At 44.5% G+C, this 60,948-nt stretch overlaps 3 protein-coding genes across 4 annotated transcripts; 1 reads left to right on the top strand and 2 right to left on the bottom strand.

The window, feature by feature from the left end:
• Nucleotides 1-1,090: 1,090 nt before the first annotated feature.
• GATD1 (glutamine amidotransferase class 1 domain containing 1) lies at nucleotides 1,091-15,425 on the top strand. 2 transcript variants are annotated; one of them, XM_045016588.1, is made up of 8 exons: nucleotides 1,091-1,275; nucleotides 3,655-3,731; nucleotides 5,339-5,444; nucleotides 6,943-7,050; nucleotides 7,769-7,863; nucleotides 10,386-10,479; nucleotides 12,333-12,444; nucleotides 14,469-15,425. In XM_045016588.1, exons 1-8 carry the CDS (start codon nucleotides 1,176-1,178, stop codon nucleotides 14,473-14,475), a joined length of 699 nt encoding a protein of 232 aa, XP_044872523.1. In that variant the 5' UTR covers nucleotides 1,091-1,175; the 3' UTR covers nucleotides 14,476-15,425. The 2 variants fall into 2 exon arrangements, with proteins under 2 accessions (XP_044872523.1, XP_044872522.1); XM_045016587.1 differs by having other exon boundaries at nucleotides 1,092-1,275; nucleotides 14,466-15,425.
• A 3,133-nt stretch (nucleotides 15,426-18,558) lies between these two features.
• On the bottom strand, nucleotides 18,559-42,607 carry LOC123370137. Its single transcript, XM_045016390.1, has 11 exons — nucleotides 42,214-42,607; nucleotides 39,507-39,685; nucleotides 33,817-33,975; nucleotides 31,192-31,330; nucleotides 27,654-27,849; nucleotides 26,369-26,510; nucleotides 24,830-24,991; nucleotides 24,660-24,697; nucleotides 23,433-23,459; nucleotides 21,619-21,789; nucleotides 18,559-19,956 (listed from the first exon to the last, which is right to left on the bottom strand). The coding sequence occupies exons 1-11, from the start codon at nucleotides 42,349-42,351 to the stop codon at nucleotides 19,832-19,834; spliced, it is 1,476 nt and encodes a 491-aa protein (XP_044872325.1). The 5' UTR covers nucleotides 42,352-42,607; the 3' UTR covers nucleotides 18,559-19,831.
• A 5,931-nt stretch (nucleotides 42,608-48,538) lies between these two features.
• TALDO1 (transaldolase 1) lies at nucleotides 48,539-60,638 on the bottom strand. The gene is made up of 8 exons (XM_045016391.1): nucleotides 60,439-60,638; nucleotides 54,328-54,451; nucleotides 52,829-52,936; nucleotides 51,911-52,042; nucleotides 51,392-51,567; nucleotides 51,015-51,212; nucleotides 49,585-49,730; nucleotides 48,539-48,771 (listed from the first exon to the last, which is right to left on the bottom strand). Exons 1-8 carry the CDS (start codon nucleotides 60,533-60,535, stop codon nucleotides 48,739-48,741), a joined length of 1,014 nt encoding a protein of 337 aa, XP_044872326.1. The 5' UTR covers nucleotides 60,536-60,638; the 3' UTR covers nucleotides 48,539-48,738.
• Between the last annotated feature and the right edge of the window lie 310 nt (nucleotides 60,639-60,948).

A 60,948-nucleotide genomic window follows, 5' to 3' on the forward strand; every position in this document is an offset into this window, starting at 1 on the left:
TCGGGGGGGGGAGAGGCGGGGGCTGCTGCAAGCTCCAGGGCTGGCCAGAGGGGAGGGAGCAAGTGGGGCAATTGGCCCAGGCCCCACAAGGATGTCTCCCTCGGCCCCTCCGCCCCCTTAAATCAGAACTTTTTATAGGGAACCGGTTGTTAAGATTTTGGCAGCTCATCACTGCTCTGAAAGGAATGCAGAGGGGAGAGGAGTTGGGCTGGACCTTAGGGGAAGACTGGGCTGAGAAGCCAGGGAGTGGACTGGAACTGGGATGTGGAACCACAATACTGGGCATGGGATGAGGAGCCAAGGTACAGTGTGGGTTTGGGATGAGCAGCTGGATTAAGAGGTGGAGCGGAGAGGTTGAAGGACTGGAACAAGAGGCCCAAGAAGGGCAGGTGGGGGGAGACTGGGACAAGGAGCCAGGGGGGCATGTAATTCAGTATATTTCTAACATGATGGAGTTACTGGTTTTTTCAGTTTGCTTTTTTAAAAGTTAGGAAATTACATAACAAACAAAGAAAACAAAACAAGAACAGCCCCACCTAAAAAGAACATTAAACTTGCAAACACAAGCCCTTGAAGTTGGAAAATAACAGAATTAAATTACCCTTGTGCAGCCTTAATTTTGACCCCTCATGTGTTTGCATTAGGCTACTGTCCTCATTAATTACATGATCACAGGGTTTTTATTCTCTCCCCCCACCCCCCCGGACCCCAACCACTCAATGCACAGGCTGCCTCTGCTCTGGGGGCTGAATCAGGTTGTGTAGTGAAGGAGGCTGTCAGCTGTAGGACCCCTGCAACCAGCAGTGTTAATTCTGGGCATTTCCTAACTTTGAGTGCTTCACTTTGCAACCTTAACAATGCTACCGGGGGCGGCGGGGGGGGCGCTCCCGCCTTTGTATGGCCCCCAGCCCCACACAACCCCACCAATGATTGTCCCTGCACCCCCGGGCACCACAATCCCTCTCTTGTCCCCTCCCCCCGGCCAATGACACCCCCTCTGGCCCCACCCCTCTGCCCCATGGGCCCGGGCGCTGCGCGGGGGGGAGGGGGAACAGGCGGGCGGAGTCGAGCGAGGCCCCGCCCCCTGCTGTCACCGGTGCCGCCGCGGCGCCTGCGCGGTGCGGGCCGGCCGGGCCCGGGAACCTCCGCTGGGGCCGTCGCCCGGGCCCGTCCGTATGCGGAGGCAGCCGCCGCCGCCGCCGGGCCCCGCCAGCGCCATGTCGGAGCGGCCCGGGAAGCCCGCCTGCCTCATCGTCGCCAGCGCCGCCTCCGCGGGTGAGTCACGGCGCGGGCCGCCCCCAGCTCGGCCGGGCGGCCCCGCACGCTGGCGGCCCGGGGCGGCCCGGGAAGGGGACCGAGGGCTGGGCCGCCCCTGCGGCGGGAGCCTGGCCTGGCGCCGGTGTCCGCCCGCCTCCTCCACACCCGCCCCGCTCCCTGGGCCGGGGCCCTGCTCCGCCGCCTGCTTCCCAGCCCGGAAACCGCCTTCACACCGCTGGCAGCTGCGGGCCGGGTAGTACGTGCCCGGGGTGAGCCCGCTGCCCTCGGCTCTGGGGCAGGTGAGGGTCTGTGCCAGCCCCCCGGGTGTTCATTGGGGGCTCCAGGCTGTCCGGGAGGAGATGGCGATGCTGGGTGGCAGACCTGGCTGGCCAACTGAGCTTGCGCACACAGCCTGATTGCAGAGAGATTTATTAATCGCTCCCAACTAAAGAAAGTCAGGAACAACACTAAGCTACTTCAGAGGAAGGTTGGTCTGGTAGTTCAGGTGCTGAACAATCATGAGATGGAAAAGCAGCAATGGGATGCATGGGACGAAGTGGGTATTCACCCACGAAAGCTCATGCTGCAAAACGTCTGTTAGTCTATAAAGTGCCACAGGACTCTTTGCTGCTTTTACAGATCCAGACTAACACGGCTACCCCTCTGATACTTGACAATCATGAGATGGGTTCAATAGGCAGCTTTCTCAGACTTCCTGTGTGGCCGTAAGCAAGTCACTTAATCTCTCTATGCCTCAGTTCCCCATCTGTAAACTAAGGATAATAATACTTCCCTACTTTCCAGTAGTGTGGTGAGAATGTGTTCATTAATGTTTGTGAAAAGCTCAGCTACTGTGCTGTTGCAGGCTGTAAAAATACCTTAATGGCTAGAACTTGCTCTGAGCAAAACTTAAGATTTCTATAATTAATGTGTCCAGGCACGATCCTTTCCCATAGTTCTTTATCCTGCTACGTCAGATGCCAGGGGGTCATTCCTTTAGAAATTTCTGAAGATGGCACAGTCAGTGCTGTTCTTTTTTTGGAGACTGTTTCAATGCACATTGGAAAAAATAACCCCAACTATACATACAATATGATGGGGGCTAATTTAGCTACAACTAATCAGGAAAGAGATCTTGGAGTCGTCATGGATAGTTCTCTGAAGACATCCATGCAGTGTGCAGCGGCAGTCAGAAAAGCAAATAGGATGTTAGGAATCATTAAAAGGATTGAGAATAAGATGGATTATATCTTATTGCCCTTATATAAATCCGTGGTGCGCCCACATCTTGAATACTGCGTACAGATGTGGTCTCCTCATCTCAAAAAAGATATACGGGCATTAGAAAAGGTTCAGAGAAGGGCAACTAAAATGATTAGGGGTTTGGAATGGGTCCCATATGAGGAGAGATTAAAGAGACTAGGACTTTTCAGCTTGGAAAAGAGGAGCCTAAGGTATATAAAATCATGAGTAGTGTGGAGAAAGTGAATAAGGAAAAGTTATTTACTTGTTCCCATAATATAAGAACTAGGGGCCACCAAATGAAATTAATGGGCAGCAGGATTAAAAAAAATAAAAAGGAAGTTTTTCGCACAGTCAACCTGTGGAACTCCTTGCTTGAGGAGGTTGTGAAGTCTTGGACTATATCAGGGTTTAAAAGAGAACTAGATAAATTCATAGAGGTTAAGTCCATTAATGGCTTTTAGCCAGGATGGGTGTCCCTAGCTTCTGTTTGTCAGTGGGTGGATATGGATGGCAGGAGAGAGATCACTTGATCATTACCTGTTAGGTTCTCTCCCTCTGGGGCACCTGGCATTGGCCACTGTCGGTAGATAGGATACTGGGCTGAATGAACCTTTGATCTGACCCAGTATGTTCATTCTTATGTTCTAAACTAATTTTTCATTGGTCTGGGGCTTTGGATTTTGTTGCTCTCTCTAATTTCATTAACACTGACTCTGCTTGTACTGTTCCTGTTTTTCGAAGCATTACATTTTCTAATGCCATTAAAATACTAACATCAAGTGTAGAGTGTGAAAGTATGATGTATTATCTTTGTGAATATTTCTCCTTGTACTTGTGGCACCTTAAAGACTAACAAATTTATTTTAGCATGAGCTTTCGTGAGCTGCAGCTCACGAAAGCTCATGCTAAAATAAATTTGTTAGTCTTTAAGGTGCCACAAGTACTCCTGTTCTTTTTGCGGATACAGACTAACACGGCTGCTACTCTGAAATTTCTCCTTGTGTTATTAAAAATGCCCCTAGGCCATAGGAGTCTTTTAGTGACCTGAAGGCTCATTTAACATAGGCTACTTGGTGAAATATGTACTGTACAGTGTAGCTGGGTTTAAGATATGATGATTCTTTCCTTAAGTTGTCCAACTCTATTTTCCAGGTGTGTCTGCCCAATCCTTTCTTCATTCTTTTACACTGGCTAGCGCTGCTTTTAATCTACAAGTTGCCACTCCAGGGGTAAGTGTGAGAGAACAGCAATTGACACCAGTACATACTATGATGGTCTGAAAACAACCAATCCTGCATTAATATATAAACTAGTAATAATGAAAAAGTATGGTAGCCCTTTGTTGAGAGAATTCTGATCATCTTTACAGATGAAGGCCCTTGATCTTTAAACTCTTACATACATGCTTAACTTCAATGAGAACACTCATATGCATAGAGGTAAACCCAGGCATAAGTGTTTGTAGGATTGGGGTCTATGCTGGTACATTAATTAATTAATAATAATTATAAAGTCCTTTTGATTTTTTGTTCTAAAGCAGGGGTGGGCAAACTACAGCCCAGGGGCCACATCCAGCCCTCCAGACATTTTAATCCGGCCCTCAAGCTCCCGCCGGGGAGCAGAGTCCGGGGCTTGCCCCGCTCCGGCGCTCCAGCCAAGGAGTGGAGTCGAGGGCTTGTCCCTCTCTGCACGGCTCCTGGAAGCAATGGCATGTCCCCCCTGTGGTTCCTACGCATAGGGGCAGCCAATTTCTAAATGGGTTTATTGTAAAATACATTGAATTGGATAACTATGTATGTCAGGAGACTGATAATAGAAGTAAATCTGCTCACTTCTGGGTCAGTAGTTCAAATTCATTGCGGGCTAATGGATTAAAAATTGCCATCTGACAAATGCTTGATGTTTATTCTGTTTCTAACAGGCTGGAATTCAAATTTCTGACATCACTCTTGAGAGATTAGTAATAGTTAAGTCTGGTTGCTTGTTGTGGCTTCCTCACAACAAACAAATGCAATACTTGTAGTTTAAACATCATTTTCCAATACAATAACTGTCATTAATAGTTTTAAAGCATATAAACATGACTACTACAAAAAATTGAAAAGAGCCAATTGTGTAGAAATTAATGGAAGAGCTTTAGCTCTGTAATAGGCAGAACAGAGTGAAAAAGACTTTTCATGGAAAAACTCACATAATTTGTCAAATTGACAAATATACAGCCATACTACTGGGAGAGGCCTTTGTTTCTGGATCACCAGTTAAAATCCAGTCCAGAACAGAAGTGACAGAAAATCATTACCATTTTATTACTGAAACAAGTTCATTTCTAACAGGTCACACAAATCTGCATCATAGTTTGGCACTAATCAGTACTCTGATTTGTGCCTCTAAAAGGCCAGGGATTAACTGGGCCCTGGAAGATGAAATATCGTCTTCTCAGACAGAGGCCAGGTCTACGCTAATAATACTTTGCCAGTATACCTATAGTGGCATACTAGCTTTTGTCAGTATAGCTTATTTCAGACCCCCTGTGCAAAATATACGATACTGGCAAAAACATGTCTATGTTAGAGGCTTTTGCTGGCATAACACTCCTGACAGACACCTCTGTTCCAACAAAAGTTTGTAGTATAGACCTGTTAGATATGGCTTCTTGATTTCAGGGTTAAGTCATCTTGGAGAGAGAAATACGTTTTCTGTGGACAAAGAGAGAACTTTTGGTTCCAATGAGCACTAAAGTCCCTGTAAAATAAGAAACTCCACACACTTAGAAACAAACTAAACAAAAAACTGTGTAGTGATATTAACCACTGTCTTTGAACAATGATTCAACTAGGGGAAGTTAATTGACTTTGTCGATGTGAATGAGAGCAACATGCGTTGGATACAGGACTTCCGAATGAAATCTTATGCAAATCCTGCCAAGTTGGAGTCAATTGATGGTGAGTATCTTTGAGGTTAGCCTTATATGTCTACCCTCTGTATTGTGCAAACAAATGCTTCTGAGTGTTAAACCTTTGGGAAGAAAGGAGCAAAAAATGTGATGGGACCTGTGTTTTTGGAGATGGTCTGTCAACTTGCAGAATGGGCATCACTGTTGTCTTCCCACCCTAATTGCTTGGGCTATTCCCCCTTAAAATTATCTGGAGAAGCTGCATCATCTGTTGCAAACGGACTGCGTAAGTAATCACTGAGACAAAAACTACAGGAAGAGATGAAACTATAAAATGTCATTTCTTCTGTTTTTATTAACATGTATACTCAGCACTGTTCAGGCAGAATATGCCTAACAGAGTACCTTCCCCCAAGCACTTACAATATAAAGGTATGTGGATGCAGTGCAATAGAATACAAGAAAATTACAGTGTGTGTTGTAGCTAGATGAACTGGGTTTTATGAAAATTTATTAAGGAAGAGTGGGAGAAGGTTTATGATATGCTAAATGATAGGGTTGTTCATGAAAGAAGATTTAAAGTCAGGAGTGGGCAAAGAAGTCAAAAGGATCAATAAGAAGAGAAGCTCATATACTGTGGAAGAAGCATGAGGGGGCTGTAAAGTCAGACTGAGGAACTGATGTAGGCAGAAAGTGAGATGGGGCAGAGCCTTGTTGGAAATGAAGACCAGGAGCTTGAATTTATCTTTCTCATCATGGATTTTGCCATGCATTTCAGCCAAGATATGGGGCCTGTCTAGGCATTGCAGCAGACATCTACTCCCTAATGTAGATTGGGAAGAAGCACTAGGCTTGAGATGTCTTTCCCATGATTGAATCAAATGTGCTAAATCAAATGCTAAAAAATTCTCGCTCTTAAACAGAGGTGTGGTTTGGGTTTGTTTGTTTTTGTTTTGTTTTTGGGGGGTAGGGGTTGCATCTTAATTTTTTTTCTTAGCATGTCACGGGCAAGCAGTGAAAACGTTAGACTAATAAAAAGCCAATATTTTGGCGAGATACATTTGCTCCTGAAGAAAGGGTACACTAAACTAGGCATACTGGTAACTATGGGGTCGATTAAAGGGCTTCTGCTATAGCAGAAGGAAGAATGGTAAATCTTTGGCTTGTTAAGAATCTCTCTTTAGAAGCTTCAAAGAGTCTTGTGGCACCTTATAGACTAACAGACGTTTTGGAGCATGAGCTTTCGTGGGTGAATACCCACTTCGTCGGATGCATGTGGGTGAAGCTTAGAAGCTTGTGATCTTTGTAGGCCTTTATACCACAATATAGCTTTCTCTTTCCCGGTCTCTGGACTTTATAGTGAGCCACATAGGTATTTTATTTTTATTTAATTTCTTTGGTATGTGTTTTTATATATTGTAGTATGTGACTGACTTTTTTGTGGAGCATTTTTTGTTTTGTCAAATAAACGTTGAAAAGAAATCATGCTCAGATATTTTTGCCTGTTAATATGGTCCAAACTTGTATTATTCTCTCTTCCTGACTAGGTGCTAGATACCATGCCCTGTTGATTCCTAACTGTCCTGGGGCTTTAACTGACCTTGCAAACAGTGGATACCTAGCTAGGATATTGCAGCACTTCAGCAATGAGAACAGTAGGTAAACCCTATTGGGGAGTTTTATTTTGTTTTAATAAAATCCAGAATCTGTATGTAATTCATTACTTCATTGTTGGTCCATGCAAAAGTCCATTTATCCTGCAGTGAACACTTGTAGGCATTGTAATGGAAGAAGTCGTGATGTGGCTAGCAAACTTCAAATTACTTACACAGCTGGAAGAGTCCAGCAGCATCAGAACTGGGAAACTGCTCTAGATCAGGGTGTCCTTTCACTTAAAAAAAAAAAAAGGGCAAAACCTTCCTTGTGAAAAGAGATAAAAATAAGATGTTTTGAATGCTTTTGAGAGTGAGGAGAGAATTCCTTTGCCTTACCAATGTCCAAAACTGGAGTGATGCTCCCTCTGAGTTAGATGGAACTCTTAGTTCATAGCCAGTTGCACAGTATTCCATAATCCTCTTCGATAAGTTCCTCATCCTGCAAAGAATCACGTGTGCTTTAATTTAAGCACTTGAGTGTGAATAGTCCTGTTGGAACTACCTCTGTTAAGCACATGTGTAACTCTGAAGAATTGGTCCCTAATGTCATAAATTGGTGCACAGAGAAAACAGTAAAGCCAAAGAGAATGCAAACAATGCCTCATAACGTTATTTTCAGAAAGGTAATATACAGTACCTTAAAGGATATTATTTTGGCTGTTTTAACTTTCAGGATATTTATAATTAAATGAATTTCTTAATTCTCTTTGTTTTTTAGAGCCTATTTGTGCTGTGGGACATGGAGTTGCTGCTTTATGCTGTGCCACAAATGAGGATAAATCGTGGGTGTTTCAGGGATACAGCCTGACAGGGGTAGGTACTGTGAAGCAAACTTCTCCCAAGGTGAAGATTTCACTGCATGGGGCAGTGTAATTTAGTGTGGTAGTGCCAGGGATTTTGGTGTCATCCTAGGTCTTAAGAGACTTTGGGCCAAATCAAAATAATCAGTCTGACATGTTCAACAACTTGTTGTTCAAGAGCTGCAGGACTGTCATTGGCAAGGGGTGCTGTAGGCCAGGATGGTGAGCTGTGTAGGGGCCCAAGACTGCATGTGAGGGCTCTGCTGCAATTCAGCCTTGCTCTGGTGAGTGCTGTCAGTCTCAGTATTTTATTTAAATACCAAATGATGGTGATAAAACCTCTAAACAAATTTGCCATAGCCTCTCTGGCTGATAGTTCATGGCTTTAAATGTCCGTAGATACTATGGTTATTCAATTTGGTGCCATAACACGGCTCGTGAATTTTATTTCTATGAATTATTTTTACATGTTAAAGGAATCTAACTCAGAAAAGAGCTATTTGTACAAACTAAAAGAAATTCAAACTCAAGCTGCCATTATTGATCTCTTGCTTATCCTGTTGTGCTGGTAGGCTGTGATGTCTCAGATCACCCGCAGACTGTCACCTATCTATTCAGGCTCTATACTCATTTATCAATAAAACGCGTAATAAACATTCTTAATGCAACTTTTGTAGTTGAAAATTTACACACACAGTCAGGAAATTAAAAGTTATGGTTTCCTCAGAAGCTGTAACGCAGACCCCTGGTGCATATATATTTGATACCACAGCATATGCTGATACTTTTAATGTAATATGTGCATTGTGGCCTAGTTATCGTCATTAAAGATGCAGATTTGTTTAAATTGATGATGCAGTTGTACATTTCAATGTGCAATCAGACACAAACACTGTGTCCTGCACGGAATCCAAGTAACTGAGCTCTGCAATTTAGAGACCACGACTAGGCGACATTTCAGTGGGGTTAATCTCTTGCATGTTGTTTACAGGATCCAGTCATATATTTTCTGCTGTTAAATTAGTTGTCAGTATCATACTGTTGTGTGAATGCAGAAGTGGGAAGTTCCTTTATATCATGGTTGAATGGGCTGACCCCAAAAGCAGCAAGGTGGAGAGCTATCTTTTTACCTCCCTTTCACCAGCACTGCAGGTAAAAGTGCCACAGCAGTAGCTAACAGAAGACACCGCTCATGGGACAGGGCAAAGGGCTTGTCCAATAATCTTTTATTTAAGAAGAAGTATGTCTTATATGTGATGACTTTGTATGCATGAATGGTTGAGTGTGAACACCTCCTAGACCATAAGGAACTGAAGGTCAGGCTGTGTTTTATCTGAAAGGTAATTTTTCTCACATTTGCATTAAGGTCTTGGATTGGTTCTGTGACCCCCAATGTCATGATTTGAGAATTGTTAATATACCTGCCTGCCCATCATGGGTTACCTTCTCGTTAGTGTGGTGTATTTATTTTAACTTTATGAAGTGCTAGGGTTCAAAAATATCCCCATGTGGATTCCGTTAAGATACAACACGATAGGAAAACTAACACCTGTGTGAGTAAGCAAGCAGATGTAATGTACAATGTGTCAGGTTGGAATAGCACCATGTCTTGGGGTGTTACAAATCATGAGGTGGAGTCGAATGCCTTTTAACATCCAGAATTCCAGCTAAACATACTCATGGAGTATTTCACTGTAGCTATAAAATGGCCCCAAGCATTTCTAGCTTTTTACAAAACAGCATAGTCTGTAATTCCATCCTAATTTATCATGTTTTGTGGGTACAAAGCTTTGCTTATCTCTTCATGTAGGTGATTATGCTGGATTTAATGCTGATGGAGGTCAAGTAACAAACTTTTATCAGAGATAGCTTGCTTTACCATTATTGCAAAACAACTTGAAAGTAATCAATTGGAAGTTTAATTAAGTGGAATTATATTTATAATTACAGAGCTTGAGGGCACATTGGTATAATGCAGTTCTCAGTCAACTATTGTTTTCTCAGAAGCTTCTCTCCTGGTTTCTCTACTCCTTCCCTGACACTGGCCGACTGTGTTCACCTCTCATTATTTAAGATTTGCAGAGACTGCAGAATCAGAGAAGGGAGAAGAGCAGAAAAACCCATGACATCCTCTAGGGACATTGCTTTGCTATTCTAATTAAGTGTGACGTTCTCAGATAGTGCCAACACCAAATCCTAAAATAGACAGAAGCCCCAAATTCTTAGTCATATACTGTTGGTTCCACTACTTGTGTGCTTAACTTTTCTATGCAGACTGAGATTGACTGACTTCCATGAGTCAGTTTGCTCCCTAATTTGGATATCTGTAGGATACTGGATATTTTGGGGTTTGGAGTTGTTTTTTTTAAAGTACTCCAAAAATAACTTCAGTTTCATGTTTTTATTAAAAAAATTTGGAAGAAGGAAGTGGGTAGAAGAATAGATTGTGACCGAATATTTTCCTTACTGGTTTTGCTTGGATCTGTCTTATGTAAAAGCTAAGCAGACTTATCTTATTCTCCTGTTTCTTTTCAGCCCTCTGTGTATGAGCTGATAAGGCAGCCCAGTTTTGTCAGTTTGTCCATTATTGTGGAGGACTTTGTGAAAGATTCTGGAGCTACCTTTAGCGGTACGTCACTTTCTGATTGTTAGCCCTTCGTGTCTTATGAATGATTGTTGGTGGGTGAAAGAGCTTTTATATCGGGGTTGGCAAACTATGGCCCACAGGCTGGATCCGGCCCGTCGGGGCTTTGGATCCGGCCCATGGGATTGCCACCCCTGTGGCACCGTGGGGCTAAAGCGGGCTCCCTGGCTCCAGCCCGGTGCCGCTCCCGAAGTGGCCGGCACCATGTCCCTGTGGCCCCTGAGCGCTGCCCTTGCCTGCAGGCACTGCCCCCCGCAACTCCCATTGGCCAGGAACGGGGAATCACGGCCAATGGGAGCTTTGGGGGAGGTACCCCCAGGCGAGGGCAGTGTGCGGAGCCCTCTGCTACCCCTCCCCCCCACCCCCGCCTCCTCCCCGGGACTGCAGGGATGTGGTGCCAGCCACTTCCGGGAGCAGTGCAGGGCAGGCAGGGAGCCTGCCTTAGCCCCGCTGCACGCCGCTGCCACTCAAGGTAAGTGGCGCTGGGACGGAGCCCGCACCCCAAACCCTTCCTGCACCCCACACCCCCACTCTCCCTGCCCTGCACCTCTCCTGCACCTCAACCCCCTACTCTGAGCCCCCTGCCACACCCCACACCATTTCTGCACCCCAACCCCTGCCCTGAACCCCCTCCTGCACTCCACGCCCCCTCCTGCACCCCAACACCCTGCCCTAAGCCCCCAAACCTCTGCCCTGAGCCCCTTGCAACACCTCACATCATTCCAGCACCCCAACCCCTTGCCCTGAGCCCCCTTGTACACCGCACCCCCTCCTGCACCCCACACTCCCTCCCGCACCCCAAACTCCTGCCCCAGCCCTACATTCATGGCCCTGCATGCAATTTCCCCACCCAGATGTGGCCCTCGGGCCAAAAAGTTTGCTCACCCCTGTTTTATACCTTTGCCACACATGTGAGAAAGGACCATTACAGAATGTGCTCTGTTACACTCTGTTAAATTAAAATGCAACACATGCTAAAAGACTCTGGAAAGTTAAAAATGTTTTTCCATTACTGCTGCTAATCAAGCCTTTTGTGTGTTTAAATAGCAGCTTTCCCCTTTCTAATTAGCTGCCGCTTCCTGATTAGTTCAGTAATGATATTCCAGCATCTGATGTCACAGTCACTTCCATGGTGACTACTTGTGATGTCATACAGATTTGGCTGAAGCTTTACTGAGTGGATTGAGCAGCAGGAGTATGTTCAGAGCTAAGAAATTTATACTCACCCATGCATTTGGATTATCATCATCAATTGTCAGGAAGGGGGTGGAATACAGAAAAAGAGTGACAGTTTAATGGGATTTCATAAAATAGTACGTAAAAAAGTTTGATCAAAGACAAAAGACCAAAGCGGCTGGTGAAATACCAACATGTTATCCTGATATACTGGTATTTGCTAGTATTTTCACTGGACAGAAAATCTGTATCATTGCAGGCTCTTTGTAAGGCAGTGATTGCTAACCTTGGTTTCTTCCATGAGGGGTATTTATAATGCATTGCATGGGTGAATGGAAGCTAAAGAAATGCACTTCAAAATTTGTTTCCCAGGATAGCCTCATGAAATACCCAGGGAACTTGATAGAGGACTGGTACAAATAGAGGGCTAATCTGTCCATCATTCCATGCAGGCAATTCCTGTTGAAATCCTCAGGAAGCTTTGATTGGAGGGTCAGGTTTATCTCTATCTTGTAAACAGCTCAGCATATCAATTAGTCACCAAACACTATGTCTATCTGAAAAAGTTAACTTCTGTACTGCAGTCTCATTGGATGTGTGAAATAGAAATTATGAAGCAGTGTCCATTGACATCAGTATTTGAATATTTTTCTCTGATTCAGCCAGCAAGCCAGATGCCGTACACATAGTTCTGGACAGGCACCTTGTTACAGGACAGAATGAGAATTCCACTGTTATAGCAGTCCAGAACCTTATTAATCTCTGCAATGGCAGGTGAGGAAATATGGGTAAAGCACCGTGGGAATGGATTCTTGACCAGAAATATTTATATTTCAGGAATAACTCTGAATAGTGCCACAAAGATGACAATTTTTCTGATATAACAGCAGAAATACGAGTCTCTTTAAATGGCAGTTTAACTACATGTTTTGTCTCTTGTGTCTTAATTTCCTTTTACTAACAGCATTTTTGACTTACAATTATTGGGTTTGAAATGCACAGCTACACACGCAGACTGATAAAGGGAAATATGGAATTTGGGTTCACTCAGTCTTTTCATTAGGAGAAATTAATCTTTTATGTGTAAATTCTTAGTGTCACAGTTTCAGGGGAACGTCACCTGTATCCCCCCCATCCATGGTCTGCTCCAAGGGTTCCCAGTTGGGTATCGTGTTGCCAGCTGCCACTTGTGTCTGGGCAGGGACTCTTGTCCCACTGCCTTCTGACCAGGGGGTTTTAAGGCTGCATAGCTCCCCTGCCTGACACTCTGTTATCACCAGCTACCCAAATATGTCTAAAGGCCAGCACCTGTGCTTTGCTTTCTCACTTAGGGCTATGAACAGTTTATTGACAACAGTTAAAAATTACCACACAGTCCTTGCTAAGCAAGCACCTTTATTATTAAGGTAAAAGCATTGCAGTAAAAACATAATAAAAGCAATACACAGATTTAAACATACCAGGAGTCACCCATCAATTGTATTGGACCTTTGTAGGCCAAAATCATTCCAATCCTTTCACAAGGGTGGGGGTCCCCCTTGGAGATAAGCTTCTGTCCATTTGCTGAATCAGAAAGAAGCCCTGTATTAGTTCAAGCTCATCCTTTTACAACAAAACCTTGTCTCTTAGGCCTTGTCTACACTACTAAGTTTTGTCACCAAAAACTGCCTTTTGGTGACAAAAGAGCAAGAGCGCACACACTACAATGGGACTTTTGTCGTGAAAAACACCCGGTTTTGGCGACAAAAAACTTCCATTCCTATGAGAGACTTTTGTCTTTTCCCCTCCCTTTTTTGTCAACAAAGAGTCAGTGTAGACACTGCTGATTATTTTTGTCAACAGAACTGGCTTCCGCCAGTATCCCACAATGCCTGCCCTGATTGCTCTGCTCAGTGTTTTGATCTCTGCTGCCTTGCAGGCATGCGCCCCTCCCCTTTCAGTGCTCCAGCAAGTATCTATGGGCTGCTCCGCTTGGGGAACAAAATGCAAATAATTGGAATGCTCCTGTTCTGCCTGGCACTAGGAACACAGCAGCATGGCATGGAGAGCTCACAGAGCTGCTCATGATGCTGCTCTCGGCAGCTGAGGGGGCTGTGGGAGAATTCGGAGAGAATCCCAAAATGCGCAGCGATCAGCTCTTCCTTCCCACTACACTGCACTGTGGGATACATACCCATGATGCATTGCTCACCCTGTCGATGATGGTGCCCCCAGTGTGGACAAGATCCCTCGACAGAGGGAGCAAGTGTGAACACCCTTTGGTGACTTTTGGGTGTCGACAAGTTTTGTCAACAAAACTTGGTAGTGTAGATAAACTCTTAATCTCTGGAAACCTCATCATGAGCCAGTATATGCAAACCACCATGGGGGCAGTACCTTTCTAAAGTTGTTTAGTCTCAGTGACTCACCTTAATCACCACCCACTGGTTTTAGTTTCTGTAGGAGCTGCGGTAACCCTCCACCATGGAGAAGAACACAATCATGAATAAACCATTTGTAAATTTACTACAATGTCCCCCCAAAATACTGCATGGGATTGCAAGATCTGTCACACTTTGAGCTTTGATAACTTAGTATTTGGGCAGCTCCATATATTTTGTATAGTAGGAACAAACAGATTTCAGATATTTGTTGTTAATAGGTTGGTGATTTAATTTGTTTGTTTCTTGGATCTGCCAATACGAAAGACTGCAAATAACAAAAATCTGGATGGGATTAGGTGAATATCAGTTAGAAGTTCCTTTCCAGCTGTGGGCTAGCTAGCCATGTCATGCTGTTGGATGTGTTTCATTCAGCAGGAAATGAAGGAGCCGGTCTCCTTGTAGCTGGAATGGATGAAGAGCCAGAGAGACTGAAGATTTTCTTGTCTGTGAATGGGATGTCTTGCTGATGAAGAGGGCCACAGAGTCAACAGAAGTGCTGATGATCATGAAGAGGCAGTACCAATGTACATGCAGAGTGGATAAAGCTTGTGAACAAGAAAACATTTATATGTGTCACTCCTTAAATATGATCCTGAAATAGTCTCACTTATCTTTCTGGTAGTGAAACTTTTCTTGCAGATTTCCCGCCCCCCCCCCCGCCCTTGAAAAAAGAAGTTTCTACATTTTACATGGGAAAACATCCTAAAAAGAGCATATATATTTATAATACCAACGCTTCTCCTTGTGCTAAAGGGCAGAGATCCCACTCTAGGGCTATATGATGTCAGCCCTTAGTTGGGAACCTGATAATTCAGCTCCATAGCAAAACAGTTCTGGAATATTCTCAATTTAGGTCCATTCATTTATCAGCTGGTGCCTGTGGTTCAAATATCAAACTCCACAATTAATGCTGCATTGAATTGCAGTTTGAAGTCTATTCTAGCCCTCTGTCCAATGAGTCACAAAGTTGGCTCCAGACTCTCTAAATGGATTTTTGAAAGTGTGACAGATCTGAGATATAAAGGAAAATGCTTAGATAAATCCTGCATGAGTGCAACTGAACAATTGAGTCTGAAGCAGCTCATGGCGATACCATTGACATAATGTGCTCTTTTCTCATTGTATATTCAGGTTAATGCACTTCTTTAAAAAATCTGCTCAAAGGTTGTTTTAAAGGACCCTCTAAAAAGTCATTTGCAGTACTGTCTTGTGCAGCATGTATTATGAAGTTGTATTGTTTGGATTGTCAGAAATATTGATCTCTGGCAAGTACAGTGTGATTGTCTGTTCTTGGAATTAATTTTATTACAGAAGTAAAAATCTAGAAATGAATTTACTTGGACCAAATAGATTTCATCCTGCACATAGTTTCTTAGTAGATCAATGACTCATTCTCTTTGCATTTCATATTGAGCATGTTATTTGTTCCTTTCCATCCATTTAAAAAATGAAAGGGACCGTCAGCCCACGAAGGGTTTTCCCTCCACCTTAGTCCTAACCATGTGAAAACTGTTGCCAGAAGGTGGATGCATTCATGGTTGGTTTTTTTCATGACTGAAATTGAGACCACCCTTTTCTGCAGTATTCTCTAGGGAGCAGGACTCATGAAGTTTCTCCTGGTTTCATTTTTTCTTAAAGGGAGCATGAGATGCTGTAATCATAGTCATCTGGCAGACCAGCCTTGTTCCCTTTTCTGAGGGGAAATGTTTATTAGCTCTACTTCCCCTCAGAACTGCTGTGTGAGTTTAAATAATTTGCTATGGGGGTTTCTAGGCTTTCTGGTTGTGTTATAAACTGAAGCCCTGCTTTCAGATTTGTACTTATGATGGAAATGTTGGTTAAATCTTCATCCCTGTCAGCTTCTGTCAAGGATTTTCTTTTAGTTTCTTCTCTGCTGCCAGAACATACGTCTCAGCTGCAGTTTTCGGTGGACCATCCAGTGAAATGATGTGGAACATCTATTTCAGTAGCATGTAGAGGTGGGGCAGTATGGGGGAGCTTCTGAAAGCCAGCAACAGTCTATGTAAGCAACACAGTGTCTACACTCACACTGCGTCAACCTAATTACATCGCCATTGACTCTACGCCTCTCATGGAGGTGGAGTTAAGTCAGTGTAACGGGCTAGTTATGTTTGTGGGAGCAAAATTTTACTTTAGATGCTTACATAGGTCAACGTAAGCTGTTTTGCGTCTACCTGACTCTAGAATAGACCAGGACAGAGATTGGGGCCCCATTGTGCTGGGTGATGTACTCACACAGAGCAAGAGATAGGCTCTGCCCCAAAGAACTTACAGTCTAAATAGACAAAACAGACAAAGCCCTATCCACTAGACCAGAGGTTCTCAAACTGGGAGGCAGGCCCCTGGGAGTGTGGGGGCACATGAGCAGTTTTGGGGGGGTGGGGGGGAAGACTGCGCGTATTTTACCCACAGCAAAGAATAACTAGCAAAGCTGATTCCTCCAGACATCGTAGCTTCTCAGATGGCACTGTGCATTTGACTCTAGATGGCACTGTTCATATTGATGGGTTTCTGTTAACCTTGCGTTATACAAAGTCGTTGCCATCTGTATATTAATCTGTTTGCTACGACACGGCATGCACATTTAATTGTAAGCATCAAGCACAATCGCTGTTTTGCTTTTGCTCTTATTACAATGGATCATTGGCTCTGTTTGAATCAAAGCCTTATTGTTTTTAATATTTAAGTGAGAGCTGCATATTGGGTGGTGGTGGGTTTTTTTTGTTTTTATCGGTGTGAATGTATGCTTGTGTGGCGGGAGGAGGGGGCATAAACTACTACAGACACAAAGAAGAGGGGGGCGCGATCAAACAAGTTTGAGAAATACTGCACCAGCCTATGCTGCCTCCCATCTCTCTCTAGAATGTTCCCAGCTTTGAAAGTCCATATTCCTGCCTCTCCCTTCATTTCCCCCCCCCCCATTTAAAAGCAGTTGTGAGAAACCTAGTTCTCTAAGAGCAGGAAAATGAAAGTTGCTCTTAAGACTGCCAATCTTTTCTGCTTTTATTTTTCTTAACTGAAACATTTAGGGGCCAGTAGAGAAGACTTGTCATTTCACCAAGGCTGATTTCACCCAGAATTAGAGTCCCAAGTACTATAGTTTCAATGGCAGCTTGAACTAGAAGCGTGATGGCAATAACTTGTGGTTTTGAAAGCACAAAGTGAAACATAACTTAATTCCAAATAGTTTTTGATTGGATATTGGTAGTAAACTGGGTTCTATTTCAAGCTGTGCCTTGGGCTTCCTACCTGATCTTGTGCAAACTTATTAACATCTCAGTTCCCCTCTGAAACAAGGGACTTACAACCACGTTGCTATCTCACGGGAGTGCTGAGGCTTGATTCCTAATTGGCAATGTGTTTGGTGACCCTTGGATTGAAGATGCTAGATGAGCTCAAAGTATTAAAAAGGTAACTATCCATCGTAACACTTTCTGTTGTAGCTGCTTATCTATTTCTTTTGCCTCTGGCGACTATCTACTAAACTTTGTATGCACCTGTACGAGGAAGTTTTCCAGGTTAATCATTGTAAAAAATATGTGTGTTAACTGTACTACCTAATATTTTTGAGTGCCTCCTTGTCCTCACATTATGGGACTAGAAGAGGCATCTTCCCTATATTTCATTATTCCCTCTCGTGTGCGCTTTTTCTTTCTGATCTAAATAGTCCTCATATTGTAGCCATTTTTATTGCAAAGCAGGGAGTAGGCATTTCATGCCCTAGCAAGAAGTGGCTGGATAGGTGATGCATAATGTCTGCTTGCACTGTCTGATGAAAAAAGAACATTGGCTGTTTAGTAGTGACCTGATTTCTAATAGCTAAGTAAGTGATTTTGAGAAGGATCCCCTCACCCTAATGTGCATGGTGGACGACCAAGTGATAGCCTTAGAAATTTTAGTGACAAATAGTGAACGACTGATGCTGACACTATTTTTAAAAAATACAGTTTTCATACGATACGACCAATTCCCAATTTAAACTCAGGGCTGTAGACAGTGCTAGGTTGACAGAAGAATTCTTCCGTCTACCTAGCTACCGCCTCTCAGGGAGGTGCATTTACTACTACAGTGATGGAAGAACCCCTCCTGTCACTGTAATGAGTGTCTACACTGGGGTGGAAAGAATGTCAGGCTGTCTTACAAAACATGTCCAGAGAGCATGTTAGCTTTGGGAGGAGTCTTCCTGTTCTTTGGTCACTGGATAAAAGTGCAAGGACACTAGCTTTTGCTGAGTGGAGCAATGAAAGGGGTAACAGGATGAAAAAGGGGTAAAGGTAACTGAACAAAGGAAGCTGTGGATACTGTTTGGCTCAGGCTTTTTTAAATTTTGAAAGAAATCCTGGACTGAGAGAACATTGCAGTGATTTCAGATGGTGAAATATATTTGATTTATTTAGAAATGCGGTTGCTGTATCATTGCATTACTAAAATATGCTAGGGTGAACATTGTTACAAAAGTTAGTGCCATTTATCCCCTCCTCTCCCTCACACATACCAGAGCACAGAGAGCTGATGTCACTTTTAATCAGCTTCTGTCTCCTGACACACACTCCGGTCCCCTCGCCCCTGGAGGGGCTGATAGTCTCAAAGTTACAGTTTTCATAATTGAAGAACTATTGGAAAATGTTTTGAAAACAGCAATATGTCTCTTGAATTTGCTTCTCAGATGCATATATGGTATGTTCTTGGCACCAAAACTACTGTCGTGTTTAACATTCCCATTCATTTTGAAATTAGTTAAATGCAAACAAAGTTGAAGTACAGGCACAGAGAAAGAAATGAAAGCTTAAGTCATTATGTGCCCAGCTGTTAGAGCATCTCTCAGCTGTCCCTCATTTAGTCCCAAAGTTAAACATGTTCCACACAAATTTGGCATCCCCCTTATTTTATTGTTGAAAGTGTATTTACATCAGACATAAATAATCATGAAACTGCGGTTGTGGAAAGAGTGTCGCTAAAAAAAAAAAAAATCCCATGGCATTTGAAGTTTCCTGCCTGAATAATTTTTGTCCCTTTTTGAATCTGCCACACGTTGTTATGCAGAGTATTGTTCTGTGTTTGGGTCTTGGCAGGTTGAGAAGTATGCATAGTAGGCATCTCAGCTCTTGCATCCAAGCAGCAACCTTTATTATGTGTGTCAAGTTTCCATCAGTAGAGACTTAAATTTGTCCCTATGCCTCACAAATAGCAAGTGTACTTTTAATATTGTAAAAATGTCAAAAAACAGTGCCAGTGTCACTCTAAAGAAAAGGCTCTTGCATTGTCTGAACATATCTGCTGTTTTTTTATTATTTCTTAGTGTGGGTCTTGTTCTCACACTTGGACTTCACCAAATTGAGAGGTGGATACTGAATAAAAACCTTCAGTGTGTATTTCCATCTTTTTCTCAGTTTAAAATTAGACTTGTAATTCCTCTTAAAATCCAGTTTTCTTTTGGCTTATTGGCATATTAAAACACAGCTGCAGACAGTGTAGCAGCTCTGCAAATGTAACAGACACTTCCTTTGCCCAAGGCAGTGCCTCACCTGAACAAAGAAACTTTTATGATTCCACTGCAATGGTAGTTGAGACATCTGCTAACACTGTAACTGGCCCTTTGTGGAATGAAGAAAATTGAACTCTTCCATAGTCATTTAATTGCTGCTTTGGATCTGGTATGGGGTTAATTATCAAATGGCTTTAGAATTCCTCTCAAAATGCCCTTTGCCGTGATAGTTTCATATTCTTAGGGATACATTCCTGTATGGCACCCCCACAAAGGACTTCTTCAACAGCAGAAAGACGATACACACCACTGTGCAGCCCAGCACTATCCCAACCACTAAGGCAGCGTAGTTGGTACCTGCAGGGAGGAGGGAGAGGAGGCAGATGTGATAAATGTATTCAGGAACCTCCAGGGGAGAACCATCAGATTTTAAGTGCTGGAAGTTGTAGGACAGGCCTCACCCTTGTGAAATGTTCTAAACCTCTTCTAAGCACCAAAGTTTATTTTGATACCCTGTCTCTCTCTCTGGAAAAGAAACACAGAGAGGCAAAATTCCAATAAGCTGCCAACAAGCTCTAGTGTTCAAATGGTATTTTGGGGTGCATTGGTGGTATTCATGAAAGTGAGGCACCAGTGTTAGCATGAGGTATAACTCGAGTTGTCCCCAGCCTGCCAGCTGTCCACATACAAAAATCTCTAGTTTGAGTTAGGTGGTACTTTAAACTCTAACTAGCTGGTCTGTCAGAAGGTGCAGGTTGAAGCTCTAGTGTGGGTGGAAGCTCTTTTGAGAAAAGGCTGCTCTCCTTTTATAGATGTTTGTTGCTGTTGTTGAGGCACCTTTTATTTTGGCCCGATTAGAATTTTCCATAATAAGGTTGCTCCCATGCTCACACGCAATAAGGCCTTCCATGCCCCACCAATGGAAATCGTTATTTGTATTAACATCTCTCTATATTTCAAGATGTACAAGTCTACCTGGAGTCTCCAAAGCAGCAGCTAAAGGAAAAGAACATTAGTGGGTGGCATGTACGTTTTGCCATCTCACTACATCTACACTTTGGAGCCATACCAAACTCTGCTGCTGATGGCTAAGAAAGGAGTGGCTTTCCTTCAGTGATTGATGGAATGATCCCTATATATCCCTTCCTTACCTCTATAGTGCTACCGGGAGGCTTGAGGACTGTTATCTGACTACTGCATCCCCTGTATACTCATGTATTCAGCATTGATTACTATGGCTCGTAGAAGCTTTTTGTCAGATAAGATGACTGATGTGGGCATATGGGGAGTATTTGGTACCTGGTACTGCTCTGCCCAGTGGTATAGAATCAGCTAGCCCACTCCCCTCTGAGTTTTATATTTTCATGTTGTGATCTACTATCTTGATGCAATTATGCAACATTGTGATGCTACCAATGAACATATAATCACAATGCTGCAATGCCGAAAACAATCCGGGGAACTCTTGGCTATGTAAACCTGATTCACACACTAATGGACATTGGGATGATCCCATTTTTGTTAAAAAAAAAACAACTAAAATGAGGACTATCTAATATTTTACAAGTGACAGCCTCCCTCCAATTTTGAGGGGTTGTCTGCACCATTCCCTATGGCTCCCCCATTACTGTGGACATTGTGGTGCCTAGAGATTGCCCTGCTTGGAAGTCAAAACCTAGAGTGACCGCTAACTCAGACAGGTCCAAATGCCACTACTCTAAATTCTGGGCATAAGCCCACTCTGCCATTTTTGTAAAATCATGTGCTTGGTGATCATTGCAGTCCTCAAAAACCAAAGTCTTTGTGGTGGCGTGGAACCCTGTGCAACAGGCGCACCCCTAGAGCAAGCTGCTGCTTGTTTCTGTTGCATAAGGGCTACGAGTTCCACACTCCTATATTCTCAGTGGTGAGGTTGGTGCTTTGGGATAATACACCAACTACTCCCAGCCTTCCCTCTCACAGCCTGTTTTAGAAGAGCCTGTTAAGTAGAAATGCCTCAGAAATTGAATGACCTCTTACCATTGGAAGGGCCCTTGGTGATCTGGATTGGCCCAGCGGTGATCCGATGGATCTTTGTTTCTAGTATCTTCCATGGCGAATCGTTGCTTTTGAAGGACCTGCACCCTGAAGGGCATAGCCTGGACCTGTTCAAGCTGCGGCATAGCTTCACGTCGCAAGTTACAAACACCCCTAGAAACAAGGACAGCTGGCTTTAAGTCCTAGCAGCCTTCACAGTCAGCAATATAGCTCCAAGCCTCCTCTACCACAGCCTGGGAATTGACTATTCATGGTTCTGTGGCAGAATTTTCCCCTTGGATACACACTGCAGTTTTGCCATTTGTGTCGCTCGCTCTCCTTCATATTCCTGAATTTGGGATGTGTATGAAACAGACTATTTTTGTGTAAATGTTGTCCCGTTTTTCAACCAGCTCTGCTGCAGACGTTTTTGTGCAGCATTGTTTGTGCCAGTATTTCTGTGCATGTGCAGGGTGTGGAGAGACTTGTAGAAATAGAGGAGTTAATTTTCAGGAGCTGGATGGAGGAGAGTTTCTCTTTCTTGTTTTACATGTTCTGTGGGAGGAGGAAGCTAGAAGCCAGGTCTCACACACTTCAGAAGTGTATGATGTGTGAAAACATGGATGGCACTAATGTAAGTATGGGTGTGTGCTTGCGGAGCTCTCTGGGTATGTAGGAAGAGGCATGGATGTGTATTCTTTTTCTCTGTGTCAGTGAGGGAAGGATCTGTATTAATTTGAAGGAGATGGATGGGAGAAGGTGTGTCCTTCATGTTTCTAATGTGTCCATTCTGGAGGAGCTGAGAGAGGAGCCTTTATACCCTATTTGCACAGTATCGCAGCCTGTGGAACACCTTGGGTTCTCATCCCAGTATCTCCCAAGAGCCCAAGGGTGTGGCAGTACTGAGCTGTCAGCTATAGTGATATAAGAAGGGGCAAAGTGGTAAAGCACCTCAGGAACGGTGTCGGCTACTGAGGAGAGCCTGAGGCTGTACACCTTGTCCTTGGAATCTTCCAGAATCACTTATTTGGCTCCCCCTTTCTTGACTCTCTGCAATGGTTCTTCGACATTAAGGAATCGCTAACCTAGGCTCAGTGTCATTTTTGGAGACATTCCACATTTTCAGGAAAGGAAGAACTATTTCTCTGTCAGGTTTTTGTTTGTTTGTTTCTTTTTAATGGCAGCTCTGTGAAGGTGCTTGGAGGTTTGGGCTATTACACTTTGTCCTAGGGATGAGCTAGTGATCTTTGTTGGGAATCAAACGTAAAATAGGAATTGCCATATTGAATCAGCAGTGGTTCCTCTAGTCTTGTATCTTGGCAATTCTGCCTTTCCCCCAGCACTGTTGTGCTAGGTGGCCTCTTCCCCGAAAGGCTAGTGGGGCTGATAGCAATAACATGTAGCAGCAACTCTCTGTGGATTGTGCCCAGCCAGCCCCCTTCTTAGGGATACAAGGAGGGAGATTTCCTGCACCCTCTTCCTTTCACCCTTGCACATCGACACAGGGCTGGGCACAATCTAGCAAAATCTGCAGCTTCTGCAAACATGAGAGAAAGCTGAGACCTCTGATTTTGGATTACTGTTTTTTAAATAGACAAAGCAGTTCTGTATGGCCTGGAGAATCTAAGGAAAGGCAGACTGGGATTTTTCAAAAACCCCACAAGGTGGTGCCCTTGCACCACTCAAACCTCTACATTTATACTCAGCTGGTGCCATAATTGATTAATAAAAGATTAAACGCTTACGCAAAGTGTTAGGGTTTGCAAGTGAACTTCCCTCTACTAATTCCTAGCATCTTACATGCTACTTTTATTTACCTGTGCCCTGTGGGTAATCAGCAGCTTCTGCAAGAGAGAGGAAAATGAAAAACCAATTAAACAACCCCCTTTGGCAATAGTATGCAATAGGTATTCATTTACAATTAATATTAAACTCAGCTAGTGAGCAGGAGGTTGCAGACACAGCTGGCCCTTGCCATGTGCTATGGCTGCTGTTGCATTAAGCCCCACTCTCCAGAACCACGGAGAAGAGGAGGGCAGGCTTGCTAGCCATGAAGTCAGGTGTCTACACTCCTCTTATGCCCACCTTTCAAACCTTCAGCCAGTGACAGAAGCCTTGGCTTCCCCACCCCAGTGCCACTGTTCCCTCTAAGCTGTGCGTGTGTGTGCACACAGATCCTAAACCCTGCACACATGGGCGAAACACCATGTGCACAAAAATTTGCACAGAAGCACAACCATTTGCACAGAAGAATTTTTTTGCGCACACGGCCTGTCAAAAATTAGAGAGAACACTGCCCAGTGCCCTATAATAACATGTACCCAGCCACACTGACACACGTCCCCCCTCCTGCCACAATTATCCTACATGCGTCGCCCTAATGGCTAACCCCCGCCCCCCCCACCCCAACCCTGACCTACCCAGCTAAATACTCCCTCTCCCGTGGGTTATGTATGTCTGCCTGCCTGCCACCCGCATCTCTTCCTGTGCACAAAACCTAGAGCCAGCCCACCCTGCTGTGTAAATCAGCAGCAAGATACCATATCTGGGATAGTCACTCACAACCCTCGGGGGTAAAGGGCCAGGACAGCAGTTTAGTTTAGTTTGATGAGTTCCTAGTTTTATGGTGAATCAGCCTGAAGGTTATACAGATCTCCTGCTGTCCTGGACAAACATGCAACCAGCAGCAATGTGGTAAGGGCACTAGAGGAAAGGAGTTCACTGGAGTGACACATCACCTGGAGGTAAGGAATGTGATTTTACTCCCCTTAGGCTGCCTCAGAGGAGCTGAGACTGACCCGGAGGAGAAGGCTCCCATTCATCCCTGCAATGTAACATCACACTGAACATCCAGCAGTGTCTTGTGATTGAAATGGGCTCAAGCTGCAGCAAGCTCAGGATATTCGGTTCTTCCTGTGAAATCTGCATTTCTGCATGTAGAACTGACCAGATTGCTGCCCTAATGGGGAGGGATTTGCAATTACCACACAGACTGATGGGAAAATATGAGACGCGACAGAAAACAACCCTTCCCAGATACTCACTCTGCACAATCCAAATGCATCTGAGCTCAGACTGTAACCTAGATGCCAAAGAAGAAGCAAAGAAGATAAAGTCACCTGCCAAGCAGAGCAGGTCAGACCTTAAGCTACCCTAGTTACACTGAAATTAATGCAGAACAGCTGTGCTCACAATCGTCTTTGGCAGTTCTCACCCGGACAATGTGCTGGCCACAAAACATACAGGAACCTGGTGCGATCTTGCAGGGTTCCTGCTCTCCCAGGTGATATTCACAGAGACAGTGCAGAGATCATCTGCCATCCACGGACCCAATGTGCGTAGCCCGTAAGGACCCAGAACCTGCAAGTCCGCCATCCTGCCCGAAAAGAGGAAAGGGTTGCATTTCAAGCTCCAAGGATCATCCAAATGTGAGCCTGACACTGTAATCAGGCACAGAACTGAGAGGGCAGATCATGTCAGCGCAGCAGATGATGACATAGATGCAGTACCGATTGCCATCTGGCTGGATTTATTAATTCAGCTGCATGCCTGTGCCTTCTGTGCAGGGTCATGAATAATGCTGTGCAAAACCTGTCTGCACTGGTACTGCTGCTATCCTACAGGTCACTAAGGTGGGCATAAAATACCAGGTGTACTTAGATTATCTTGCAGCCCGTGCACTGGGCAAGGTAGGGTTTACTTTTCAATAAGTGCTAGAGAATATCATTTTCAGTGGCCTTTCCAAGGCATTCAGGGCAAAGTTACAGAGCCCAACACCCCTCTGCAGAAAGGAATAGAAAAAGAATAGGAGCTCCCACTTCCACTGCAGTCAATGCTGGCTGATCCACTGCCCAGCTCTGCCCACACAGCACCCCCAGGCTAAGACATGTCGTTACATGCAAGCCAATCGCTGCCACAGCAGATGCAGTACAAGAAAGAGAGAGCTCTAACAGCATGTTATTAACAGGCCTGATGAAGAACTAACAAGAAATGTACCCAGGAAATGTAGGGTCTGATTTAAAGCCCCCTGAAGTCAGTGAAGAGACTCCCATTGACCAGTGGGTTTTGGATCAGGCCCTACAGATGCATACCATCTGTCTATGCTCACCAGATAGGAAATAAAAAAGTGGTCAATTTATTGTCAGTCTATTAGATCAGTAATGGTTGAGAAGGAAAAGGCCAATTAGATCATCCATCTAAACTGTTGGCCAGGGCACAATATAGTCCCTGTATTAAGTAGACATCAGATATTGAACTGATACTGCACGTTAGTCACAGTCACAAAGCACTGTCCTACAGGCATTTCAAACCAGAAATCAAGTTGGCATATCAGTGTATGGCATTTATTTATCCCCTTATTGCAGAGCAACTGGTCCTGTGGAAGGTACCGAGTTACTAGCCTTGGAGAATGAAGTCCTCCTCTACTACCCACAGAATAGGTGACTGCAGTGCAGTTTTCCCCAGTCTGAGCTATGCTTTAACATGTGTTAACTCACAACACTAAATTCTCGTGCAGACCTGCCACACACATTGGTTTGCTGATTGTGGCTGCAGATCCTATAAGGTTCTGGTGCTTGCTGAGCCAGTGGGAGTTAAGGACACTCAGGTGCCTTGCAGGACCACGCTCTGAATGCGCATCATGTTAGCAATGATGAAACCTGAAAGGGCTGGCGTTGTGTTCTCTGAGCTTGGAAGGGTTGGTCTTGTTGTGGGGTTCAGTTTAACTGTGCAGCCTCTCTTCCATTTCAGTCACCTTTCTCTTGTGCTGACAGCCATCACTGTGAAGGAAACGTCCTCGTAGGGCAGCACACTGATCCTGTCCCCATCACCTGGGGTTGGGCTGATAAATATTGGCCTTCTAATTCCAAAGGCACAATCCTCTACTGGCTTCTCCACTGGGAAACAAAACAGGAACATGTTGTCTTAACGCCACTTCCTTTCTTCTACTGAGACCCTTTTCATCCCCTCCCAACACACAAACATCCCAATAATTCCTTTGATCCATTATAGGAAAGGACGTCTATGTCTTCCCAATCCCCATCCTTAAAGGTGTATTCCCTTACTGTATCATGGGAGTTAGGTACCTAAACGCCTTTGAGGACCTGGGACCCCCTACCTACAGTAATACAAACATCTCCAATGTTCTCCTTCCATTCTCCATCCTGATGGGCATCCTGGCTCATCTGAATATAATTCAGGATGAACACCAGAGGATATCTCTGACAGAGGATATAGGCTGACAGGAATGCTGAGCTATTGCTCCAAGTTATAACAGAAATAGATTTATTTCTATTTCAATTATTTTAGTACACAATTGATCTCCCCAAGATCCAGTAACTGATTTGATGTTTGTTCCTCAAATCATTAAACTAGTTTCTGGGATGAATGGCAGACCTTGATCTCCCCCCCCCCCCCAATATAAATTTTCTCCTCTTGTTTAGAAAACCTGAAGTGGCCAAACCTGTGACATCATCGGGTATTAATAGTAACATAATGTCATAGGTAGAAGGTGATGACATCATAACTGGTTACTACAATGACTAAGATGTCATGAATGCCTTTGAGGTTACCTAGGGAGTTGGTGGACTCTCCTTCCTTAGAGGTTTTTAAGGTCAGGCTTGACAAAGCCCAGGCTGGGATGATTTAGTTGGTTGGTCCTGCTTTGAGCAGGGGGTTGGACTAGATGACCTCCTGAGGTCCCTTCCAACCCTGATATTCTTTTATTCTATTCTATGATTCTAATGTAAAATTTTGATACCACAGCTCTGCTAATATTCTGATGAAATACAAAGAAGGTGTGACATCACATTGTGAGGTAGGGAGAAGGAACTAATCGTTAGGGAGACAAATTCTGCTTCCGTATAAGATTTCCCAATAAGTCAATGTTTGTCTGAGAAAATTCCCAATAGACACAGGAAAGGTGTATATATATTTATTTATTTCACAAGTTTGATAGATGATGGAAGTTAATTGGGGAAGAAGTTCCCTGGGATGACACTTCAATCCTTAGTGCACATACTTGGGACTGGCACTGTTACCTGTTAAGATGAACTGAAGTGGAACAGAACTTAGGGCTTCGTTCCCACCCCCTTCTGAAGCATTGTATGGATGAATCTCATGCATTCCATCCTCAAACTTCAGGACCACCATTTTCCTGGGGAAATCCTCCGCCATCAGCTCCACTGGGTGGGTGCCTTCGGAGCCCATTCCATCATACGTAAGGGTGCATCCTTCCTGAAGCCAAAAGAAAGATCAGTCAGAAGCTGTGCAGGCTACAGGGCCTCAATTTTAGCCCTTCGGTGCCAATCTCAGCTCACATGTCGCAATGTACACGGTGGATTGGAGCAGTGAGCATTGTGGCTTCGGCGCCTTGTGTTCAGCTCTGCAATGGAGCCCACTTCAAAGACATGCAGACTAGAGCAGGAGGCCCAAAAACAAGGCTCCCAGTGTGAATTCAGAGAAGTGAGAACCTGAAGGAGTGGTTAGATTTTGGGTGCTGGGCAGCAGCATTACAGTAAACATTTTGGGGCGGACAGCATCTTTGTGTTCTATTTGTACAGCGCCTCGCACAGGGGGGTCCTGGTCCATGGCTGGGGCTATTCAGTGCATTGTAATAAAAAATAACAAATAATAATAATAGTAGCGCCTCAGACAGGAACTCCTAAGCTAAGGACTTGGCTACTTTTTACTGAGTATATTAAAAGGCTAGTGCTATTTCCTGATGGACTTTTTTTTTAATTGTATTACTATCAAATATTTAACTGCCTGAGAACTGCAATTAAAATACCATTTTAAAATGTGCATATAGATAAACTAAAATATTAGGTTATCAGATTATTACTGTATTATTATTTATTTTTTTAATTTTGTACTGCAATAACAGTCAAAGGCCCCAGTCAAGGTCAGGGCCTTGTTGTAGTAAGTACTGCACGTGTTGGATGTAGGAAGACACAGCCACCCTGCTTCTGCTTGGTACTTGTCACTTGAATGAAGATACCAAGAAAATCTTCCCCGGTTCCAACTTTACACTTTCGCCACACTTGGCCAGAATTGGCATGGAGATCTCTGGGATGTATTTCTGCTCTCCAGATGTGAACAGGGGTGCCTCCTAGACTTGCCAAATGAGCTGCCACGTTGAGATGTTGTCTCTGTTCAGAATGTGGACTCATCCAGCTGAGAGATGGAGAAGACCAACAAGAGCTTGGTGTGTTCCATCAGGAACACTGCCTATTGCTGTTAGATGTACTTGGTCCTGCTAGGGAAGGCAGGGGGCTGGACTCAATGACCTTTCATTATCTCCATATAATAATTTAAAAAGGAGTGAACAGGTTCAGAGAAAAAAATGCTCTCAAATCTCAAACCAAGCCTCTTTTGAGATTTAAACAAAGTTAAGGAAGGACCCAGGAGATCTGAGTATGATTCCTGGTGTGGTTAAGGCACTGTGGTAGGACCCATGAAATTGGGGTTCAGTTTCTGGCTCTGTTACCGGACTCCCAGAATGACCTTGGACAAGTCTCTTAGAGCCAGATTTGTCAAAAGTACTTAGTCACCTAAAGTCGTAGATGGATGCCTAGTGGGGTTTTCAACAGTGATTTCAAGTGCCTAGGCAGCAGTTGTGTGCCATCTGTGTGTGCAAGGCATGCATTGCATACCCTACATTTCCCCCAAATGGGATCCAACTGACAGCCCTCAGGCCAATCCTGTCTGGCCCCCCCAAAGTGCATTGTAGAACAAAATGGTCTCCTCTGCCCAGCATGACCTCCCATGCACCATTCATGTGAGGTCATAGTGCATGGAGAATGCCATTTCGGACCCCCCTAGGGCACGTAGTTGCTGGAACTAGGGGCGGGGGGGGTGTGCTGTCGCACCCTGTGGCTTGAAGTGGTTTCCATCATATACAGGGTTTACAGTTTGGTTCAATGGCTCTCAGCACCCCCATTATACAAATGGTTCCAGCTTCCCTGCTAGGGCATGCGAATATAGCATTGCATGCCTTCCTGAAATGTCATGGCACGCACTGCTGAGAATTTTGAAAATCCCACCTATCGGCACCATTAGGCACCTAAATACCTCTAAAAACCTGGCTCTTAATCTCTTGGCACCTCAGCTCCCCAGGTGTAAAATGGGGATGATGACAAGACTTCCTTTGCCTGGCTTGTCTATTTAGATCACACACTTTGGAGCAGGGGCTGTCTCTTACTCTGTGTGTACAGCACCCAGCAGCATGAGGCCCTGACATAGGCTGAGGCCTTTCAGTGCTACTGTACCTAATGCAATAATGATAATGTTTTGGCTGAGTGTGACAGCAGGAGCTGGCCTTTTAAGGGAGGGTGCTCCACCAGTGTTTGGTTTTCTCATGAATCATGGGACTGAGTCCCCAGGTGATGCCACTGTTCAAAGGGAGCAAGTTGATTGGGCAGGCTCATGGACTGGGGTCATGTGACTACAGGCTAGAGGCAGGGGCTGCTATAAAAGCAGATGTCTTCCTTTCACTCGCAGTATGTGTAGGGGTAAAGTAGGGTCAGTGGTGGGGCTTTCCGTAGTGTCCAGGCAGCATTGCTAACCCCAAACATTCAAAAAGCCTGAGATTGGTTTAAAAGTGATAAATCTGGGGTGCTGTTAATTTGCCTTCTGGCTCATGAGCCTGCAGGGTGCTTCCTTCCCATTGCCGTGAGCTTCTGCACAACTACAAAGGCTAAAAACTTACCCTTTAAAAAAAAATAATGAAAACTGAGAGTTTCCCCTAATCACATGATTCCAGAGGGCTGGAGCTTCTGAAAAGCCACCAAATACCGTGAGAGTTAGCAGCACTGCAGGAAGCTTGGGAAATGGCTGGGAGGCTCTTCTAGGCTGACTTCAGAGGGACCCAGGGAACAGGGGGCTGGAGGAAGAGATGTGGGCAGTATAGTGCAGTGTGGGGCTCAAGCCTGAGTGGATTCCTGTAGGTAATGGCCCAGGCTAGGGCTCCCTGTATTGGTAGGAAGATGCCCTTTTCCTCTGGGCCTGAGTCAACAGGACTGGGAAGCCCAGGAGAAGGCCTTGGAAACAGCAAGAGGCTAGGTGGAAAATTGGTTTTTGGTGGACTTCTTGTCCTACCTCAGATGGGGTGGACTTTGTGACTTAGCTAGGTCATCTCCCTGCTCCAAGTGCACTGAAGATAGCAGCCTATAAGACAACCCAAGGTGCTGGCAGAGGGAAACTGAGGCAGCAATGAACGAAGGTAAGGGAACTTGTTACAGTGAGTATTCAAACTTCAGGTAAATCCTGCTCATCCTGCACATTCTTGACTCCTCTCAAGGTGGACGGCTTGTCTGTTAGTAAGAGGAGTTGGCGTTGACCATTGATATTGTCTAAGCTGAGACAAACCTCTGTGCTTTTTGCTGCTTGCCCATTACTAACTACTGTGGACTTTTACTACTGGGTTAAACAAGGTTTCAGCTGCATTTGTGTCAGGCTGCAATGACATCTCGTTACTGACCACCGCAAGTTCTCTTATAAGTATATCACATAACTGGTCCCACTATTGCTTGGTTGCTTCTGCTGCTGGGTGTGAGGGCACAGGACCTACATACTTGCCTCATCCAAATGCAGAAAAGGGTACTTCTTGCAGAAAGCACAGGCAAGCTCCTCTCGACGCCCATATCGGCACCTCACTACATCCCCATCTTGGTCTGAGACACTCAGATTATACACTGTAGCACAGTTTTGGGGAACTCTGTAAAAACAAACACCATGGTTTTGAAGAACTCTCTCTACCTGATTTTGTATTTAGTTCTCCATTGAGCCCTTTCGTTTTTGCATGGCTGCCTGTGTTGGGGTTTTGGTTTTTTGAAAGTGAACACTTTCAATGAGCCTTTTTCAGAAATGGTCCCTATTATCTGATTAGCTGTAGTTACATGTGTATGAATATGTGACGTTGATGTGCACTGTTAAATACTTGCCACTTCCACTCCCAGAAGCGGCTGCATTTCAGTGATGAATGGAACGATACCTCTATGTATAGTTTATAGAAAAACTTAGTAAAGCTCTTAGGGATCCTTTGAAATGGAAAGTATTATATAAATATGAGCTATCAAAGTTCTGTGTTTAGGAGGCAGACAGGCTGGCACATATAACAACTGTATATAGGTCTTATATAGCACTCTTAATCGATAGATCTTCAAGCACTTCACAACTGTCAGTATCATTCTCCTCATTGCACAGTTGGGAAAACTGAGGTACAGGGAGGTGAAGTGACTTGCTCAAGGTCATAGACTCATAGACTTCAAGGTCAGAAGGGACCATTATGATCATCTAGTCTGACCTGCTGCACAATGCAGGCCACAGAATCTCACCCATCCACTTCTATAACAAACCCCTAACCTATGTCTGAGTTATTGAAGTCTTCGAATTGTGGTTTGTAGACCTCAAGCTGCAGAGAATCCTCCAGCAAGTGACCCGTGCCCCATGCTGCAGAGGAAGGCGAAAAATCTCCAGGGCCTCAGCTAATCTGCCCTGGAGGAAAATTCCTTCCTGACCCCAAATATGGCAATCAGTTAAACCCTGAGCATGTGGGCAAGACTCACCAGCCAGACACCCAGGAAAGAATTCTCTGTAGTAACTCAGATCCCATCCCATCTAACATCCCATCACAGACCACTGGGCATACTTATCTGCTGATAATTTGGCAATTGATTTTTGATCAATTGCCAAAAATAGGCTATCCCATCCCCTCCATAAACTTATCAAGCTTAGTCTTAAAGCCAGATATGTCTTTTGCCCCCACTACTCCCCTTGGAAGGCTGTTCCAGAACTTCACTCCTCTGATGGTTAGAAACCTTCATCATCTAGCAGGCTAGTGACAGAGCTGGAAATAGAACCTATGTCTCCTGAGTCCCAGTCTAGTGCTCTATCCATTACACCACACTGCCTCCCTATGGGCACTGATGCCTTCTGTGAGGTGAAATATCAGATTTGATCTGGTGTGTCATGTCTCCCTCTACTGGCTAAATACTGCTCCCTAGCCTCCAGTGCTGACGTATCTACCATGTGTGTGCACATATGTGTGAGATCTTGCAACTAGTGCTTCAGCCTACAGAGGATACACACCCTAATGCTACTACACAAATGTGAGAGCTTTGTGGCATATTGGCAGCTTATCATGATTAATGCTGCTGCCAGTGTCCTGTGCTGAGATCAGAATTTCTCACCCTGTTGTTTTAGTGTTATAGGAAGAAACATTTGAAAGGGGTGTGTCACGGTTCAGGGCAACTGCACCTGTATTCCCCCTCCATGGTGTACCAAAGGCACCCACTCTAGGCTCCCGGCTCCTCAGCCATCACCTGTCTTGGGCAGAGACCTGCCTCTCCCCTCTTGACTGGGGGTTTTCCAGGCTACACAGTTCCCTGCCTACACTGGTATCCCCAGCAAGCCAGACTGCCTAAGTAGACCAGTGTCTGTGCGTTGGTTTCTCTTCAACAGCTATGAACAGTGTAGTTGCCAGTAGTTCTGAATAACCACACAGCTCTTTCTAAGCAAGCACATTTATTCTTAAGGTGAAAGCATACAGAGAAAACATACTAAAAACAAGCTTTTTGGCATTCGTATAATTATCAGAGGTCACCCCAACTCTAACCTTGGGCTTGGGAACATATCCGTTCTTCAATACCCACAGCTGAGTTTTTGCTGTGGCACAAGTTAATAACTGTCTCAGATTCAGAACAGGCTGAGCTATCCATGATTTTCCTTTATATAGCTTGGGCCTCTGATCTTGGCTTGCTGTAACAGGGGATCAGCAAAGGCCCACACCTCAGAGCATAGCTTCAAAACACTGAATTTTTGCATGACAGAAGGTGGGGGATTGCATTAACCTCCCCCTAGATATTTCTTAGAAAATCCATTTCACACACATTATCCCAAAAGTCCATTCATGCCTGGCACACTGTTCAATACAGTCCTTTGAACATTCAGGCCTTATATCCCATCTCCTGCCTAGAGGGTTTACATGCAATCCTGGCCCATAATAATACATAATCTTTGCATTTAGTGCAATGGACCCCAAAGAGACCTAAACTTAATTCCACATGTTGTTTCCAAGGATATGGCAGGAAATGGCCATCTCTGTCGCAGGGCACAGCTGAGTACAGCATTAGTTAGCTGGACTCTGCTATTCTTAGTACCGCTTGTAGCTGACATGCGGTGTACTAAATGGAAGGGAGTTACCTGAGAGGAGGCAGAAGCGGAGTCTGCGGAGAGGTGTTTGTCGATCCTGTATCAGAGCGGGTACCCAGGGTATAAGTCATCACCATCTCAAACTGGACACTGGAGTTGTTATCCTGACTGGGAGCGAGCACAGCCTGGGACCAGCAGCAGCTGGAGAGCCTAGAGGAACACAGGGGAATGTACAAGAGGGAATATTTGAAAGCATCTGCATGATTAGCTGTAAATCAAACAACAATTTGACTTGTCCATTCCTGGAAAGTGATTTTTCCCCTACTACTGTGTCCAAACTCCTCCTCCTCCTCCTCCTCATCATTGAACCATGGGGAAAGCTGTCTACATGAGAGAAAAAACATGTAAAATCTAGTTCAACGATGTTTCCATTTCCTGTTAGGGAAAATTCTCTACAACCCTACTGACTTCAGTGGCTTAAAATATGTGCAAAATTTGGCCCTTCCTTTTGAAAAGGAGATTTGACCTACTTTAATATTATTTGAGTGTACTGAGTTCTCCAGACTCACTACGGTTTCTTTTCTTATTGCATTCCCATGTCTCACTGCTGAGATGGTGTGAGCTGCTTTTGTGATGGGTCCTACAAAAACCCATCTTTCTCTGTTGCCTCTTCAGCAGCAGTGAACTAACAGGGCAGTTCTGGGAACAGCAGAAGTTAACAGGATGGGGTACAAACCAAATTGCTTTGAGGTGAGATGGCTGTGGCATATGTTGGCTCCACAACAGATTGGCTGTGTTAATTTCAGCTTCATTGTAAATGAAGGGAAAAGAAACTAGGGTTGTTTTTGTTTTTTTTTGACAAATGAAAAGGGATGTGATGTTTTTGTTTTGTTGTTTGAGTTCCTTGGAGACAGGATTAAAATCAGCTGAGCGCTTAGTTCTTGTGCTACTTTAAAAATATTCAGCTATGCCCATTTTCTTCCTATGATACTAGGGCCTGATCCTGCAAGCTGCTAAGGCCCAGATATTTAAAGGTATTTAGGCTTTGCTCTGCTTTTGAAAAACTGGACTTTGTCATCTAAAAGTGTCTTAGGCCTAAGGATCTGGACCTTACGCCTTGCAACACTGAATGTAGAAATGCCTAAATTCCTTTTAAAAATCTGGGCCTAAGAATCCTCAACCCTCACTGGGGGTTGGGAGCCCAGCACTGGCTGGGCATCCCACAGCATCAGGCCCCTAGCACATAGCTGCATTAGAACTACTGGTCTCAGTGCGAGACATTTCCTGGGGAATTAATATGTGATGGGCTGAGTGGTACTTCATTTCATTTCAAGCTATCCTGACATCCAGACGGTCATTAGCCACCAGGAAGTGCTTTGGGCCCAGGGCTATTAGATGGCCATTATTTAGACTTCATCCATATTACAGGCAATATCTATTTAGAGGAGGATCATTTTTTGTAATTTTGTTTCTTTATTTAGCATCGTCTGCTATCAATTATCTAGGGAGTCTATTTGCATTATTGCTTTAGAGTAACCTTATCATATAATAACTTTAAATTATTATTCTGCTGGTGAAAGCGGCCAGCTCTGGAGGAGGATGTCTGCTGATTCCCAGAACAGGCAAAGTGTGGGAGACAGCAGGGCAAGCATCTCCCAGCGGTGCTAAAGGAGGGTGGAGAAGGAGAGGGAGCCACTCACTGCCACACCCAAAGAACCAATGGGGGAGTGCTGGGGACCCAAGCCAGGGAGCAAAGGGGGAGCTGTGCTGCCTCCGGTTCTCCCTCACTTTATCCTTTGCCTGCCATCACTTCCCTGGGTGACTGGTTCAGTCTCTAGAGCCTTGCTGATTCTTGGCATCTGAGCTAAGGCTGCTAATTAGAGCCAGTCGTGGGAGTGGGTGTTGTAACCTCTTTGGAGCAGGGACCATCTTTTTGTTCTGTTTCTACAGCACCTAGCATGGTGGGGTCCTGGTCCATGCCGGGGTTCCTAGATGCAAGGGCAGTACCCCTGAAGGCCTGGCCTGAGATTATGATCTTGCTTCATGTGGGTCCTGGAATGACTATTGGTCAATAGTGACTTGCAGCCATTTGCCAATGCCCTAGCAGTGCAAGGGTCCAAAGTGGCTGTTGACAACCTCCTGAGCCACCCCTGGCTTGAGCACTGGTGTTTTGGGTGTCTCACACTCCTTTAACACTGAGGATCTGGAAACCCTTGTCTGGGGGCTGGAATTACCTGTCTGGGAGCTGGAGGCAGTTAGTAAGCCCTTTAGATTTGTCCGGCGTTAGGAGCATTTCAGGGTGTTTACTGGGGAAGCGAGTTCTCTGACATTGGATTGGAGAGAGCAGGTGGTTCTGAACTGGAAATGATTAATTTTGGTCTTGGACATTTGGAAAGCAGCTGGGAGTCTGTGGAGTGGAGATGAGAATGCTAAAATGTTACCCGGGGTTAGAGCAATAGTGAAAGATATCCTTCCAAGGTACATTTTTGTTGCTTCTGTATTTCTTATAGATTCTAAGGCCAGAAAGGACTATCAGTCCATCTAGTCTGACCTTCTGCGTAACACAAGCCAGAGAATTTCACCCTGCCCCTCCTGTACTGAGCCCAGTCACTTATTTGGCTAAAGCTCATCTTCCAGAAAAACCAACTCCTGATTTGAAGATGACAGAAGGGGAGGGGCGGGGGGGAGCCTAGGGCCAGCTCCCCAGTTGCTGTAAGTCTGTGTAGCTCCACTGACTTTAGCAGAGGCAGAATGACTGAAATCAGTGGAGGATCTGGCCCGCACTGTCGGAACTCCTGTTACGTGCAAATCACTCCACCTCGCTCTTTAATCCTGCCACACAGTTGTACCAAGAGGAAGTGATACACAATTGGCATTAATCCCTGCCTGAGTCCCTCACACCAATTTCCAGGGAAGCTGTCTGCTTCAGCTACTCCTGGTTAAGATAGTTACTAGGGACCTTGCCTTAAACCTTACTTCAAATACGAGTGACATTAAACCTAGTCCAAGTGCTGAACCCTTCCAGAATAGCTAAAATAAAAAGTCAGTACAAGAAACACAGTGAATCTGAACAGCCAACAGAACTCATCATGCCTTTGGACAAATATGCAAATGACAATGGGCCTGCCTTGGAACAGCTAATCACTACAATGCCCCTTGTGGCTGCAACTAGCTGTCACTCTGTGAGAGTAGAGTGGCAGTGTTTCATGGGAGCCACCTTGGCTGATCATATTGACAGTTGTCCATGAGATCCTGTAAGTGAATGGTGCAATTGTGATCTCTGTTGCCTTGTAGTCATTGTGCTGCTGTTTGGTATCTCAGTGGATATAGGATTTGCCATCCTGAGAGTGGGGAGCTGTGCCTAATGCACCAGAAGAAGGTGGTTTGGGGGAAGGAGGGAGGGGCATATTGCTTGATATCACTGTAGCAGAATGCTGTGCACTGCTGTTTTGTATTACAATAGCACCTCCAGGCCCCAGCTGAAATCAGAGCCCTGTTGTGCTTGGCTCTGTACATACACCTAGTAGGAGAAGGGTTTACCATTTAAATAGGGAAGACAGAGGGTGGGAGAAAGGGAGTATTATCAATTCCATTTAACTGGTGAGGAACTGAGGAATGGAGAGAGCAGGGGCTAGACTCAAAGACACTGAGGTGTGGTGATGCTCAGAGTTGCCATGCCAAACTTTTAAGCTCGTGGAAAATAACTGGGATCCACAAAGGAGTGTGCCTAAGATAACCAATGGGAAGAGTACTAAACCCTGTCCCTGTCACGGAGATAGGGACTCAAGTCTTGGCTGCGGGAGGAATCTCCCTCTGCTTGGGATTCTCAGCTGCAAACCCTCACTTGGAGATAGGGGCGCCTTTTTGCAAGAAGCCAGACAGGTGCAGTGGGTTCAGGGGAGGCCCTCCCTTGTAACTTTTAGCCCGGCAGTTAGGGCATTCACTTGGGATATGAGAGACTCCCTCCCTCTGCCTGAGGCGGACAAGGGATTTGAACACATCTCCCACCTCTCAGGCAAGTGCTCTAACCTCTGAGCTACAAGACATTCTGATATAGCCTCTCTTGACCACTTCTGTTGAAGCTGTTCCACTGAGTGACAAACTGATTGGACCACAGAGAGAGAGAGAGAGAGAGAGAGAGAGCAAGCATGAGAAGGCCTCTCAGATCAGAGCACTCACCTGCGACATGGGAAATGCACAATCCAGTCCTCTGCTCCAAATGGTTTCAACAGGAGAGACTGAGGGAGTGGTTCCATACCCTTGATCATCTTTGTTGCCCTTCACTGAACCTTTTCTAGTTCCACTATATCCTTTTGAGGTGGGGCAACCAGCTCTGGACACAGTATTCAAGGTGTGGGCTTTGGGCATCATGATATTTTTGTCTTATTTTCTACCCCTTTCTAATAGTTCCTGCGATATTGTTTGCCTTTTTGACTACTGCTGCTATGCATTGAGTGGAAGTTTTCAGAGAACTATCTACAGCAGTGGTGGGCAACCTGTGGCCCGTCAGGGTAATCCACTGGCAGGCCACGAGACACTGTTTACATTGACCATCCACAGGCACGGTCACCCGCAGCTCCCAGTAGCCGCAGTTTGCCATTGGGATTATTTTTTCCAATGTTCATTACTTTGCACTTTTCAATGTTGAATTTCATTTGCTATGTTGTTGTCTGGAAACCCAGTTGTATGAGATCCCTCTGTAATGCCTCAAAGTGTGCTTTGAACTTCACTATCTTGAAAAATTTTGCATCATCTGCAAATTTTGCCACTTCACCATTGTCCCTCTTTTTCAGATCATTAATTAATATATTGAACAGCACAGATCCTGGGGGGACCATGCTGTTCACCTCTCTTCATTTATTCCTTTCCGTTGTTTCCTATCTTTCAACCAGTTACTGATCCATAAGAGGACCTTCCCTCTTATCACATGGTTACTTAGTTTCCTTAAGAGCCTTTGGTGAGGGACCTTTTCAAAGGCTTTCTGAAAATCCAGATACACTATATCAACTGGATCACCCTTATCCATGTGCTTTTTGACTCCCTCAAAGAATTCTAATAGATTAGTGAGACATAATTTCCCTTTACAAAAGCCACATTGACTTTTCCCTCAACATAACATGTTCATGTATTTGTCTGATAATTCGGTTCTGTGGTATAGTTTCAATCAATTTGCCTGATACTAAAGTTAGGCTTGCTGGCCTGTAATTGTCAAGATCTCCTTTGGACCCTTTTTTTAAAACTGGTGTTACATTAGCTATCCTCCAAACATCTGGTACAGAGGCCAATTTAAGTTACATACCACAGTTAGTAGTTCTGCAATTTCATATCCGAGTTCCTTCAGAACTCTTGGGTGAATACCATCTGGTCCTGGTCACTGTTTAATTTATCAGTTTGTTCCAAAACCTCATCTACTGACACATCAGTTTGGGACAATACTTCAGGCTTGCTGCCCAAACAATAGCTCTGATGTGGCTATCTCTCCCCACATCTTCAGCAAGGAAGGCAAAGGCTGTTCCTGGCTAGCATCACAAACCCACCTACCCACCCCTATCTGAGCAGAGAAGCAAACAGCTGGATTTGGCTTTTCCAGCCCTCAAAGGGTTTCCTGAAGGTCTGGCTGAGGCATGCTGGTGGGGCAGTGTGTGGGGCAGCTGGCCCTGCCGTGCTCTGTACCTGTCAGCCAAGCACTTTTCACCAGTGCTACATTCACCGAAGCCGTTAACACACACCACCCACCTTACCTCATGGGGAAGGATCCAGGGGAAGCTGGGAAGATGGCCGCCTCTCCCTCTAGCTGGCACAGGGCTGTGGAGTTCTGTAAACCTGTGGAGGGGACCCTGGAAGTGCAATTCACAGCCCTGCAAATCCCATCTTCGGTACTGGAACAAGGAGAAGCAATCCCTTGGTAATATAAAAGTACCTGGCAATGGCATGTGAACAATTAATACAGCATCCCCTGGCAGCGTAAGAGACTCTCACAGCACTTCATTCCTTCACTTCCCATCTCCGAGGAATATTTGCAGAGCGGGGAGCGGGATCCCTGCCCTATGTGAAGTTAGCCAGCTATGAATTCAGAGATCTGCTGTAGCTGAGTTTTGGTTAGCAGCAGGATATAGATTCAGGGCTGAATTTTCTAAGCCAGAAGGCAGAGACTGGCATGTGCAAATATCGTAACTGGTTGCAGATGGGGTAAACACACATGCATTTGGCCTGCAAGATGCCCATCTGGCTGTTGGCACTGGCTGGTGCCCAGTGCACGTGTGCACTTGTGGTACTTGTGCTAGCAAATGCAGTTGCCCAGGCAAATGGGCTTCTACCTTTTAGAGATCAGGCGCACACCAAACAGTCAAATGTTCATGAGATGTCTTTAAAGCAGAGGTCCCCAAAGTGGGGGCATGCCCCCCCGGGGGGCACGGAGGACTGTCTGAGGGGGGGCACAGCAGGGAAGGAGCACCACCCAGCCCTTCCCCACCCCCAGCTCTGCTCTGGTCCCTCCCCCGGCCGCGCTCCCAGCCCAGTCCCCAGCCTCTGTGTGGCTCCGCTCCCAGTCCTGTGCCAGCCATGGCCGCTGGCTGCAGCGCCATTCCCGGCCCGGGGCTGAGGCTGGGGGAAAGGCCGGGAGTAGAGCCACACCTGGCCACAGGCCCAGCTGCCAACCCCAGACTCAGCCCCTTGCCCCTGTCTGTATCTTCCCCTCCCCCAAGCTGTGGCCCTGTTCCCGGCCTCAGCTCCTGGGGGTGGGAGGATGCGTGGACAGGGGTGAGGGGGGCATGACCCTCAAAAGTTTGTGGATCACTGCTTTAAAGTCATGCCATGTGCTACTGGAAAGGTTGATACATGTTCTGCAAAATCATCCTCCAACTATGAATAATCCCCTCTGGTCACACACTTACCACATCCCCTCCACAGCCCAGTGGGCACCGAGGCCCAGATCCTCAAAGGTATTTAGGTACCTAACTCCCATTGATTTCAATAGAGCTATTCTGACCTACACGAGCTGAGGATCTGGTCCAGTATATTCACTGGTGCTTCATGCGTAATGTGGTTTATCTTGGTTTCCGTGCTTCATAAGCACGGGCATCAGTTAATATACACACTGCAGCAGGACATGCGACAGAGCCCTGCACTATTTAAAACATAGGGCTGGATGCTCAGCTGCTGGAAAATGGCTTTGCTTCACTGACACCCAGTTACACCTGGCCTAGAGCTTGTAACTCTTAAATAATTTTGCTCTTCAGCTGTCTTCTGCTTTAAAATGACCCCTCCTGCTCTTGCAAGCCCTGTAACACAGCCAAGATGATGGCTTGGTCTCTTCCAGACTGGAAGAAGAGACTAAACATACACCCATGAGAATATCAATCAGTCAGGAATGCTTCCATCCTGTTTAATGTTCCCAAATTGGTCTTTCTAGGAGCTTATGTGACATGTGGGTGTGCACACTGCTCAGTACTGGCAGCTGGGTGAAATTCTGGAGGGTTGAGGTGAGCCATGTGAATAATGGATTTTTTTCTGTAAACAGCACAGTACAAGAGTATAAGACAAGGTGTAGAAGTGGAGCAGAGGGACTCGTTTAGGATCGGTAACTAGACTGATGGGTAAATAAAGAAGACAAAGACTCCGCCAGCTAAATAGAAGAAGCCTGAAGTAATCAGAGCTGGCTAAAGACAAACTGGGGCAGGCCAGGGCTGTGTGAGATAACCCTGGGAAGATGAGACCTAATCCACATGCTCCTTTTTAGGGCTTGGAGAATTTGGTTAAATTCTGGATCTAGCTTAAAAATTCATCAAAGCTGATTTGAGCCCTGCCGTGACACTCTACATTGTGGTGTCAGCACCCCAGCCCACCCAGTCTGTGCTCTGGGGTTGGGCGCCAGAAGCGGAGGGTTCTCCTTGAGTTTCTGTTTCCTCATATGGTCAGCCCAGATGGGCTGGGAGACTCTTGAGTCTGGATTCCTGAGTAGTTGCTACATTCTTCCGACTGAAAAAGCTTCAGAGCTGTGGGAGCAGCACAGTGCAGCTCTGAAATTAGTCTTCCCTGGGCAGGGTCTTTTAAATCTATTACATCATTTGCATAAAAACTGCAACCTTACCAGGTATGCAGCCTGCTCCGGCCACCTGTACTCTGGGAATGGAAGACATCAGCTGGCATTACATACTTTGTAGCACAGTATTCACTGCATAACTGATTACATTTACAGATGAGGCTTTTGAAATCCAGACCCTGGCAATATGTATGAAAGGGGATGAAATCTCAATGAAACTTGAGCTCCTAAGACATTTTGAGTGCTCTTGAAAATCCCACCCTAAAGCTCTATGTGCCAGCAAAACACAAGGTTTGATTAGGCAGCCAGTTAAATAGTAACATCATAGTATAAAGTCCAGGGAACCTCAACTGGGTTTCCGTTTAGTAACACAAGATGCAAAATGCACTAAATGAGAAGGAACCTACCTGTGTTGTGTTCTCCTGGCAAGAGGACTGCAGGCTCAGGGAGGATCCCAGGTAAGAGAAATCCATGGAGAGAACCCTTCCAAAGGACAGCACAGTTATCCAGAGGGAAAAGGACTCACACCTTCCCAGAATCTCCATGCTCTGTGCTGTTGGTGTGCTGGCCAGAGATATTGAGCATACAACTCCCAGATGAAAACAATAGGGACCAAGTGACTCTGGTGAAGTGCACCACTGTTGTGACAGCAGGAGGAGAGAAAGGGGTCTGGCAGGTGAGCTTATGGCAGCATCTCTGATCCATGGACCTTAACAGCTGTTTCCTTATTAAAGAGCTATTTAAGGACTCGAACTGAGCTCCAGCACATGGAGGCTTTCGAGTTCTGATTGGAGCAGAGGCAGTGCACGCAGCTCTGGGAAGTGGGGAAAGGAGACTGGATGCCAGCCAAGCTCAACTTATGATTTTGTTTAATTGTAAATGAGAGAGAATCCAGACAGCCCCATGGTGCACCACGGCTCAACAGAAGAGTTCTAGTGCTGTCTATGGTCATTATCAAAAGGCAGGCTAAAGATTTTTGTGTACGAGCTGTATGATGGATATAGCTCATGCAGCGGTGGCTTTTGTGTGTCCTGGTACTGTAAAGGAGGGAGGAGGCAGAGAGAGGACACAGTCCATGGTGTTTATTTCCATACAGTGCCAATTCCACAGTGCACATGGTACATTGGAATAAGTATATAGCAAATCTGAGAGCATCTTCCAGAAATCCACAATAGTAGAAGAGGGCCTGGAGTTTTGTAGGGAGAAAGAAAAGAATTGACTAGAGATGAGCCCAACCCAGAAGCTGGAAATGTGACTCTAGGGCCAAACATCGCAGCTTATGTTTAGTTTCATAACAGGCATGTAAGGGGTTAGCTGTCATGATCATTTGATTGCCTGCCATATGATAGTGACTTTGCAAAAGCTAAATTATTTGTAATGGAAAAAACATTCCTCACATTGTTTGAAAGGACAGCAGCAATCCATTTGCAGGCTGCAGGTCAGATCTGTCACCTGAGATTTTTCTGTTCAATGTCTATTTCTATTTGAAAGAAGGGCTTAGTCATGTCCCTGTGAATCCCCCCATCCTACTTTACAATGACCTTAACCCTTCTCATTCTGAAGAGCTGCATGTGATTCAATAAACAGGCCCAATGTTCAGCAAGTTTAAATTGTAATCACTATATTGACTTCAACGGAGTTCTACCAGTTTTGATCAGCTGAGCCCAGGGAATGTTACCAAGGCCATTCAGTGCTCCTGTTTACCTTGTCCTACACTGCAAGGACGATCAATGAAATAGAAATGCAATACACTGTGAACAGAGAAGAAAGAGGGAGGGGACTGAAGTGCTAAAGCTTATGGGTAATGGGGTTTCTCTCCTGATTACTTTAAATCTGGCCCAGTTTGACAATGACCAAATGTTGTTCCTACATGATGACTCTGGTCTAGATGAAACACATTAGTGATTTTAATCCTGTTCTCGATGGTAAGGTGTCACACAAACCATGATGCTGGCTGGTCCAGGCAGCAGAGAACCAAAGAATGGGGTGGATGTGGAGAAAGAACTACCCTTTTGTCTCTCAAGATGGTCAAGGATGAAGTGCATTGTTGGGGCAGGGCCAGGAAACTTGCATTGCAGTTGTTCATGCTGGACCTCTTCTGCAGTGAGAGGCTGTCAGGCCCCAGGGCTCAATCCCATTTTAAATTCATTTATACATTTCTTTAAAACCATCTAAGTAACCTGTGGAATCCACTGGCACATGAACACCAAACAGAGCCTGATCCCCAGCTCAGTGTAATCAATGGTAATTCCTGTTAACATCAGTGGGATTTGGATCAGGCCCGTGGTGAGCTAGGTTCAGAGATGAATTAACCTGTTTTATGAGCATGAATAGCTCTCTCCCCTCCAGAGGTAAGCCAATTGCTTGTGGAAGGCTCAGAAGGGAACTCTTCCTTCTCTCCCTGATACTTTTGCAAAAATGTCCATGTGCTTTATAGACTTTCTCTAAAGAACATTACTGGAGACAGGATACTAGATTAGCTGGACGAATGGTCTCTTCCAGTGCAGCAGTGTCTCCATCCTTAGTGACTTCAAGGTAACAAGGCGGCCTTATCCTGTATGCCTTCCATACCCAAACCTCCCACTGCATTCAAGGGTGTTAAGGCAGGTCAGATTGCATTGTGATAGTGTACCACTGTGCCCACTGGTAGGAACCAATGATGTCTTACTGCTGTGGTGCCATTAGTTTGCATTGTTTAGATTTGTAGAAGGTACATGAAGGAATAACAGCACCATATTGTCATGTTCTTAAACCACTACTCCCAAACTCTAACACTCCCCCCCCCCACCCCCAATAGCATGGGATTCCTGGTTTGCTACTAATGGTGTGTATTGCCACTGCTTTGCTTTATGTAAATAAGACCCTCACAGCAAACACTGGTGGCTCTCAGGAGGAAGCAAGAGGAAAAGCACAACTATGATTGTGTATTTGCACACATCTAGCTTTTAAAAACCTGTGGCCAAATCCTCAGCTTTGCTGAGCAGTGTGTGTGAACAAAGGCCTCTGTCTCTTGTTGGAAGAAGTCATAATGTACTGTGTACCTCACTTATCATGTGGCCTAAGGCTGTGTTTTAGAATAATAGAATATCAGGGTTGGAAGGGACCTCAACAGGTCATCTAGTCCAACCCTCTACTCAAAGCAGGACCAATCCCCAGGCAGATTTTTGCCCCAGATCCCTGGGTGGCCCGCTCAAAGATTAAACTCACAACCCTGGGTTTAGTAAGCCAATGCTCAAACCACTGAGGGAGGGAGGTAGGTGGATGTGTGTGAGAGAGAGAGATTTCAGAGTTTACAAAGTACCTTAGGAGGACCTGAGCATTACCCCCTCAATGTATAGTTTAGAACTGAAGTCAAAAACCACTTGATGAAGGAACTACATCAAACCCAGGGAACCTACTGATTTGTTTTCTGAAGATTCTCCCTGCTATTTTGCCTCACTATAATTTAGGTTCAGCCCACTTTTTAGCAGAGGATAAACTCCAGAGGGTTGCAGATGCCTAAAACCTGTGCTAGCTCTGAGTTGTCTGCTTTTTGACATGACCTGCCCTGGTTTTGGTAGGCAGTTTGTTCCAGCTTGGTGCCTCTAGAGCTGTGGGCAACCTCACTGTCCTATTTTCTTCGAAAGACCTTGCTGCAGTGACCCACATCTCTGGAAGTATTTCTAGTGTTGTATTGTGGTAGTGTTCAGGAGCCTGAGTTATGGACCAGGACCCTATTGTGCTAGCTAGGTGTTCTACAGACACACAACAAAAAGGTGGACCCTACCCCAAAGAGACCAGACAGAAAAACAATAGGTTTTACACAGGAAACAAAAATTAAGTGGCTTGCCCAAGGTCATCCAAGGGAGGGGAGTGGCTTTGGTAGAGATTGGCAATAGTTCTGGGGCTAGGGAAGCTTCTTAGTGCAGTGCTGCTTACTGCCCTGTGGGAGAGCTAAATTCCTGGGCCTTGGCTCTTGCTTGCAGGTGTCTGCCATTCTGAAATCTATGGGACTGTCCTGATTCTCAAAGTACAGCCTGCAACCCTAAGGCCTGCATGATGAGAGTCCTAAATGTATTTTTACTGTTTAAGTACAAGCAGTTTGCAAACTCTCCTTTAAAAGCTTAGCTAAGCCTTCAGTTGGGAAAACCAGTAGGATTTTGCCTTTCAGGGGCTTGGTTTTTCTCTTTTTAAGGTGCTAGCTTTTGACCTATTTATCCACAGAAAAGATACAGCATGGCAAGCTTAACTATCCCTAAAATGAAGCTGGGATACTCAATCCTTCATCTCATGCTGAAGGGTGGCTGAGAAGGAATGCAGTTTTCCCATGCAGCTCTATATATCCTCAGTATAGGCATGTGGATGCCTAGGCTGAGCAGACACTGCTTACTGAAGTGTCTCTGATCAAAGAGACAGGTGCACCTGAAGTGGAGTACCCATAGGGACACTTTACTACCCATTCTCTGCACCCAAACTAATTCATTTAAATTAATGGGAGTCTTACTATTAAGTTTCAATGGGAATTGGAGCTGCCTCTAAAAACATTAATGGAGATCAGCAAAGGCTCTGAGTCTGAGTGTAGCTGAATTACAGAATGCAAGGAAATTACCAGACAGCCTTTTTTGTCCATGGTGCTAGCACCTGAATGCAGATAAGGCCCAGTGAAGTTAGTGAGTTACATGTACATAGTCAGTGGAAAAATTTGGGCCCTTGCATGTTTTGTGCTGTTAGGGGTGCCTGAGCTTTTTCTTCTCTAGCAGAATTGTGCTAACACCAACATAAGAGGAGCATTCCCTGCTCTAACCTCAGCTAAATTAGGTTGTCAACCTTTTGCACAGTCACCTAATGACAATGATGACTAGTCCTGTTACTCATTGGGTTTTTCCCCCCCTTGTACTGTTCAATGTGAATGCATGGGTATAACAGAGCAGAATGTTCTTGATGTATAAGTTTAGTACTGCTTTTTAGGAGGCTGAAAGTTCAAATACAATTTACTGTGTTATCAATTTAATCAGGAAACAGTTAATTGTCAACCTAGGGCCACATCCTCCTGACATAATTGGACCCCTATAAACTGGACCCCTATAATAAGGCAGGAGGCAGGTTTAATTATGAACCAGAAGAGAAAAATACAGCAAAAGACAGGTGTCAAGCACTGAGCTCCACTGAGCATTCTGCAGAGAAAGAACTCAGTTTAACAAGTGTTGTAGTAGGAACAGCCCTTTCTTTAGAGAAATGGGAGTATATGCTCTTCTGCTATAATGGCTTCATTTTTGTAGAAGGGGAGGAAATAACAGGGAGCTGTTTAGAATGGAAAAAGGAACCTTGTTGAAATGGGAGTAGTTGGAACTGTTCACTCATTATGCAATAGCAATGGAGTAGTTTGTTCCAGAATTTCAAGTTAATAGAAAGCTGTAAAGTGAGCAGGTTAGATTGGTGTTTCAATAATTTCAGCAGCTTTGGGGGGGCCTATCATGATTGTTTAGAGGTGCATGGATTTTGAGTGTCAAGTCAAGGTTTCCATGTACTTATATAAAATGCTTTAAAATGTTTTAGGCTTTATGCAGCATGGACTGATTGATTAATTTTTGGTCAGTTAAGTGGTAAAATGTGACTAAACATTTGTGCTAGAATCCTTGTACTGGAGCAGCAGAAATCAAGCTTGGCAACTTTGATTTAACTGACTTTCACTGCCTCATACCATAAGATGCCTGCTTTCTTTCTGCAGGCTTCTGGCTTTTAGTGCCTTTACTGGGGTAAATTAGAGCTATGTGTCAGCTAAAAAGCCTGTCTGAGTGACAATAATTAGTCCAATACATAAGGAAAGGGGGGGGTGAGGTAATGATTAGAGTCAACTGCAAATAGCAAATCAGTAAAGCCACTGATAAGAAATCTTACATAACACCAAGTGGGGAAAGGTCTGAGATATCACCATAGGAGTGCAGGTGTCTGGGCCCTGTATAATGCAAGGCCCAAACTGCACAGGCTGCCTCAAATAAATGTTTGCTAGAGCATGCACACAGTGCAATGGAAAACTGGCAGTCTCAAAATACCCCTAAGAAATAAGATACTTGCTCTTACACCTAGCTCTACTGCTAATTCATTTAGGTCTGAGCAAGTCTTAACCCTATTCTTCAGCTATAAAATGGGGTAGCACCTCAGAACTGTTACTCAACTACTGATTTAGAAGCATAAGGTAACTCATTTTCAGTGGAAGGAGTGAGGAAAACCCAGGGGCTCAGCTTCTACATAATTCTGAAGCTGCTATTCCATGCTTACTTTCACAGCCACATGTTCTAAGAGTACATCTCTTGGTTTGTTTCTTTAAGTCCACTTACAATAAAAAGATATTTGGACAGGCTGCTGGACTGGGATTCAGGAAACCCAGCTACAAGTGACAGCTTCACCTGACTTCCAGAATGATACAAAACAATTCATGATCTTACTGAAAGAATCTATTGAGTATGTGTTTGATCTTTAAAACTTAATAGATCTTCCTAGCCTGGAGCAGTAAGTTTGATTAGTTATTGTACTGGAAAGGCACTCATACATACACAGCCTTCAAAACCACAGTAAGTACCTCAAGGATAAAATACTAATTTCCCTAGGATCATCTGGGAGGTACATTTAAGGGTTTAAAAATTGTTAGCTACTCGTTGAGAATTCTAGTGAAAGTGAGTGGCTTAAGTTGAAAAGTGGCAAGGAGTACAGCAATATGTAAATATTGATCTAAATAAGTTCACAATAGTGAAACTCATTACACAAACTATTTTAATACATTGCCAAAATTGCTACACATTGAAAGTCTTGTCCCTTTGCAAATTGATAAAAAAGCATGGAATACAGAAAACTCTCCATACATAGCGTAAGACTTTACATGTAGATATTTGTACATCCATTTTTAATAATCCCACTCATTCAGCCTCCACAATCCAGCAGGAATTTTGGTTTCTCTACTTTCCATTTTTAGTACTGAACATTCGTTCCTAGGAAAAAAAGAATAATCTGCAGTTAACATTTCCAATAGAGTCCTAGTTAAGTCTGGAAACTGCAGTGCTTTGACACCAGACTAAGCCAGTACAATAGTAATTATGCAGTCAACATTAGCAGTGTCTACAACTGCTACAAAAATATACATGCAGATTTAGTACAGTCAAGATGCTATTAATTCACCTAATTATTTCAACTGGTATTTTAAAATAGTTGAGACTATATAAAAATGGACCTTAATCAACATTTTTCCCCCATGCATCCTGTAAATCATAAGTGTTTTACTGCCAAAGTTAAACTTAATCACTATGGAAGTACTGCATTTTAGTGTTCCTCAGACACCAATACTGATATAGAATATTACTGATTTGAGGCAGAAACTTAATTTTCAGATTCTATGTCAGGAATTTGACAGTCATACAAACTCCTCAGAATGTCACCTGCTGACTCATCTAGCTGTAGTGCAGTCTAAATACTGCCGTGCACTTGGGATAACATTCATGTTTGTTTACATCTTGCATTAGTCGGTGCTCACAGGAGGTATAACAAGACATAATTACATATACATTGGAATGAGAACACCCAGTATGTGTTTCATATGCTATCTAGGCAGCAAACCATCTTTGCACATAGGAATGGTGACCTAATACTTATCACAATTTGCATGATTTGTATACAAGTCTAGCTACTAGAATAAACACCGCTTTAAAAATCAAGATAGCACCACACCTCACTTGTGGGTCAGCTGGTGTCATTCTGAAAGGTCTGGAAAAGGGGCATATAAATTGCTGAATTCTATGCTGAATTACCTTCAACATTCTCTCCAATTTAACTGCATCAGCAGAAAATTTCCTTATCCCATCTGATAATTTCTCCACAGCCATTTGGTCTTCATTATGTTCCCAGCGGAATGTCTTCTCATCCATGTGAATCTTCTCAAGGTTAGATGTCTGAGCTACACAAAAAAGGGAGTTGTAACAGAATATCTTAGATTATCTATCTCAAAAGGCAAAATCCTTCAATTCAAATACAAGATTGCTATCCAAAATAAAATGTCCCTTAAACTCCCCGATGTAGTCCCCCCATTAGCTGAAGTTTGAAATCCACCCCCCCACCACACACACACACACTGCTGACAAGGTTGTCAGACTTACTGTGTGAACACATTTTGGGGAGTAAATCAGGTATTGTTGATTCTGAACTCTTATCTTAGGGGAAGTTATCCTGCTAGTCTAAATTTTAGGCTAGGGCATTCATGTTTCTCATGTTTGTATCTGGCTCCTAATGGCACTAAACTTTCAGCCCACAGTATAAAAATGTTACACAAGACACTGTGGGAATGAGCAAGGACTCAAGCAAGCAATTGGTTCCAATTATTCAGCAGATGCCTAACAAAAGCTCAATTGATAACAAGCCTGCCCACTGCTTAGAGCCTTTAGTAGAGCTCATGATTGCAGCTGTGCACAATTCCCAGTATGAATTTTGTAATTTAATATTTGTTTATAAAGCTAAGAGGAAGGAAAGACAAGAGTGGTATAGCTACCAGGACCACATGCAAGAACCACCACAGCAAAACATTGCTAAACCAAATAAGTTGCAACACTTTAGTACCTTTTCAAGAGAGATTGGTTTTTAAAAACTCTGGGTTTCAAATGTTGACTGTTGTATAGGTGTACGATCTTTTCTAGCCTTACCTGAAGTCCTTCAGATGAATTCCATTCTTGCAAAATTAGCGTTAAAATTTCTTGCTTGAAGGATTTTGTAAAATCCTTCAAGTCCCAGGATACAAATTAGAGGTGGTTTCTCCCTCCCACCCCAATTTTTATTTTATAAAAGTATCACTGTTTAAACTGAATCAGACATCTTGACTTGAATCTGGGGTAGTTACTGGCTAATGCATGCAAAAGGACCCAAGATATTAAGTAAACTGAATATAAATGGCTACATACTAGATCAAAGGTGTGGAAAAGCCTTGATTCCCTCAACAGCAGTGCCACAAGGACTGCTGATAGCCATGGTGGTCATGAAGACAGTACAAGGCAGTTACTGTAGATGAGCCAAGTCTTACTCCTTTAAAAGAGTTTGGATGGAGGCAAGAAGCATTAAGTTTAAGCTGAAGCTATGTACTACCACTTACCAAAGCTGGCTTCTTCCATATATCAGCTATGTTCAGTAGTAAAGAGGAGTCTCGGGATTATGGAACAAGTCTGTATTATACAAGGAAAGAAAACTGACTTACCATCTTTAGCATTGAGTGTGGGAGTTAGTTTGGTGTTCTCTTTACTGAGGTCTCCCAGAAGCTTAGGTGAAATGGTAAGATAGTCACAGCCTGTCAGTGCTTTAATCTCCCCAGTGTTTCGGAATGAAGCACCCATCACAATAGTTTTGTAGCCAAACTTTTTGTAGTAATTATAGATTTTAGTGACACTCTTCACTCCTATGAAGAAAACACTGGTGATTTTCAAGACAATAAGTTTTAAAATGCAAAGATTCTTAAATCAGAAATTTTAGTACCCAATACTGTATTTTCTAGAGAAGCATTCATAAGAGAAGATTTAAAAAGTAACTTGTTTGTAGTGAACTTTTCCCCCCAATTACATTCAGAGGCAAGCTTACCTGGGTCCTCTGAGGGCTCATAAGTCTTCTTGTCTGTGTTTGCAACATGCCAATCCAGGATACGCCCTACAAAAGGGGAAATTAGGGTGACCCCAGCTTCAGCACAGGCCACTGCCTGAGCAAAGGAGAAGAGTAAGGTCATGTTGCAATGGATCCTATACTCCTCTTCCAGAACCCTGCAAAAAAAGTCATTTTAGAATGGAGTCTGTCCTCCCCCCTCCATTCAATCTACAATCAAATAATTAGTTTAATAACTTCATAAAGTTAAATGTCACTAGTTAATTACTGAACTATAACATGTTATTGAGCTCTAAAGCAGAGATCTAGCACTAGAATGAGCACAGTTGTCCCACAAATAAAAAAAAAGTCTTGCTCATGTTAGATTTAACTCCACTAACTGAATTTACTGGTGCATGGTTCTCAAAACAGCCAACACATTGATAGGATTTTTTAAATTTTCATGACCAGCCATTAGAAGCATTATATAAATTAAAATAAATACCAGCTACAGACACTTACTTGCCTGCCTGAATCCCCTCCCACGTTGATGACAGTTTTATGAGAATGCGATCTTTACCAATTCCTGCTTCCTTATAAAGGTCAATGAGGCGCTTAGCTCTCTTAATCATTCCTTCCTTATCAAAGGACAACCTTCGAAACAAGAAAGACATTGATCCAAGTTAAACATTTGTCGTCTTGTGTTTATATCCCAGATCCATCTTTTTCTAGCTTCCACCAACAGATAATGGTAGACAGTGATGCATGCTCTCACATGGAGTAACAGTGGTTATTAGTGTGTAATTTAGCCATAACCAGAAGAACTATCCTGCCTCCTGTATTAAATTTTAAACTCCCAATAAACAGCTTTTCTATTTGGGGCTGTAGTTAAAGCGACCCAAATTGTAAAACATTCTCTAGGATTAAGTGGGCCCAAAGCTCAACAAAACCAAGGATATTTCTCAGGGAAAATTAAAAGTTATTGCTTTAATTTTCATAAAGAATTTAGATGCTGAAAAGGTAGAAAAGAATCAAGGAAGTTAACAGGCCTTACCCCATGTGCATGTTAAAAGCCACAGTGTACCATTTTGTAAGTTTTGGTGGGAGAAGGGCAAAGAAAAGAAACCCAACTCAACTCTTACGTTTAAATTGGATGCCTGAATTTCTTTAAGTCCAAGAAGAATGGTGGATAGATTGAGAATGTGATCTGTGCCTTTACAACTGCCTTGAAGATTAACCCCATTTCATACTTAGTTTTGTCTAGCATGTAGTAAAAACCTAGACAGGCAAATTGTGACTTCACAGTTCAATTAAACAGAAAAGGTAGCGATTTAAACTCTGAACATTTCACCATTACAAGATCAGCAGATTAGGAACACCCTGGTTACAAATTGCATACAAGATGCCTACAAATCTTGCTCTGGTTCAGAAAAGCCAAACCTTGCATCTACTTCTGTGGACACACGACCTGGTATCCTCTTCAGTATTTCTGCCCCAAATAACACAAAAAGTTTGTCACTTGCATTTTGGACCTGTTCATCTTCTGACCTGAAAGAATGAAAATGTAATTAGTGAAATGTGAGACAGGGCCACCCAGAGGATTCCGGGGGCCTGGGGTCTTCGGCAGCAGGGGGCCTTTCCGTTCCAGGACCCGCCACCGAAGTGCCCCGAAGACTCGTGGTGGGACCCCCCCGCCGCCGAATTACCGCCGAAGCAGGACCCGCCGCTGAAGTGCAGCCTGGTCTTTGGTGGTAATTCAGCAGCGGGGGGGGCCCCCGCCACGGGTCCCAGAACAGAAGGGCCCCCCGCTGCCGAATTGCCGCTGAAGACCGAGCTGAACTTTGGCGGCAGGTCCCGCTTTGGCTGTAATTCACCAGTGAGGGGTTCTTCCGCTCCCTGCCTGCGAAGACCAGGAGCGGAAGAAGCTCCGGGGGCCCAGGCCCCGCAAGAGTTTTCCGGCCCCCCTGGAGCGAGTGAAGGACCCTGCTCCAGGGGCCCCAAAAAGCTCTTGTGGGGGCCCTGTAGGGCCCGGGGCAAATTGCCCCTCTTGCCCCCCCTCTGGGCAGCCCTGATGTGAGAGACTGCAGCTAGTATCCTAAGTCTCTGTCTCCCCCCCACATACAGTTCAAGCCTTTAAATCAGAGTAATTCTCCTATTCCTTATGTATACACTCTGGTCTTTTGTCCCATCTATGCTTCACCAATACTACCAGAGTCCATATGCCATTTGTTTCCTCCCATAAACATCTGTGCTTTCTTTCATGATGTTACCTATTCATGGAATGCTTTCCCTGAGCAAGCCCACAAAGCTACTTCAAAAGGGATCTAAATTAGAATGAAGACTCACTTCGCTTCACAGGGTATGTCTACACAGCATCTAGACACCCACTACTGGTCTGTGCCAGCCAACAAGCTCACACTACAGGGCTGTTTCATTGTTATGTAGGCTTCTGGGCTCAGGCTGGAGCCTGGCCTTCAGGACCCTGCGAGTCCCCCTCACCTTTCAGGTTCCTGGAGCTCCTGGGCTCCAGCCTGAGCCTAGAAGTCTACACAGCAATGAAACAACTTCATAACCAGAGCCCCATGAGCCAGAGTCAGCTGGCACAGGCAAGCCATGGATTTTTCTTTGCTAGGTAGATATACCCATAATGTTTACCAGAAACTACTCATTGGGGATAGTCTTTATAGTGCTGAGGACAAAACCTCACACTGGATTATACACCATCACATGTAGCCTGTCACCATCTTTGCTGATTTGTATGTTGCATCCCTTCACCTACACTTTGTTAGAACTTAGTCTAGAAGACTAGCTAAGGAGCAAAACTCATGTGTTTGCTTAGGTTATGAAAAGGCCAAACACTATGGCTGCTACTGCAAATAGTTACATAAGGCATCAGCTGTCATAAATGCAAGCCTAATTAAATTAATGGTCTTACTTACCCACCAAGTTTTTTTCCATACTCAATAGCATCCTCTACTAATTCCTGGTAAGCTGGCATTTGAGCCGCAGCTAGTATCAAGGATGGGTTTGTAGTAGCATCCAGAGGCTTGTACTGATCAATTGCTACAAAAATAAAGATTGCTAGTTTAAAATAGGCTACCCAGCCTGACCAATCAAGTATGATCCTACTACTGTAGGATCAGTTAACATGCCTCTTAAGCAATAAAATCTGTATCAGAGTTCAGTGTTTTCTTGAGGCAGGAATGGTGCAGTTAAGAGGCTGCCTGCAAGTCTGGGGAATGGTGCCAAAAGAGTCTATACCAGAGGGTCTCAAACTCAGGGGGTCATACTCAGAGGCCTGCTGTGTCAAAGGGGTCACCAATACAAAAAGTTTGAAAACCACTGTACAAAGCGATGACTGAAAGCTATAGTGAAAAGATCAAGCAAGGTTTATTTAGTACTTAAGCTCTACTGTTTTCAAAGAGTAACAAACCATTGGTCAAGACACTGTAGAAGTTACTCAACTATCTTATCTAGGTTTCAGGGGGCCGCCAAGCAGGGCAAGCATTAGACTCACTGGGGCCCAGGGCAGAAAGTCAAAGCCTGGGATTGAAACCTGGGCCCTGAGCCCCACCACCCGAGGCTGAAGCCAAAGCCAGAGCAATGCAGCTTTGCAGGGGCTCCTGTGGCATGACAACCCCAGGCAATTGGCCTGCTGGCTACCCCCTAATGCAGTCCCTGGCTTTTACATGCAGAAAACCTGTTATGACAATACAGGTGGGCCATGGAGTTTAATAGCATGTTGGGGGGGGCCCTCAAAGAAAAAGGTTGAGAACCCCTGTTTCAGATGACATATGTTTACCACAAAGTGGTTTTTACTGTACACTGTCTGGTTCTAATATGCCGGAGTAGTGTTTGGCATGCAATGTTTGACTCAGCAAATAGCTTTATAAGCAGAGGTCACTGTAGAGGACATAAGGTATCTTGAAAAAGCTAAATGTCAAAATTATGAAAAATTACCAATTCATTTTTCTGAATACTTTGCATTCCAAGAGGAAAATCTCATTTTAGAAAATTCTACTTAATTTCTACAGATAGTGCTCAGAAACATTGTACAGAAAGCTACACTTTCCTAGCAGCTTCCTTTAAGTAAAGATCTTGGTTCTCTGTACATGTTCATCTTACACATAGGTCCTTCAGATACGTTATTTTTTCCAGTTTTTCATTTATCGTCCATGTTTTATCTGACAACACAATGCAACTCCAAGATGGGTAAGTACTGATAAAGCTCATTTATCCTCTTCAGCATCCTATGTATTTGCAATACACTTCCGGCTAAAGTATCTTATAGGACTCTAGCAACATATATACTGCTTGTCATGTGTTACAGAAGTCTGTACAACTCAGTTATGCTAAAGATTACAAGCAAATGTATGACTTCTGACATGTCATCTGAGTATATGATAAGGACTGACTTTTCCAGTATCCCCTCCCTATAGAAGCAGTGTCATTCGGCACTTTCCAGTCACTAATTATGATATCAACACAGTTGAAGGTAGAGTTCAAAAGTTCGCTCCCTATAATAAGGGGCTACATTTCAGCCTTCCAGAACAAGTTTTCAGCAAAGGTTTAAATGGGGATTCTGAATCCTGCTCACTGCTACAGCATCTGTTTAATGTTGACTGGCTGGAGAATTGTGCAGAAGAATAAGTACATGCTGGTCTGGCCCATACTGCCACACCAACAAGAGCAGCAGACTGAAACTAACAGTTTCATAATTTATCAGGTGTTCTTTGCTTTTGCTGGGAACATTGCTTTTCTGCAGATGGAGATAAGAGGCATCTGGCCCAATGTTTCAGCGGAAGCACACAGGTGGTCAGGACTAGAATGGTCCTTTACTCCTTAGGCCAGAAATTTTCCCTACTATATAGTGCAATAAATATTTATCAACACTTGGGAAAAAAAATACACACTGCTGGTGACTGGTGTCAACAGCTGCAGCTGAACCAGTACCAAGCACTAACAGCAAATGTAGCCAAGGACAAACTACAGAATGGTTTTAAAGTGCATGGTTAAAACTTGCAGCTAGACTGTGCTCAGCACCTGTTGCTGACTACAGTATGAAATACATATTATCTGTTGACAAGGCTACAGAATCAATGTTTTAAATTCCCATACCCTCAGACATTAGATCCTAGAAGGTCTGTTAATGGCCACCACTAGCCATACTTGATAGTGCTGAAGATTCAGAAATCAGCAGATATTCACATTAATTCATGAATTATTCATGTATTAATGTAAAATATATGGGTTACATCTGGATTCAGAACACAGCATCATTGTAAGAACTAATTTTTCTTTGTACAAAAGTTATGAGACTGACTTGGCTACCTCCTTGGGACTTTCAAGGCTCAGGAGAGTTAATCCCTTGTCCCCATAGCACCTGGACATCTCCTGTGAGGACTGTGGCTTGTACAAAAAACACAAGTTGGTTCAAAATTTTACATGCATTAAAGTTTTGTCCAATTAGACAAAACCGAGATATCGGAGTTAAAGATCTCATGTGGCTCTTGATCACCTCTGCCCAGGGATCAGAATGTGGACTTGTGTCCTGGCCAAATCAGAGCCTGAGAAATTCTCCCTTAAAATCCTTGGTTTCCACAGTAGTTGCCTTCCCCTGAAAATTGTTATGAGCCTGTTCCACTTAAACCTCTACTGCTCCCTGCTCGTATTTGTACCCACTGTTCACTGCTTATATTTACTTACTTTTAGTAACCATTCCCATCAGCAAAGTCTGCTCTGTCAGCTACCTTCAGCACTACTGAGTTCACGCTGCAGGAACCTTGCTGTGGCTGCTCTTTCTATATTCTTTTGCCCTATGGTCCTCTACCACACAAGGCCTACTCTTGGGGTCAATTAAGATGCTCAGAAGCCAGCACCCCATATCAGGAGTTAACAGGTTTGTATAACCTACTCTAATGCCTTCAAAATACTCATTTAAAGTATTTTTACTGTGTCTCTTTGGTTTTGGGTCACCAATACTGAACCCCACCAATTACTTGTTCCCCCACTTTTTTCTGAATCTTAGATTAAACCCAAGTACTGTACCAAAACTATTGTATTACACTCTTGGTCTTAATAGAAGTCACTAAATATGAGACTCCCATTACTAAAGGCCTTTGGACACAAAGCTAAAACATGGTTCATGACTAAGTTAACTAAGCCTGCATATACAGATAACCCCCAATTTATGCAAGGCTTTCTGGAATGGAACAATTGCATAACTCAAATTTTGCACAGTCGGAAACATACCTGTATGTTACACAAATTTCCGCAACTTTAAAATCCTATTTCTGGCTTATGGAACTTTTTCCATAAGTGCAAATTTGCATAAGTCAGGTCTTGGCAGAGCATCTGTATTTCACTGAAGTTGGTGAAGCAAATCCTCAATTTTAAGTGTACTGAGTACACTATATTATACAGTACTCTTTAAATCCTGTAGCAAAATCATGTGTGTTTAAGATCTCTTGTACAGAAAAAAAATCTAGCCCCACCCTTTTTAAATTAAGGAACAAGAGTGCTTACTCATTTTCATGCTAAAGTAAACAAAATTCCTCTTACATTAACTCCTCTCTGCCTCTCCACTGTTTTGTTTCACCATGAGAAAACTATACAGGAAGCCATTAAAAAAATCAAAACTAGCCAAGTAAACAAAATGTAACAGCTTTCTGAAGAGAAATGAAGACAACCAGTCTTGTAAAAATAAGCCTTGTTTATAGACTTCTTCCTAATTTTTTATAATATTTCCAATTAATTTACCAAACCCTGATCTGATCAGGAATGAAATATTTGAATCAGAATCAGGGTGTTAAAAGTACCAAGGGCCATTAGTTTCCCAAATGGATAATTTAAACAAGATTTATGGTACATATAAAAATTAACTACTTGTTGATGTTAACTACATAAATGCTAACTCAGAGCCCTTCACTTGTTTCCATTATCAATTTAAGGACAGCTACACTCAGGAGTTCTGGTGATAACAGTAACTAGAAGAGTAGAGCTACAGTAGTTGAATCCTATTGGGGAGAGGGATAGCTCAGTGGTTTGAGCATTGGCCTACTAAACCCAGGGTTGTGAGTTCAATCCTTGAGGGGGCCACTTAAGGATCTGGGGCAAAAATTGGTCCTGCTTGTGAAGGCAGGGGGCTGGAGTTGATGATCTCCTTCCAGTTCTAGGAGATAGAAAAGATAATTGGAGATATACCAATCTTATCTAATACGCCTTGAAACATCCATGTTTGCATTTTAATAATGCAAACAACTTTTCAAGATCCTAGTTCAAAGGTCAGTGCTGGTAGGTCATACTTATGACATCTGTTTATAGGAGCACTACACAGGTTATTGCAGTGAGGCCACATATTTCCAGTAACACACCTGTACCCACACAGGCACTGCTAACCATTTCATATTAGTACTTTGGATTTCTACAGTCCCTTCCATCCAGACAGCCAGAATTATTTTACAAAACTAATTATCAGCATGAGGCAGATATTACCCTCATTTTACATGTGAAGCAGCTGAATCATAGGAAGGCTGACTTCCCAAGTGAGTCACAAAGGAAGTGGGTAGAAAAGATGGTATTATGCATGTGTGATTCCTGCTACTAGGCTGGTATTGTGGTGAAGGCCCTTCTCCTGTTGTGAAGCCTTCAGTTCCTGATGCATTTATATAGGTTTTGTTCAGTGTTCTTGTGTTGAGTCCAACTCTTCTCTGTACTAGCAAATTGCACTGCTATATAACCATAGGATCCCACTGTGTCCTGCAAGACTGACCACAATTTGCAGAAGGCACTTATCCTCTCTTCATCTGCAAACTCACCACCCATCACACATTAAGCAACTGGGACATTTCAGTCTTTCATAACAGCACATAAGTGACAAAACCGCTTTAGGCAAAGAACTCTTAGCCAAGTTTAACAAAGGTTTTTTTATTACAAGGTTATGTTCTCCAAGTAGATTACAACTTAGACCAAAATACTTAGATTATGTCTACTCTAGAGAGCTGCCAGTGGCACTGCTGTACCTATACTGTAAGATCTCTTGTGTAGCTACTCTCAGTGACATAATTAAGTCACCCCCAAAGAGTAGCAGTAGTAGCTACGCCAGGGGTAGAAGTTCTCTCACTGACATAGCACTGTGCACACTACCACTTATGCAGGTGTAATTTAGGTCGCTCAGGGAGGTGGGATATTTGCTGACATAAGTGGTAGTGTAGACATAGCCTATCCTAAGTCTTCCCTTCCATCAGGGAATGATTAATTCCCACTCAATATTTCATTCTCACTACACACTATCTCCCATGGGGAAAGTTCACAGTGTTCCATTTATGTTTTGCTCACTTAACACGTGAGGCTGTTGGTGAGTGGAATCAGCGTTTCCCATATTCACTAAGACCCCAAAACTCAATAGGATGGTTACACTTTGCCAAACAGGGAGTCAATGCACGGAAGGGGCTATTAGTAGCAAGTGGCCAGACCTTGCTTCCCCTTACAGGCAGCACCAGTTAAAGCAAAGCAAGGCCTCCACCTGCCTGCCAGACCCCCCCGTGAGGCATCCCCTGCCCTGCTGCTGCGCTCCCAACCCCCCACCCCACTTCATCCTGAGACCCCACGAGCTGAGTCAGGTGAGAGGCAGCGGCAGCCCCACCCCCCTGCCCTGGACACGGGGGAGGGAATGAGCCGGAGGGCCTGGCCCTTACAGAGCGGGCGCGCACCCTCCCGCGGCCGCGGAGGAAGGACCGGGCCCCCAACCGCCTGCCTCAGGAGGGGCGGCGGCACCCAGCGGTTCCTGCGAGCCGGGGAGCGCGCACGTCCTGCCCAGCGCTCAGACACCCCTGGAGCAGCCGCCTCCCCCCTCGCCAGGGCCGAGCCCGCCAGAACTCCGGCCTCCCCTCCCCCACCCTCCCGTGTGTGTAGGAGGGGGCGGGCTCGCCCACTGCCCCTGTAAGTGGGGGGAGGGAATCAGCCACGGGGGACTGGGACCGCCCCCCGCCCTAACGGGGGTAACGGGCCCCTCATGCCTCGCGGGGGCGGGCGCAGGGGTGTGATCTCACCATGGAAGTCGCCGGTGTCCGCCACCACCGTGGTGTGCTGCTTGAGCTGCTCCAGCGCGGACTCCATCTTCGGCCGCTTCACGGGGGACACTGACATAATCCGTTAGGGGCGCCGGCCCAGAGACCCTTTATATACCTGCCGAAAGGCCACCCAGCGCGCGCTCGCCGCAGCCGACGTCCAACAGTAGCGCCAGGGGGAGGAGGCGGGGCCCACGAAGCGCGAGACCGGCGCGGAGGGCGACTCCTGCGGCGACGCGCGCGCGCGCCCCCGCCCTGACAGCCATTCACGACCGTGGAGGGAGGAGGCGATAGCCAATCAACAGCGAGGCGAGAGGGAACTAGCCAATCAGGACCGGGGAGGGAAGAAGGCATCTGATTGGGTGAGTAGGTGGCGTGTGAGGGTTAATACATCCTGGAGGCTCCTGAGCATAAGCATGGAGACGGATCCTCTTCTCAGACGGGGGAGGGGGAACGGCTCCCCTGCTGTGGGGGCGGAGCGAGAGGAAACAG

This window comes from Mauremys mutica, chromosome 4, assembly GCF_020497125.1.
Source record: "Mauremys mutica isolate MM-2020 ecotype Southern chromosome 4, ASM2049712v1, whole genome shotgun sequence".
Lineage (NCBI taxonomy): Eukaryota > Metazoa > Chordata > Testudines > Geoemydidae > Mauremys > Mauremys mutica.

Excerpts from the sequence above, each read along its gene's own strand:
- LOC123370137 (XM_045016390.1), bottom strand. The coding sequence starts at position 42,351 with ATGGAGATTCTGGGAAGGTGTGAGTCCTTTTCCCTCTGGATAACTGTG. Across the intron at positions 39,686-42,213 it reads GCCAGGAGAACACAACACAG|GTACTTTTATATTACCAAGG; the intron begins GTAGGTTCCTTC and ends TGCCATTGCCAG. Across the intron at positions 24,992-26,368 it reads GCTGTCAGCACAAGAGAAAG|GATGGCGGACTTGCAGGTTC; the intron begins GTGACTGAAATG and ends CTTTTCGGGCAG.
- TALDO1 (XM_045016391.1), bottom strand. The coding sequence starts at position 60,535 with ATGTCAGTGTCCCCCGTGAAGCGGCCGAAGATGGAGTCCGCGCTGGAG. Across the intron at positions 54,452-60,438 it reads GGACACCGGCGACTTCCATG|CAATTGATCAGTACAAGCCT; the intron begins GTGAGATCACAC and ends TTATTTTTGTAG. Across the intron at positions 52,043-52,828 it reads TCCACAGAAGTAGATGCAAG|GTTGTCCTTTGATAAGGAAG; the intron begins GTTTGGCTTTTC and ends CTTGTTTCGAAG.
- GATD1 (XM_045016587.1), top strand. The coding sequence starts at position 1,176 with ATGCGGAGGCAGCCGCCGCCGCCGCCGGGCCCCGCCAGCGCCATGTCG. Across the intron at positions 3,732-5,338 it reads TACAAGTTGCCACTCCAGGG|GGGAAGTTAATTGACTTTGT; the intron begins GTAAGTGTGAGA and ends TGATTCAACTAG. Across the intron at positions 5,445-6,942 it reads CAAGTTGGAGTCAATTGATG|GTGCTAGATACCATGCCCTG; the intron begins GTGAGTATCTTT and ends CTTCCTGACTAG.